General features: G+C 40.6%; 1 protein-coding gene across 1 annotated transcript; it reads right to left on the bottom strand.

The window, feature by feature from the left end:
• Nucleotides 1-2,562: 2,562 nt before the first annotated feature.
• On the bottom strand, nt 2,563-30,635 carry fndc5b (fibronectin type III domain containing 5b). The gene is made up of 6 exons (XM_061253586.1): nt 30,308-30,635; nt 17,746-17,861; nt 16,505-16,703; nt 9,663-9,752; nt 9,017-9,197; nt 2,563-8,273 (listed from the first exon to the last, which is right to left on the bottom strand). Exons 1-5 carry the CDS (start codon nt 30,375-30,377, stop codon nt 9,058-9,060), a joined length of 615 nt encoding a protein of 204 aa, XP_061109570.1. The 5' UTR covers nt 30,378-30,635; the 3' UTR covers nt 2,563-8,273; nt 9,017-9,057.
• Nucleotides 30,636-62,392: the final 31,757 nt, after the last annotated feature.

Here is a 62,392-nt window from a genome sequence, read left to right as displayed (position 1 = left end):
ATAGACTGTATGTGTGTGTATATATACTGTTCTGTACACTCAGTGAGCACTTTATTAGGTATTTATTTATTTGACTTTATTTTTTAAGACTTATTACGTCATCTACTGCTGTAGCCTATCCACTTAGAGGTTTGACACATTGTGTGTTCAGAGATGCTCTTCTGCACACCACTGTTGTAGTGCATTGCTATTTGCATTACTGTCACCTTCCTGTCAGCTTCGACCAGTCTAGCCGTTCTCCTCTGACCTCTCTCATTAACAACGCGTTTCTGCAGGCACTGTATTTGGATAGAAACTGGAAGTTCTGTGCTCAGCATCCTATGATACTTTCACCTCCCCAATGTATGATGATATATGTGAGATCATTAGTGATGACATGAGACGACAATGTAGGATTTCTCACAGCTCTTATAATCACAACGTCTTCACTTCATGACGTCTTCTGCAGATACCCTGATCGCTGGTGATTCCTAGGTCATCCAGTAGTTAATTTGTCCTTTAGAACATTCCATACTGCTGATTTGTCACATACAAAATTCTGCAAGAGCTGTAATCAATTTCTTCTTTCCTTTCATATCCTCACAATAACAGCCTTGCTTGTTGTCATATGCAGTTTTCTTTTCTTGTTTCTTCTTTAGCTTATAAACAGAGCATGAACATTGTAAATATAGCTCATAAACAGAGAGGGTGTTCTGCTGGCATGAACACCCAATGCCACAACTACCTGTGGACCACAAAATGCAGGTTTTTAATGACTAGAGACATTGTAATTGTGCAGTATTCGGAGGTTGCAAATAGCTTTTTCGATGTTATTGCTGGTTCCCCGATCTGCAATCACCATCACCCCCCCCCCCCCCATCTCCCTCAGTCCCCTGTTTCCCCATGATCAGTTCCCCCTGGTCTTGTGTAGGGCCCCCAAAATCCTAGAGCCAGATCTGTTCATAAAGTAGACTCTAAAAAGCTTCCAAGGGACATAACCCATTTCTAAATAATTACAGTAATATGGTAAACCAGTGAAATTTGAAACAGCTGGTGGTCATTTGCTCCAATACTTATGCCGACTTGGAATAGCGGGACTTGATAATGACATACAATTCCATGGTTAAATATCATTCTTGGCAATTGCAGCATAAAACGATTACTTGAAATGTCTATTATGAGCTCAGAAAGCACTGCTGCACCTGCACAAATTCATAAGTGTGAAGGCAGGCCAAACACATTATTGTGATTGGTGCAGAATTTGTGCTGTTTGTGAATCAGAATTAAAGGCTCTCTGTATCATGCCTACTTTCCTGCTACCAGCCTAAAATGCAATCTAGGTGGAACCAGCTTCAGGTCCAGCTGGACACCATTTGGGAAATTCATAATGGTCTGTTGTGTGTAGTTTACCAAGCTGGCCCACCAGCTGGATATGATCTTGCCAGCATAGTCGCTATCTAAACCATCTTTATTGCCGGCTTGACCATCTTCAAACCAGCTTCAAACCAGCTGGACCAGCGTCAAACCAGACTGGAACCAAGCTGTACTTTCCACCAGGGTGTTCTAGACCGACTGTAAAATCAGCTCACGCTTCCCTTTGGTTTCATTCGGTGCGGTCAGGAAGGCAGTTACAGCTCGTCCTGCAGCCCGGGCTCCGAGGCTGACGCAAAGCAGGGTCTTGTGTAACTCTTCCAGGGGGAGATCCTGCCTGTAAATAATGCAGGCGGTTAAAGTAAGCCTGTCTGGATGAATCAGCTGGGCCTGCTTTCCCAGCCAGCCAGGAGGTGCTGAGGCACCGAGGCAGAGCATGTGACCCGCGTCCCTCCTCTCTGCCCCGCACGCGCCTGCACTCATCAGAAACGTACTCGTTAACGTGCCTGCTAGCACGTCCTTACTGTTAATGCACTTTGTGGGGGGTCGGGGGGGGGAAATGTAGAGAAAGGTTTACTAAAGTATTACATGTGCATTTTTTATTTGAATTTGTATTCTTTGAAAGTAGCAAAACAAAATGGTCTATTTGTAAATTGGGTCTCTTAGGAATTCTGCGCTATTTCCTCAATCCAAGAAAAGGCTCATATTTGTGCGGAATTTGAATTAACTGGTCTTGATGTTTATTTTTTGTTCTCGATATTACATTGTCCAGTGATTATTTTTGGTGTATAACAAATGCCTCAAAATGTCAGGCGTTTAAAGAGAAACTTGCCAATGTAATTTACAGTGCATTTACATTTGGTTTTGGTCCTCCACTATGGCTCCAGCCCAATCTATTCTTAAAAAAATCCCCATCTAATCCAGTCAGTTAGTATTAGATACACCGCCCACACCCCATCCCTTGGCGGCCTGAAGGAGAGCGACACGCCTTCTTCAAGTCGTCTCATCTCACGCTTGTGACCGTGATTCCAAGGCACCCGAGGTGCTTCTTGTGCGGCGATCAGCTAACCCTGCCAAGTCCCTCCATCTGGAGCAGCGAGACAATTATGCCGCTCCACGAGAGCCAGCCAAACTATTCTGTCAAGTACTGACTAACATAAAGACTTCATTACTCTCATAAAGTGAAAGTAGGACAGCAAAAAAACAATGATCTTGAAAATATTAGATAACTTTATTCAATTTACATTTGATACATAATTAGTCCACTATGCAGTTTTTAATAGAAATTGGGTAACGTGTTTGCATACTGAAGCGGAAACATGCTAGCCCTCTTTAAGCAGCTTTAATGAACAGTTGTACTGGTTTGAATACACTAAATATAAACTGTATAGCATTTAATTCACATAAAATATCATTCTTTTATTTTACCATGCCGTGTTGTGGACCTTTTGGTGAAAAAGTGTTTAAATAATGATTTTGTGTAATTCTATGAACTTTGTATGTATTTTCACGAAATACAAAGCTGGTTTACAAATGTGTCTCATGTTGAGTTAGAACTGAGTTTGAGGAGAAACTTATTAACACAGAATGGTCTAAGCTTTAAACCCCAGTTTTGTTTAGCACTACTGAAAGATTCTCCCTCTGGTAACACATGCACATATCAGAAAAGATTATTTAGCCTATAATAAAGTTCAACAGGAGTAAGTGGTCTTGTTGAGCTAGATTACAGAGAGAGAGAGAGAGAGAGAGAGAGAGAGAGATTTTCCATGATCTAATGTCATATCAGATCATTCATTTTGATTATCCATGACATACAGCTTTAACCTTTTTCAATGTCAGGAAGAAAATTAATCCGAGCTGTATGGAACAGCTAAGCATTCTAATCAATTGTGCTATTACTGGGAAAAGCAATCCATATATTTTTGAATGTTTTACTATGTCTGTCCTATCGTGATATTCAGTAATTATACAAATACAACTGAGCACTTCACTATATGAAACTAAACATCCTATTCAAAATACTACTGTTGTATAAGGGCTGGTGTTTGTAAAAGACCTTTGGCGTTGTATGATCTTAATCATAATTTGGTCACAAACAATTGTGTCAATTTGTTGAGTGTAGATAAGAAGGAAAAGCCTCCTTTATTATGACTGCAGCATGTTTCATCCCAAACCACAGCTTGATTTTCATTTTGGCTAAATGGTACTGATGTTCTATAAAACAAGAGCTGAATGTGTGAAGCACTGTGTTTGTATGCGGAAATAACCAGTTCTGTAGCACTTTATTTCAAACCTAGCCTAAAGCAATAAGTTATTTCTCATTCAGGTAAATGGTACATTTATATAGTGCCTTTATCCAAAGCGCCAAACAACTGATGCTTCTCATTCACCCATACACACACACTCACACACCAACAGTGATTGGCACCAAACAGCTCGTTAGGAGCAATTGGGGGTTAGGTGTCTTGCTCAGGGACACTTTGATACACCCAGGGCGGGATTTAACAACCTTTGCTCTTAACTCCTGAGCCAATGTCGACTGGACACTATGGACCATATTATTTTAAACCTGGGCCAAGTCATCTATTAGTGTGGAACAGGAACTCAAAAGGACTGATTTTACTTGCCTTGAACCCTGCTACGTGTCGCTGCCAGCAGTTCATATTTGGGCCTGTTACCTGCACTGCACGGGAGAAACTACCGTAAGCCTGTGACTATCCAAATGCCATTACAGATCTACAAAATTTCTCATCCTTACAGCACTGCAGCGACGGAGTCTACTCAAAAGATTTCACATTGAATTCAATGGTGGGTAATCTATTTACAACAGCCACTAAGCTTGCATTCACATCAGCTTTTGCATGCTGATTCAAAGAAGGGGCTTACAGAAAGCACAAAACAGGACAGAAAGGGTGTCCGTGCTTACATCCGGGATTAAAAAATGGCGATGGAAAATTCCTTCAGCTCAAATGAAGCATCCGAGCAGATAATTTCATCCATTATCTCTAATACAGAAGGCAAGCATTGATCGAGTGAAAGGCCACTGCACTACTGGTTTCAAGCTCAGACAGTTTCTGTCATTCAGGAATGCTTTACACAGTTTATTAGTTTATATAACATTTATAAGTTTTAATGTGGCAGAAAATAAACTCATTGTGCTGCACAAGTCTGACTGGAGCATACATATCAATCAAATGCATTTCCCTCCCTCTGCTCTATAGCAGTTGAGGTGACTGATGGTAAAAGTCCGTCTCTCCCTCAAACTGTTTTTGGGAGGTAGTGAAGAATGGAGACAAAGAGGGAGGGAAACTGAAAGTAAGAAAGAAAAAAAAAATGTAAACATCAGCCATCATTCTGCTGGCACCCTTCTCTTCTTTCTCCCTTCGCTTCCTTAAATAAGTAACACGAGTGGAATATTGATATTGCCTATTTGTCATTCCACTGCCTGCTGTTGTCCCTGCAGCCAAGGTTAATTATCAGTCATTAAAACAGAAATGTGTGGTTCACACCGGGAGTGTGTGACAGGGACGAAACATAGACACGAGTAAAGGAAACCTCGGGCTGTTATCTGTAAAATGATAAGTGCTTTGCCTGGGAGTTAACATTTTACATTTATATCCTGTCAGGGCCACAAATTAATTTGATGTTTTCCACGATAAGTCGGTAAGCATCTGAAATCTGCCCTCAGGGTCAAGCGATCTATTGCCAGTAAGGACATGAATGGAGGATGGAAAATCAAAGGCCCTGATAGCAGTCCTCAAAGTTTTTAATGAATCAAACATCCATTACTTCTCCTGTATTTCAATTTTCATTTCCTTTTTTGAAGTAAATACTGTACACTGGCACTGAGGATAACCGATACTCCCCCAACAATACAGCAGCTGAGGTCACTACTCTGTAATGAGTAGCCCTGGAATAATATTTCAGGGAAGCCTCTTTGTTCAAATCAAAATTCCTTCTACATTTTATCTTCTGAATTCCTTTTGAATACCTTAAATGTTGCTTTGTAAATATGCAAATACCATATGCAGATACCATATACTGTATACCTACTTGTTATACATCTCACCAGGGGTGTTGGCCTTTTTTTATTTAAAAAAATGTCAAGCTTATCTGAAACTTTAGCAAGCTGGCTTTCATTTTGATTTGAACAACACTAAAACTATTCATAAGTACAGATTGCCAGGATTACGATGGAACCAAATATAATAGCAGAAAACTGTTGACAACCATCATTGAGATCAGGAGAGCCCCAGTGCTAATACTGCTTTCACTAAATTTGTCCATAATATCTTCACAACCAAATGTAGGCCTTTTAGTTTCTACAGATGAGACAAAAGAATGCAGCAATGTAAATTAATACAATAATACAAATTAAAGTCTGTAATATCACACAATTTTCAACCAACCGCTCCACATACACATCAGCAACTGGTTATTGGACCTAAAAAAGGAAAAATCCCTTGTCAAGAGACAGAACTAATAACAAACCCCTGCCTGGAATTTAAGGCAGTTTTACAGTATTCCAGACTTTTGGCTTTGTCATATTCATATACACGAACAGGGCCCATGATCCATAGAGCAAGGCTGAGGAAAGTATCTGCCCTGCTACATGTTGAAAGCCCAACAGATGACCCAATGAAAGCCCAATTTCTGGTCCTGGCGGAAGGGAAAGGTGCAATCGAGCCACTGTGCTGTAGAGGGCGATAGAGGGACAGAGCTTGCCTGCTCTGTGCTTCCTCTTAATTCACTCACCTCCTGTCTGGTGATGGAGAGGAGGGCCACCAATGACAAAAAGGCAAAGGGAGTTGGTGGCCTGGTGGACAGAAAAACCGCTGGCGATGGTAAAGCGACAACAGACATCCTGCTGCCTCTTGGAGATGATGGTACAATGGCATGGAGGGTGGTGCTTTTCCCAAAAAGTCAAAAAGTCAAAGGGCATGTGTTACACTTTTCAGATCGGTTCAGAGAAGAAATTACAGCTGGGCAGGAAAACTGCTTTTTGAGAAGCGTTGAGGCGTTCACTCTGTTGTGTTGACATATTGGTCCACTGAGACTCTGGTCACTCTACCACTGCTGAGCTGGAACCAGACTGGTTCAACCTGAAGTCACAGCTGACCACACCAGTATGTGCTGTACAGACCAATTACACACAACTTCACTTTCATTTGTGCAGTTTGTTTCAATTGTAAAAGTCTTTTGTATGAAAGAAAAGTTTCCTCTACACAGTTTCACAGTTTCAAACCAAGGTCATTCCACTGTTCATTATCTCAGTGAGTTGATTTCAGTGTTACAGCTTGTGTCCTTAGCAGTGAGGTTATTAACCAGCCTGCCAACTCGGGCAGCACCACTGGCAGTACGGGGCTAAGATGACAGGGCTCTTGATCAGACAAAGCTTGCGATGGAATGAACTTTTGATGAGAGGGGAGTTCCTCCATGTGCTCTGCCTGTCAATGGAGAGCCTGAGCTGTCTGGCCTTGTGAATCATGTCCCTTGGCTTTGACATTGGGCTTATTGCTGTTAACCGAAATCTTGTTGAATCAATGAAAATGGCTGTTTAAAACGTCAGCTTAGACCACTGGACTCCATTTTATCTTGAATAGTTGTTCCTCGCCATTGTCACTCATTGGTCAACTTGTCGGAACTAAAGACGTACACATTGACTAAGGTCACAACAATGGTCAACTCTGCTCTGCCAAGAAGAACAATGCTGACCCCCGCTACAAAAATATCTACAAAACTGAGTAAGTCTCTTCTCAGGGTAATATTGGAGATTTGATTTGAAGGTATTACATAGTTTACAAACGCCTTTTAGAGAAATGTCTAAATTTGACAGATCACAAACCTTCACAGACTGGCTTTCTTATGACAGAATGAAGAAAACAGATGAAGCATTAAGTGGGGGAAAATGCAGAGATGGCAGACATTTGAATGTTTTTCACCAACTACTGTATTAGCAGCCGTTGTTTCTGAAAAATGAAGTATTCAAACTGACCAAAATAATACTGTGTTGCTACTACTTAAACTACTATTACTAATACTAACAATGACAGTAATAGTTTTTGTTATCATAATCAATCAGAACCAGAACCATAATCATCATAAAATGATCTAAAATAAATAATATTGTTTAAGGAAGAAATCTGTGTTATGTGCTCATTGATAACAGACATCTCTTATACTGAAGAGATCTGACTATTCAGTGGTTTCAGGATATAATTTCAGAATGTAGAAACTTTACAGCCAGTTTAAATAGCTTTCATTCAAATAACGGTACTTGTCTAATGAGGTTCAGACTAACGCCATTCATAAATGTAGCTATGAAAAAGAGACAAGAGAGAAAGGATGACCAGCGTAAAGAGGAGAAAAAGAGTAGAATGTCAGAGAGAGAGAGAGAGAGTTATAAAAAATCTAAACAGAAAATGGATAATTCGAAGTAACTCTCTCCCACCTCAACAAAGCAGAAGTTAAAAAGTGGAGAAGGCAGCGGCAGTGAGAAGTGGAAGTCCTCGCTTACTGATAAGAAGAGAAAGCTGGGAAAAATGTTCCTTTCCTCCCCACATCAGTGTATTCATTGCCTACTTCTTCATGGCTGACAGATTTCACCTTATCTGCGCTGGTGCACTGGAGAAGAGAGGTGCACTCTGGGTGGCGGTTTGGCCCCGCAGAAGGACTTTTCACTAAGAAGAGTCCCACAGGTCCTACTCAGCATCGCCATAGATGCTGTGTACCCACAGGAGCTCCCTGCTCAGGCCACGGCCTGCGAGGCAGGAGGGGGTGGGCTGGGACAGCGGGGCTGAGAGAACACTCCCATTATTTCTCTTCCCAGAATGCCATGTGTTTGGTTTTCCCCTTGATTTGGAATCTCTGATGATGTGGAATCCCTTTGCATGAATATGGGCAGTATGGCAGCTCTTGGGAAGCTGTAAGAGCAAACAAAACAATAAAAACAGCTAAGCATGTTTTTGTCAAAATACTATACTAATACTAAATACTAATAATACTACTACTACTAATAATAATAATAATAATATCAGCATTATTAACAATAATAATAATAATAATAATAATAATAATAATAATATAATAACAAGTGATTTAGACATAAAATGAAACAAGGAGTAATCAGTTAATTTGCCTTTTGTAATGCACTGGCTAAAACAGCATCATCTAATAAAAATGTTTACAATCCAGTTTAAAATCAGCATCACCATGTTTAACATTCACTAGGAACATTATAAGTAGGGGCCTTGGAGCTGCATAACCATTCTCGTGTATTTCATAAACCCAGCTTTCCAGTCAGGCCTGACAGCCGTGCGACAGGAATGAGCTGCTGAACAATGCTAAGCCACTGCCTCACAGCTAAACCAACACTGGCTGAATGCAGCTCAGAAAGACTTGACAATAACAGAGACAAGGACAACCCAGTCTTCAGTGGTGCATGGCATATCCCATGGTGTTTTACATATATTTGCGGAATGTTTTTGCACTGTACTGTGTGATTGGTGCTCTGCTGTTCTGGTGATGCTAGACTGGACAAGTTTCAGTGTATTGCTCTGCCCATTCTCAATGTCGTCCCAATAGCTGAGAATGAGTTAGCTGAGCAGTGCAGTGCAGTGAGTTTTGGGCCTGTTGCTGTTAGCAGGGTGTGGGAGTTGGGATTCACCTGCTCGGGGCTGAGGGTTGGCGGTTGGGGGGGCTGGTTGATTAGACCTTGCTGCGCAACAGCCCCCCCGTTGGGTGCTCTGGAGTACTACACTCGGACGAGTTCTTGGCTTTATCCTTGTTGTTGTTTGGTTCGTTGTCTTTTATGATGTCATACTGGCGGCAGAATAGAGCGATCACACCTGGGTAAGGGAGATAGAGTTGTATATGTAGATTCATTCCAGTGTTACAGTACAGACCAACCAAAATTGCCAACACTATACATTATCATTATTAGCCTGGAAGCGGAACCATAATGGATTTGGCAAAGGACTGGGACGCAGAACCATAGGTGTAATTATACTGGTTGGCTTTTGTCTCATTCTCATTAAAGACTATGAATATTCATACTGCAAGTAGATTCAGCCTAGAGCACAAACAAGTCTGTTCTCTTATCAGCAGCATTTTTGTGATTATTTAAGCGAATGACCAATGGCAGCATTGGTATGTAAACCCACAGTGCAATTACGGCATTGGGTTTGCTTGCCTTGGCGATGCATAATGCATGTGCATTATTAGCCTGCAGATGGTTTCATTCAGCTGTGCAGAGGAGGCTATGGAGTTGGCTCTGTTTGTGTGTGTTTGCATGTAGTGTAGTCCCACCTTACCTGCCCACATGATTAGCACCACCACGATGATGATCAGTTCCCCTGCTCGCAGCTGGGCGCTCTGGCCCACCTGCTGTATGGTCACCTCGTCTACGAGGAGAGAACAGACAGGCCGAAATGCCTCCTCAGTGCTTTACTACACTTCTTTAACAGTTCACCTGCCCACTTGGACATCTGTGCAACAGTTTTCCTGCAGGTCTGCAGGCCTGCACAGCTGTTATATAGTTTACCTGTGGAACTGCACACCTACAGTGGGGTGAAACAGAGTGAAACATGAGACCTTTCTACTAATTTTGAAGCAAGATTGCTTTTTATTTTCATTATTTCCATGTTAGGGCTTCAATGAGTCAGGTGAGTATAATTCCAGGGCTGAATGTTTTAGTAACTCCATGTGTTCTAAAGTATCTAACTGCAGTGGCTGTTACATCTGGTGCTAACAACATCTGGTGCTAACAACCTCTAAACAATTGTCCAAGGATGTCAGAATGAAGATGGTTAAATTCCACCAAGAAGGAGAAGGCTACAAAAACTCAACATTTCAAACTACCTATTTCCACTGTCAGAAATTAGAAAATGGAAGATAAATGGAACAGCTGAAGTCAAGGCAAGGTCTGGAAGACCAAGAACGATTTCAGATAGAATGGCCAGAGACCCGGTGAGAAATGCTCTGAAAAATCCACACATCACTGCAAAAGAGCTGCGAAAAAGAGTAGCAGACACAGGTGCAGCTGTTCACTTGAAAACAATACAAAGTACTTCAAACAACAAAGACATACGTGGCAGAGTTGCCAGAAAGAACGACCTCAACACAAAATTAAGCGTTTAAAGTATACAAAAGAAAACATGCCTGAAGGAACAATGGCTTTAGACTGACAAAACCAAAATTGGCCACCACCGAAGAAGGTATGTTTGGAGAAAAAAGGGTGAAGTCTTTGTAGAGAAGAACACATCGCCAACTGCTAAGCATGGAGGTGGATCCATTATGCTTTGGGGTTGTGTGGCAGCTGGGGGCACACAAAATATTGAGAATGGATTCCAGCAAATATCAAGAAATTCTAGAGGCTAATGTTTGATGGTCAGTCCAGACATGGAAGTTGAAGAGAGGTTGGGTATTCCAGCAAGACAATGATCCAAAGCATACCTTAAAATGAACCATGAAGTAACTCCAGGAAAGTCAGATTAAGGTTTTTGAATAGTCACTGCAGTCGGTCCCCAGGCTTGAATATTATTGAAAATCTGTGGAGAGATCTTAAACATGCCGTACATACAAGGAGGCCGAAGAATATTTCTGAACTAGAGGAGTTCTGCCAGGAAGAATGAGGAAGAATACCAAAAGCGAGATCTGAAAGACACTTAGCTGGCCACAGGAAGCATTTACAATATCTGTATAATAAGAGCAGTTACAAAGTACTAACTGACAGGGTTCCTAAACTTTTTCCCAGGGCCTTTTTCCTCATTTTGAAACAGTAAAAAATAAAAATAAAAAGTAATCTTGCTTTAAAATGCGAAGGAATGTGTTATATTTAACGTTGTACCATTTAGAAGTCAGGTTTGCTTCTGTTCACTTAGCTATTAATTGTGAAAGGCTCTTTGACCAGGGCCATCCACATTCTTGCACACCACTTTATTCAAAGTTTCACTGCAGATGTGCACACATTTAATAGCATTTCTATGGCTTTGTGCACCCGTTGAATAGCTTCTCCTCAGACCTGGAAACCTGTTCGGTAGCTGACCGACAGACCTGCCCATGTTACATGGTCTATTTGAGGGGTGCCAAATCCCAGCTGGACTACACAACTAAACTGCAAGGTTACAGAATGCATATTTTATTTCTTATTTTGAATAAAAAGTATTCTAATTTAATGTTTGTATTATACATTCACCGAGCACTTTATTAGGTATTTATTAGACTTATCTTTTAGACTTCTACTGCTGTAGCTTGTCCACTTAAAGTTATGATTTGTTGTGTGTTTAGAGATGCTCTTCTGCTTACCACTGTTGTAATGTGTGGTTATTTGCGTTACTGTCAGCTTTGACCAGTCTGGCCATTCTCCTCTGATGTCTCTCATTAACAGCGTTTCTGGCTGCAGAACTGCTGCTCACTGGATTTTTTTTTTTGCACCATTCTTTGAAAACAGAGCAGAGATCACCAACCCTGGTCCTGGAGAGCTACTGGGTCTGCTGGTTTTTATTTTCACCTTAAAATCAGCACCCTGTTGAGACCCAGGTAACCAGGTGAGGTGAGTTAGCTGTGTAATCATCTGCTCTAATTGATTCATTAAGTAAATGGTAAATGGTTGGCATTTATATAGCACCTTTATCCAAAGCGCTGTACAATTGATGCTTCTCATTTACCCATTCACACACCAACGGCAATCGGCTGCCATGCAAGGCGCTGACACTTCGTCACAGCCCGGTAGCTCTCCAGGACCAGGGTTGGTGACCCTGGTCTGAGGTACTCAAACCACCCTGTCTGCCACCAGCAATCATTTCACAGTCAAAGCCAGTAGATTGTAGCATTGCACTGCTGCCACACAACTGGCTGATTAGATGATCGCATGAATAAGTAGGTCTAATAAAGTTAAAATGTTCCTAATAAAGGGCTCGGTGAGTGTATATTATGTACCACCGATTGATTATGATTTTATTTATTTAGTTATCAAGAATCCCCTTGATTTCTACATGCTATTAGATATCAAGTAATAGCAGTTTTTGTGACTCCAAATTCTCTACACTACAAGGATATTATCACTTTGCTGTAGCCAACTGCCAAAGATGGATTTCCCAATTCCATCCCTGCTTACATCAAGAGCATTCAGTCACAGTTAATGTTTCAAGTCTAAAGTCTCCCATCAACAAGAAACCTCATTAGGGTTCCCACTGACAACATCAAAAGCTCAGTAATGAATGTCTAGTTGAGTTAAAAGTCATGCAGTGGTTTTTGGAGTCCAATGGAACCTCAATTAGGCCTCCATTTACCCCCTGTTAAAAGGTTCAAAAGGAGGGCTCACAGGGAATGTTTGTATTCCAGCATCCTCACAGGTGGGAAATCAAAAGGCTGTTTGAAAGGAAATGGACGTTCTGGGGATGATTACGTAAGGTCAATGTGCCACATTTAATAATCATCATTAGAAATCCTCAGGGACAGAATGAAGGGCTGTGGGCTCTCAAGCTATGGTGGGAGAGAGTGGGGGACGATGAGGAGCGGGGGTACCTTTTGATCTGTCAAGCCCTTTATGAACGCCCTCAAACACACACAATTTCACCTCTGACTGGGAGACAGGTGTTTGGTAGGAGTACACTTGAGTACATAGATTGGAAGGACAACTTTGCTCTGCACAAGCAGGAAACACTGTTGCAACTTTCTGGCCAACATTGATGATTAAAAAGCTATTAAACTGAGATCTCACACAGTAAACATGGGCTGCTGGGCTTGTATATATTGCTATACTGGGTTCAATAATGTGCATGCACTCTTGGGAAAAGGTTCTGAAAGGGATCTTCATGTGGGAATCCTTTTTATTTCCTTATAGAACCATCTATGGTAGGTGTGAGAAGTGTGAACGCTTTTTACCTGACTAAGAGTGCTTGACCCAGGGTTCCATTATGGAGACACAGAGGAATCTTATGGAACCCTTCTTCTGAAAGTGTGTGCCCCATAATCATGTACTGAATCCTGTTCATGCCAACCCTGGGATGATGCGTAATCTGCAGTAGGATTTTCCAGGCTTGTCCAGGGTGTCAGACAGAGGGTTTGTCTCTTTTTGTACCACCGGGTCCTCTGGCCAATTGTGTACCAACAGTCTGCATGCACAAACTTTACATGAAGCATACTACTCTGACGGAATGACTACACTAGTGAGACTTGCTCAGAATGCATCTACCAGCTACCACCCTGTTTATCTTTTCCTGATAAGCTCTCTTGGTTTTAAAGCAGGGAGGGGGCAACAAGGGCAGGTTATGTGACCAGCGATACTGCAGCAAAGCACAACCTGTTACCATAAGAGAAGATTAAGAGGAAAGAGGAAGTGGTCATGGAGGTGATTGAAATGCCCAAAATATGCTTTGTTTTCTACAGTAACCTCCACCACAGTCTTGCAGTCTCACTCAGTTTTACAGAGAAAAGTTACACAAACAAATAATTCTGTTATATCATGTCAGCTAAAAGCCATCTTCGCTCCACTTTTCCTTTGGGCTATATTCCTGCTGAACCCACAGGAACTTCCTCCTTCTTCGTTGTGAGTCTCGTGGGTAAACGTGACAGCAGCTGCTGTGGGTTTCCTCTTATCTGTGCGTGCACACACTACACGCAGTACATTACACGTCTCACCAGTGAAAAGCAAGCTGAGGGATATGAAACTATACCTTTCACTCTCAATGCTGTGAGCTAGATTCTCTTATTTGTGGGCAGTACAAATTTCTGCTTCTATTTTTGTTTTTGTCAATGTTTTTCTCCCTGACGTGTTGATACCAAGTTGAGGTTTTCTGGAAATAATGATGGTAACCACTTCAGAATGATTTTTTTTTTTGGTACACCTATTTTACTTAATAGGTACCTCCAGATCATGTTGGACCACTGAGTTATAATAATCCCTGGGCCATGCGAAGGGTGATATGGGGTCACTCAGACAGTACTTAATTTTGCCAAAGCTAGGGTCTGAAGATCAGAGATACAGATGAAACTAATTCCCTACAGTTTTTATGGTCAACGCAACAGTTTCCCAGTATTTGTATTCTCATAGGATCATCTCAAGGTGCCTTGATGGGGAAGAACAACATGCAGTGTTTTCTTTGAAACTCTATTTCCTATCTTCCATATCCTCTCAGCATCCCACTTGAGCCGGTTCCAAAGAGACAAGCGGGGCAAAGCAATTAATTAAGCGCCTGCTATTAAATATCACTGAAAGGTGAAAAATGACTCACCGAGCTGCCCCGAGTCTCACAGCTCCAGACTGATTAATGCCCCTCCACTACTCTGGAGTTCTCTCTCCACTGACAATTACCATGTGGGCCCAAACTGGCAAGTGAGCCTGCTAGCCGACTATGCTAATGGGCTGGCTAGGCGATGGTTCACTCCATTTTAGAGGGAATCTCAATATCCAGTCCCTCAGCTAATCAGCTCAACACCATCATTAAGGCTTGAGACCGAATGGTAGCTAAAGGCCCAGCTCTTCAGGAGAGGAGAGGTGCATCACAGGCGCAGTTTGGAAAAGCAATATTAACTCACAGATGCAGAGGAGGATTAATAATTTAAAAGTACTGTACTGTATATGGAAATATGAAGAAAACTTGAAGATTTACGGTTATATTCTCTAGCTTTGTAGATGGTACTGCTCCATACCATGGGCAAGGAATTTGACCAAGTCATGCTATAAATGTTAAACCATAACACATCAGCCTGGATTCAAATTAGCATTTGTCCTTGCTGATGTTCATTGACATTCTGTGAATGTTGAATCCAGCAATCATAAAACCTGCAAATAAAAATGTAGGCCAACACACATTAATTAATTATTAAAGAACAATGTTGATAGAATCCAGGCTATTGTGGGAGTGAGAGGGAAAATGGAAAGGACCTTAGGACCAAAGGAATCACTTAGCATCATTTTTATTCAACAACTAATGCATTTTTGTTTTGTTGCCTGTATGTTAATTCCTGAACGTGCATGTTGTCATAACCTATTAGAAAACTGCACCCACAACTAACCATAATGGAAACCGTATCCTCCAATGCTGATCAGACGAATGACTGACACTGACTGCGAATAGCACACAGTGAAGCACACAAACATGTTGTGTCTGTAGTCAAACAAATCATGAGCAACATTTAAGGTAATTAAACCAAAGATGAAAGCTGAGTATGGTGACTGCATATCAAAGGAACATGAATGAATTAAATGAATATGTAAATCCACTTTAAGCTCAACACACATGGCTAAAGCAATGTTTGCCCACCGCAAATGCAGAAATGGAAATTTGAGGATTGATATCTAAACTATGAATCAATATGCATTTCCATTACAAAGATAATATTTTTAAAAGATATGGAAATACAAAGTATTACCTGACTTTGTATTAACCTCTGTGCTGCTCCCATAGATTGGGAGGATATAGTCCTACCCCGTTAAGCAAAAATCCGAAAAACTCAACCTCTAGAGGGGTAGATGTTAGTGGATATTAGATATATTTTTACATAAACAGACTAGGTTAACCCCAATATGGCCCAGGTTTTACCTGGATGAAGCCTAGCTTAAAATCTTCAACCAAATGAAGCTGGGTTTCACCTGAACGCCTAGATGGTGTTTCACCGACTTCTCACCACATAAATGTTCACTGGCACCCTGGGGGAGGGCTTCTTAAAAGGGAGCTTATGTTTCTGAGATTGTGTGCACCTGTGCACTGTGCTATTCACCTACTGTATGAATGAATTTCTTCACTTTAACATGCAGTGAAAATCACCAGCACTCATTTTCCGTTTGTCAGATCATTCTTAGACATCTACAGGATGCAGATGCACTCTATTCCTGCCTCGCTCCCTATACTGCACATATAGCTATCAATATAAGATATATGAAGGTGGACCCTCGAAAACCCTTAGAAGGAATAGCATGCAGAAGCATACAATATACACCTCATAAGCACCCTTAGAAAGAATATCATATACGATCATATGCATCCCTTAGGAACCCTTAGACATAATATTGCACACAAGCATACATAGCACTTAGGGACCCTTGGAAATAATAGCATATCCATGCAACCAATATTCAAATAAATGAAAAACCTTTTTGTCGTTCCTTTCATTTAGAGGTTCTCTTTCGTCCCAGCGTAGCGTGGTTTACCTGCACTGTTGGAGGCCAGTTTCTCAGCCTCCTTTGGGGTGCGGAAGCGCACAGGCTCACTGGGAGGGCTGGAGCCACTCAGGCTGATAGACTGCACATGCACAATGTACTCTGTGTCCTCCTCCAGTTCCCATAATGCACAGGAGCGGGTTGTGGTGTTCACTTCCTGGATGAAGCGCAGCATGTGGACGTCCTTCTTCTGTTCCGGGTGACATGAAAAATATTCAGAGGCATGGACAAGACAAGCAAACCCACGCACACACACAGGCACACACACACATGCACATACACACACACATGCACGCACACACACACGACATGCACGCAAACACACACGACATGCACGCACATACAAACACACACACACACACACACGCACACACACACATGCACGCGCACACACACATGCACGCACAACACACAGGCGCGCACACATATGCGCATACGTATGTGCATACGCACACACTCACAAAGGCATGCATTGTACCACTGCAAAGATGTGGGAAAGTCTCAGCTATGACATTGACTTAACTTATTCATCATGTATAAAACTCAATGACAAGGAGTGATGGCTTTGTGCTGTAGCAGATGGAAATTCATTGTTCCTCAGGAAAGTGCCAGAGCACTGAAGGCTCTGATCTCCTCCACACAGAGGGTTGGGGGTGGCAGCAGACAGCACACGCTGCTCTGATGGATTTGGGCTGAGCAGTTTGGATTCTCACCATTAAGCTGTGCTATCCATTAACTCATCTCTCATATGTGAGAATTATGCAGCCTGAGTCAATGGCATTATATCCATCCCAGGTGCACTGCAGATGATTTATATCTTCATTGTTTGACTGGGTTCATAGGATCTTTTTTGCAAGCAAACCCATAACCCTTAATGTACTGAATTGTGGTGGTAAATATAAATATTTTCTTCAGTATATTAAAGAAAGAGTGGGTGTTAAATGTACAGTACTAATAAGAGGCTCTTTCACATACGTATTTGCAATTCAATTTAGGGACAAGTTGTACTTATGTACCAGACACTATATATTACGCTACATAATTTATCTTCTGTTTTTATGAATTAATCATTGAAAGTGAATATTTAAACTTTAACACTCATGAACTGCATAACTGAAAAGGACAGGTGAGCATGGTCAGAGTGAGAGTCACCCAAAGCCAGAGGCCCTCTGTGTCTAATAGAACTAATGGCACTCTAATCGCAGGGCAAAGGTGGCCTTCTCGTCTCTGACCTGCTGAGTAATGGCAAATCCAATGACGGGGTCCCCTTCGAAGATGTCCCACGTCACCACCGCAGAGTTCACCTTAAGCTCCTTGATCGTCACATTGAGAGGAGCTGACAGACTGTCTGAAACCACAAACGCAAAACCGTGTGAAGGAGATGAATTAAACCCTTTCGTATTTATGACATGCAACTTTCTCTCTGTCAGTTTGCAAGGCCTCCCGACAGTATCTCTGGTCCAAGAAATAACTCACAGTCCCCAAACAATGTTGGCTGATTTGTTTAGATTTTTTGAGAAAATGCAGTTTATGGAGAGACTTGTGTCCTATTTTTCTCTCAGGGAAAACAGTTTCTCTAATGTGGGGCTCATAAGCAAGGGATGAGGGAGAACTGTATTTCTCAGGATTTCCTGCTTTAGTGGCTTAGTTAGGCCTCTCTCGATCAATACTTCCCTTACTCAATGTATTTATGGCATTGGTCGCCCTTGTCTTTATCCAATGCCAGCTCTCTAGCAGATCCGACATGACATAGCATGCTTGGCTGCTAGGAAAACTAAATCAGCACAAATACTTGTTCTTATAGACAGTGTGTGCAATATAAGCAATTACGCTGTTATACTGAGCTAATGCCTTGTTAATGGATAACTATGGCCACCAGGTACGATGCAGCAAGCATAGTGGCTTAATATCTCATTAATTAAAGATACCAATGTTTTCCCTCCACATGTGAATCTATATGGATATAATAAATGTTGTTTAACCAAAAAGAAACATTTACAATGTTGAGAATTTATAACAACAAATTGCATGAAGCCTTTCTTGTTTCAAAATGAAAGATATTTTCTCATGAGAAAGTGACAGAGCCACAGGCACCTGGCTGTTCAATAGGGCATATATCATTATATGACAGAAATAAAGAGGAATAGGTATAGACACTCTCTTGGAATTAAAATGTCCATTGTTCTTAGAAAATTGGCTGTTAATGTGCTCTTGGCTCAGTGTCAATGTATTTGTGGTATGTGTCAAAACTTAGCCAGAAAACTATGCTCATAAAACTTAGAATTGAACAAGTGGGTGGTTCCAAAATTGCTTTGTTTCACAAATAAACAAAAATTCTAGGGTTGTAAAAGGTTTGTGATCATCTTGCCTTTGGGTAAAGGCAGAACCACCACATTCCATGAAATCTTTGTTCAGCACCCCAGAAATCTCAGGAGTTCCATTAAATCCAAAAACAAAATATGCCACGGATAACACTGTTAGGCCACCCATGAAGCTACTGCTCAGACTCGATAGTTTCTCTCCCCATGTAATTAGCACCAAGGCTAATGAGGAACGCACCAAGAGGCCTAATGTTACACTCAATCAACCTCAATTGCTGTAGCAACTGTAACGAGGCTGATTACAATTCTGATGTTTATTATTGGCCTGTGGTACTTGAAACATGGTATACCCCAGGCAAGGAGGTACAGTTTCCTGTATCCATGAAGGTTTTGTACTGGATACAAATCCCCCAGATTCATCATACCCTCTACGTCCACTCTTACATATTCTGTCCTCATGTCTTTCTGCTTTTTCATTTACCTTCTGTAAATACTGCGTCAATGTAGGAGTGCAAAAACGAACCAACCTAACAACCAATGAAAAAAAACGAAATGAATAAAATAAACAGCTGCAGCTGTACTCAACCTCACAGCCTTGCCTAGGCAATCTACGCACGTCAGCTCCTGAATCATGGAAAGAGCCTTCATTTACTCCCATTACTGAGTTTGTTCTGAAATAAACATGATTAGCATTGATTGACCCCTGAGCTACTGGAATACCACTGATTCCTTTGGGTTTATTCTTTGTTTCTGGAATTCATAGCTCTCCAACAGAAACTATCCCCTAATACCAAGTAAAGCAATTTTATCTTCATCTTTTTCAAGTTCAGTCTTTTGAAGTGATAGCTTGCGTATACACTCAGTGAGCAACTTATTAAATAGATCTGTACACCAGCTTGTTAATGCAAATTGGCTACAGCAATGGCTACAGCAGCAAAAGACTAATAAGTCAAAAAAATTAGTCTAATAAATACCTAATAAAGTGCTCATTGAGTGTACGCTTTGCTTTGATTCCCTCTACGTCACCTACACTGTTCATGAGCGGCTGAGGTTTTAATTACGCCTGACTAAGTTTACAGTTTTTCTAATTATTTTCACTTCATTAGCATATGCAAAGCCGCTGATTGCACCCATAAATGTGAAGCAACAAGCAAGATTTATTTGTGTTGTGTATATAACCAGAAGAAAAACCTTGCAGATTCCATATTCTTTGCTTTTTGTTCTTGTTATAAATGTGTCTCATTTGAAACTATGTGAGGGTAAAAAAAGGGAAAAAAGAAAAAAATGAATGGAAAAACTGTCTAAGCTGGATAAGGTCCCCCGAGGTTAAAATGCAGATTAAATAGCATTCTTTCATTAACACATCTTTGGAGCTTTTGAGAGCTAATGAGAATCAAACAGAACTAATGTAGCCCGTCTGAGACATTAAGAGTGGGTCGTGGTCCCAGAAGTTTTGAATTTCCCTTTGTAAAGGGAAAAAATGTTGTGAGTTGAAAAAATATATATTAATATAATTTGAAATATTGTTTTCACTTGCAAATCAGACAGCAGACATGGCTTTACAATCTTAGCATTATAGCATTTAATTAAAAAGGAGCCAGACAACCTTTCCATCGGCTCCATTTGGTTACACTTTTCTGCTGGTAAACATCATTAATTCCTACACAGACTGTTATCAACAAAATTAGAGGTGTCGACCAACACGCATCAACATCAATGTCACTGACATAAAAAGACTGCTGAAAACATAATTTGCACTTGGTGGGAAAAAAATACAAATATAATTCACTTTAATACATATAGTCCTAACAGACCACTTCCTAAGGGTTCATTTTAAGCAGACAGTTATACTTTTTAATTTACCTTAGATCATATAACATGAATTCTAATTCAATCTTGAAAATATCTTTATGTTCAAATATTCATGTCCACATATTCAGCAGTGTCTACATCAATGGCCTTTGAAGAAAATGCATGGTATTTCCAGCACATGTTCCTGGTTTGGTTTCTCATTTAAAAGGTCTCTGTGCCTTTAAGTAGTCCATCTGTTAAAAAGCTGCCATCCTCACCACTGCCCTGGAGGTCATGTATTAACACGGCGCACGTCTACTGTAAGTCCCAGGTGGAGCGATGCTGTTCTACCCTTGACCAAATTACACTGCATGAACTACATCTGGTAATATCCAGCTGTATAAATGGACAACATGTAAAAAAGCAAGACACTCTTTGGGAAGTAGTTTAACTACATTTACCTGAACTAGCAGTTTCATTTTGCTACAGTTTGCTGGTAGTTTAACTACATTCAAATTGAGCTTCCATTTTGAGGTGTAGTTAACCACAGGAACTGCCACCTACTTTTGACCCTAAATACCCCTTTGACCAAATACCACCTCCTCTTTCTTGTCTGGCTAATCCTGATTGGTGAGAATTATTCCACTTCACCATAGCTGCCAATGGCTAACTCTCAATTGCCACACATTGCTGGTTCTGTACACTGTACTTCCACTCAGTGAGCACTTTATTAGGTATTGTTTAGACTTATTAGTCTTCTGCTTCTGTGTTACTGTAACCTTCCTGTCAGCTTTGACCAGTCAGGCCATTCTCCACTGACCTAACAATGCATTTTTGCCTGCAGAACTGCTGCTCACTGGATGTTTTTTGGGGGTTTTTTCACACCATTCTCTACAAACTCTAGAGACTGTTGTGCGTGAAAATCACAGGAGATCAGCAGTTTCTGAGATATTCAAACCACCCTGTTTGGCACCAACAATCATTCCACAGTCAAAGTCACATAGATCACATTTATTCCCCATTCTGACATTTCCTCAAACAACCTCTTGACCATGTCTGCATGCTTTTATGCATTTAGTTGCTGCCACATGTGATCGGCTAATTAAATATTAGCGTTAACAAGCTGGTGCACGGGCCTACCTAATAGAGTGCTCAGTGAGTGTATAATGTTCTGTATAATAAATATTTTGTAAAACATGCACAGGTTTCAAAGGCAGTTATTCAAAGTAATGATGTCAGTGAGCCACGATCTAATCTGTCTCTCGTGCTTTCTCTTCAGATTTCAGATTTGCTGACAGCCCAATATGAGGTGTGGGACAGGACATGTCCCCAGCCGGTCATCAGGTGCATATTGCTGTCACTTCCACTCTGTTTCCCTCCGAACGTGTAAATCTACCTGTGCTTGGTGTCGTTACCAGGCCTTTGGTGCACTCTGGACCTTACCAAGGCCAGGCTTGCACTCATATACCTTTCTTCACCAAAGCTTTATTTTCTTCACCACCTTATCCACTTTAATTTCTTTGTTCTCAATTCTCTCTCTTTCTCTCTCTCTCTCTCTCTCTCTCTCTCTCCCTCTCCACTGATCCTTATTTCTTCCCTTTAAATAGGTGTTTTCTCTCTGCTAGTTGTGTCATTCTGCGGTTAGGCATCTGGCAAAGTAATGCTATTACACTCCTCTGGAGGAAAGAGGCCCGACAGAGAAGACGTCAGTAATCTTCCAAATGAGCGGAATGGCTGTGTTCCTGTCAGAGGGCAAGACTATATATCCTCTCAGCATCTATACCAATGCAGGTCCGGCTGGGGAAATATCGACACAGTGGTAAAAAGATGAAACACAGGTGACACAACCTTCATAAAAAGGGATTTACAACGCAGCGAAGACCAAAAGGTTAGTGCATGACACCAGATATCTGCAGCACTAGGCAGCGCGGTTTCCGTGGCTTAGCACAGCAACAGATAAACCACAGAAAATCATCTGTGCCTACTCCCCCAGGAGCCCCAGAACTTATTGCTAGATTGAGGCCATCTGGCTTTTCCCAGGTGTTGGCTGGGAAAGCCAACAGGCCAATCTTCCTCATTGTATGCCTAATGAACGTTATAACTCAGAGTGAGTGAATCACCAATAGTGTAAATGCTCTATGCACCCTTCCCCTCCCTACAAATGAATAAGCAAGGAATTGAGAGATAATGTCATTGTAGAATGTGTTATGCCCTGCTCTATCTTAGGTCTGCAATTCTGCAAAGGCAAGTTAGAGATATGGAACTGTGGGCAGGAGAAAAGCTATAAAAGTTTAGGGCTTTTGGAGATGTTAGAAATACACACATGACACATGTGTCTGAATATATGACTGTTATAAGTCAAGCAAGCCAAACGCCCATGAATGTGCCAAATTATAGCAGTAAACTAGTTCCAGAATCACCTTGGATGTGAAATTATAAACTATGGGAGAAAGCAGTTTCCTTTTATGTTTTATTTCCAGTTTCATTTTATGACAGTTATATGCTATAAAGATGTCTGAGAAACAACATGACTGGATGAGTCAGAAGAAGGCATAGGGGAAGCACAGGGGGGAGCAAGCAGAATCTAGCATTGCATTGCCTTTGACTCTCTCCCTTTAAAAGCAAATATCTACCCTAATACATCAATTAGTAGATGCACACTAATAAATGAATACATGATGTCTTGTGTAATAGTTCCTGAAGTCTGTCAGATTTCTGCACATATGACCATCCATATACTGTAGAAAACAAAAATACCTTCTATGAATGGTCACATACCATGCAGGCAGGGAAAACATATCTATGGTAATAGCAGTACCAATAAACAATGCTCAGGTCACTGCAGGTAAATACAGTCACTTTGGTATGGACTGCAAGTTTTCCCAGCTTTAAGTAGTTCATAGTGTAGGAGAGACTGCTTTACACACCGCCTACATCTTTCCATGCCTAGGACCACTGGTCTCAAGGGTCCTTGCCACAATAACATGTGTATAGGTCACATTTTAGGATCAAGCTTTCAAGATCAATGAAGTTTCCAATCAAACTATTGTCCAGCCTCTGTAGAGGTACTTTGTGTCTCTAGTGTACTCAGCACATTGCTCTGTGGATGCCCTGAATACTCTCCACACTTGTGAAGTTGGAAATTCATATCCCTCCTCTCATTTTCCCACTGGAAGACTGAAAAGAGTTGCACCCTCACTGTTGGTCTATGCACAATTTTATGGGTAACGTGTCATATGGTTTTAACAATATGGAATAATTCCACCATCTTGTATCTTTCATGGAATCTGGTAGTCGTGTCCATCCCATCCCAACAAGACATCTGCCAAGAGGTTATCAAAAGAATATCCATACAGCTGTACTCTATGTCTACATTTGCAACCATCAACAGTTTTCAGCAATGATATTCATACTTTTAACTTTAGGTCTTTGTTAATGTACAGCACTGTGCAAAAGCTAGTCAGGTGTGAAAAAATGCTGTAAAGTAAGAATGCTTTCAAAAATAGAAATGTTAATAGTTTATTTTTATCAACAAAATGCAAAGTGAGTGAACAGGAAGAAATCTAAATCAATATTTGGTGTGACCACCCTTTGCCTTCAAACCAGCATCAATTCTTCTAGGTACACTTGCACAAAGTCAGGGATTTTGTAGGCATATAGTCAGGTGTGTGATTAACCAATTATACAAAACAGGACCTAATGATCATCAATTTAATATGTAGGTTGAAACACAATCATTAACTGAAAAATAAACAACTGTGTAGGAGGGTTAAAACTGGGTGAGGAACAGCCAAACTCTGCTTCCAAGGTGAGGTTACTGAAGACAGTTTGATGTCAGAAGTCATACACCATGGCAAGACTGAACACAGCAACAAGACACAAGGTAGTTATACTGCATCAGCAATGTTTCTCCCAGGCAGAAATTTCAAGGCAGACAGGGACTGTGCTGTCCAAGCTCAGTTGAAGAAGCACAAAGAAACGGGCAACATTTGAGGACCGTAGACGCAGTGGTCGGCCAAGGAAACTTAGTGCAGCAGATGAAAGACACATCATGCTTACTTTGTGGATGATATTATGGTTGCATTTAATATTGATTAAAACTGTGCAGGTCTTCCCAATCGCTCATCTTACAAAGAACTAAAGGTCGACTTAATTTTAACATTCTCATTATGCTCTCTTGGGTTGCATAGTTGGATATCTGTAGCTAGGGGTGGTTAACTGTACATATTTGATGTGAAGGGATTTTTTCATTTGCTGACAAAGTGAAAGTAAATGAACACTTTTTTATTAATGATCACCGAAGGTCTTTTGATAATCCCACCACGGATACATTAATAAACTCAAAGCAGTTTCAGTGTGCTTTGTAGAGCACTCCCCATGGATATCCTACTTCAGAAATCACTTCTATACAAAGTGAAGTGTTCATTAACTTTTATTCATATTGGTTCAATACACCCCTGTTATCTCTGAACAGCTTTTTTAGACACCGTAACTGAGTGTAAATGGAAGAAACTGTCACTTCAGTGCATTCTGTATATCCTGATGTTTGTATGCAACACCTCATTTCCATATTCTTAGGACTCCTGTCACTAAACCAGCATATACTGTATGCACCACACAAGTAAGTAAAGGGAATGGGATTCCAATGGGATCAGCTGCAAACCATGGCACAAAAGGGACACGCAGTTATCTGATGAAGCTAAAGGATGTTGACTCCATTCATTCCTGCCTAATATGTGTGTTCAGCTTTGTAAACCAAAGCAACAGAGGCAGAATGAGACAGCTTTAAGAATAGCTGCCATCCTTTAGATGTCCACATCTTTGGTTTAGTATCAATATTTAAGCTCCAGGGAGGCTGATTCACAGTGATTGCATGCTGGGCCCTATAGACTGCAAATGAGACATTCAAGCCTGAGCTCTGCTGATAGCTGACTCTGACTGGGAATCTGCTGTGGTGGGAGTCAGTTATGCTCCTGCAGGGGTATGGTGAGTTCAGTCCTGTCTGGATTCCTTGGGTCCTCATTATTCATACATAACAACCAGAAATAAGCACACATACACACACACACACACACACACACCTTTACCATTATTCACATACAACAACCAGAAATAAGCACACACACACACAGCTTTACCATTATTCACAAACAACAACCAGAAATAAGCACACACACACACACACACACACCTTTACCATTATACACATACAATAACCAGAAATAAGCACACATACACACACACACACGAACATTTACCAATGTTCATGTAGAACAACCAGAAATAAACACACACACACACACACACACACACACACACACATTTACCAATACTCACATAGAACGACCAGGAATAAGCATGCACACACACACAGTAATTAAAATGTTCAATGCCTTCAAAAATGCAGTACATAGTGACTTTAGTCAGATGCCTTAGGATTATTCATTTAGCATCTATGTTCATTTGTAAGTCCACGGGGCCATTAATAACGGTCCAGTGTCTGGGGTCTATCAGCACTTCCAGGCACCTTGAGGACACAGCCGTAGTTAATGACACAGGCAGGGGCACTGGTCGGGGTTGGAGATTGTGTGCTGGGATGTGTTGTGTGACGGGGAGAGGAAAGATAAGCGAATGCGGAACACTCATATTTAGTGATACAGTGCAATGGCTTTGCTGCATTCACCATGTTCTAATCCCTGTTTTCTCACTTCAGTTTAACACATTTCCATCATGCCTGTATGTTCTGTATGTTTGCTCTCATTATCTGGCAAAAAGTGGGGGGGAATCATCAGCGGATTTTTATGGTATTAAAAATGTACTCTACAATATCCTTTGGCCAATTCCCCCAGAATATATGGAAGTCTATATGTACAGTTTATGGGTAAAATAAAGATGTAATGCAGAAAATCTATGAAAACTCCACCTGCCATATTATCAGAAAAAGCATAGCTTGACTTTGGGGATTTGCTGGTCAATGTTTGTTTCTGCTTTGTTGCTGCTATCTGCTCATTAAAAATAAAATGGACAAAGGTTTAAACTGGAATCAACTGAATAGAACAATGCTCTTGCAGATTCACCAGAGGGATTTAGGCTTAGGATTTATTTTTGTATCCTTTTACCTAGAACATTGGTACAAATATACACAAGAATATTGAATAATACATGATTCAAGCAGAAAAGATCAATTCAGACTGAAAGTAGATCAGCTGATAAATACTTGAATGACTTGAGTTGGTGATTGGTTAAACTCACTCTTGCAGAAAGGCTACAAACCACAAGCCTCCGGTTGCCTTCTAAAATGGGCCTGTGGCCACGGTGTTCTCTGTTCATACATTTCCTGCAGTTATGAAATTGCTACATTAAGTTACACCAAGTGCATTACATAGCACTACAATCTCTTACAGCTGTGGGCATTCAAATGTGAATCATGCTTCAGGGTGGCCAATCAAATAACTGCACCTAATAACAAATGCAGATGTAAGGGTTGCCATTTAAGGAGGGCTATAACTGATCAGGGATCAGATTTGAGCTCTACAGTTTGCTATATGTTTTATCAGGACAATATGTCCAATATATTATTCACATTTTTCCAATGTTTTCAAACACACCAATTAACTATATAAATCATAAAATGACGATATGCAAGATTAGCCCACAACAGCCAAAAGCTATACAAAGTAAAATTATTCTCTGAAAAATTATCTCTGACTATGGATATGAAATATCATGTATATTTTGTGCCATTTCTGTTTCAAGGTTAATGCTTGTTTCTTCCTGAATGTAAAATGAATGACTTTCATGAATGTCATTACCATGTGCGAGAGATATCATTAAAGACAGCACGAGCCATGAATGCTGGCAGACTCAGTCCACAATGTGGACTATAGGATATGCAAGTTGTGAAATGTTGCCCAGCACTTTACGAGCTTCGATAGTCAACACCATGGGTGTCCATTCTTGCCCAAAAAAGGGCCATTGTGGATGCAGGCTTTTGTTTTACCTGCACACACCTGATGCTACAAATTAGGGTGTTGCCATAATTAGCTAATTAATTGAATCACTTGTAGTGTTAGGGTAAAACAAAAACCTTCACCCAAAATGGCCCTTATCAGATAAGATATCAGAATCATCCACGGACTAAACAAGACTAAGACTGATTCTACTTATCAAGGATTTGACTGAAGACCAGGTTAGTTACTTAGTTTAATCAAGTGTTGTAGTGTTGGGCTAAAACAAAAACCTGCACCCACAATGGCACCTTTTGGATAAGACTGGACATCCCTGCTCTAAGCATATTTGGTGAGGTAATGTGTATAATCACGCTACAGACAACATAATTTTTCTGGAAAAGTCCAGAAAAAAGGTTCAGCGAAAGGCATCAATGAAACCTTCCAATATATAATAAAGAAATGAGAAAAGAAAAGGATAAACCAGCATTCCAACTGTTCTAGAAAAGTTTGCCATCCTGGTTCTACCAAGCACACATTACTGAGCTCAACACCTGAATGGAAATTGCACTCTCATGTTATTCCCCAAACTAAAGCCAGGTGGTGTAGAAGGCTGAGCATGGCTGGACCACAGACATGTACCTCCAGGGGCCTGTTCCAGGAAGCAGGATTCCTGAGTCAGATTGATAGCTGCGCTGAGTAAAACCTGGAACAGCTCTTTTTACTACAGTCCATTTTCCAGATTCCAGATTTTACTCTGTGCTGTTATCCGGCTAACTCAATTATCCTGTTTTGTGGAACAGGCTCCAGGTCAGGATGAATAAAAATAGAAAGGGTACAACAAATTAAAACTTATTCTAGTTATGTCTACCTTTAGCATAGATTGAAATAAGAATGAGGGGCAGACAGCATCATCAATACATAGGCAGGCGCCACCAGATTTTCCCCTCCAAAAATGTCCTTAAGCATCCCAAATCATATCCTTAATCATGGCCAGTCATTTTTATTCATAGCACAGAGCGTTAACTGTGTTTCATATCGCCTCATTGTCCCACCAGATAATTTGATTGTCTTATACTTGGAACAGAAATAGTATATATTTTTTCCCTAACTGTTATATTGTCCTACTTTCTGTTCTGCACAGGTACCAAATGTCAATTTTTGGAACAAAGCTGCAAAAACAGCTCTCATGATTATACTACATACTGTAGAATCAAGTTAAATGTTCTCTTTCACAAAAGATAGGTACTGCTAAGTGGTTAGCAGGCTAACATTACCAGTGTGCATGCTGGCATAGAAAAAAAGGCTACCACCTAGGCCAATGTTTCAAGTGTTCAATTGTCTGTTGAGCAGCATCTGTCTACTGTCTATGAGCATGACATCGTATGAATGTCAAATGAATCCACTATATAAAAGTCAGAGGTTTCAAGAGTCTCTCAAACTAAATGTAGCTAATGTAGCAAAATGGCCTCTAACTTATTCTCAGAGGACAAAGTGTCTGCTGTGTCGCAGTGCCATTTGTGTATCTCATTGATGAAGCCAATGTCAAGAGATATTTGAGGGAACAACAGAATTTGAGTCAATAGAGCAATAGACTAATTTCCTTTAAGTGACCATTCCTTTAAGTGATGGTCATCTTAGGCAGCTCAGGCAAAGACCATCTTTGATTGAACTCTGCATGTACATGGTACTGTTATGTGTGTGTGTGTGTGTGTGATTGCACTTATGCTGAGAGGTTACTGAGTACTGGTTGCCTGTAGCCAATGATCAAATAAAACCTACACCATTGTATGTCTCATCAACGTATTGGCTTTTTGAATGGAGGCAGATTTATACATATAGAGAAACGCAATTGTGTGTTTTGTGGAGTTTGCAATTATCTACGAAGTGTGTGACAAAAAGAGGCGGGTGTGTGTGTGTGTGTGTGTGAGAGAGAGAGAGAGAGAGAGAGAGAGAGAGAGAGAGAGAGAGAGAGAGAGAGAGAGAGAGAGAGAGAGAGAGAGAGAGAGAGAGAGAGAGAGAGAGAGAATATATGAGCGGCTGATTCTGTATGGTTCGCTATTCATTTTATTTTTTCAATTACAAGACGTCAGATTTCCTCGCTGAATTATGACTGGGCTACAGAACTATCAACAGATTCGTGAAGCCTGGTTCCTACATCGTCCCAGTTTCTTTTTTAGATCCGAAGGTCAACTGCCGCTTTGAATGCACAACACATGATTTCAGTAAATCTAAGCTATTTTCAGGTGTAGAATGCTTCAGTATTCATGTGCATAAACTTCAAGGCGGTTATGTGAGTTCAAGTCTTATATATATAGGACACCATGGTACCACAAATAATATCAAATACAGGCAAGAGGAAACACAGGTAGCTTACGATTAAAGTGCGAAACAATATGTTAAGATGAAACACAAATATACATCGAATTTTGAGAATAATTTTCATTATTTCTCTTACATTGAGCGTTAACCTATAGGCTATATGCGTACATGTCCATCGTTGTTTAGAAAGCACAATAATACATTTTATAGGAACGTCAACAGAATAAAATTACAATAAGCATATGTAATACACAAATCCTATTCCCCATACATGTAGCCGAGAATGTTTCGTTTGTTAATACGCTGGTCTTGCTTGAACTCTCTGCATTTTCAAAATAGGATATCATGAGCTGGGTCATTTTAATGTATTTACATTGTGTTCAATTGATCTAGGCACACAAATGTAAACTTACCCGCATGAACCAAAGATACACCGAGACAGCTCAGGACCAGCAGCGTAGCAGATAAAACTGTTTTCTCCATCCTTCAACCAATCTTTACATACTGCTTGGTGAACGTGAAATCCCATTTACCCTGAATAGTGTATGTAGCATGCAGTCAGCATTCACAGCGATGTGTTCTTCCCTCGTATTCTTGCCTCGTCCGAAACGGCTTTCAATCTCAACTCATGGAGTTGCCGCAGAAATGCAACAGCAGGGCTTTCAAAACCTTGCACAGCGCAACGAGACTCACATTCGACAATTACGCGCCGAACAGTTTCCTGTCCTTTTTTCACACTGCTGGATTTCAGAGAATCACACATCCAAGAACCAATGTAACGTGACGTCTAGGTATTTTTTGCTGTCTTTCTGACACAGCAATGCCAGCTATCACTGAAGCTTGCCCTCTTTGCATCTGTACCGAAAGTCTATTTAGGGAGGCGCACTAGAGAACTATGCTGCAAAATGAAAGGCGCTTCTACTGTCAAGCGTCGTAAATCCTGCCCATTCAGTCTACGCGAGTAACAGGCGATTCGAAACAATACGCATACCGAACCGCGTCGCTGCAGACTTTATGACCTATCATTCCGTTGTAGTGGATTCATTTCTACGGATGCAAAGTATGACCGATTGCATAATTTTATTATTGGAGAGTGGCAATACTTACGCTGTAAGATATTAATCCAACGGTTGTTTTGGGCTATACAGTTAAAGTAAGCATGTTCAGACGAATGACAATATGTCTGAACATGTCTGGAATATTTAAACACAATATTATCTTAGCGTTATTCAAATGAAACCGACTGATAGAGAATAATAGAACACCACATTTGTCAACACATGGTATAAAACAAGCGATTTTTACTTATTATTATTATTATTATTATTATTATTATTATCCTTTAATTAGATCTTCCTTTAGCCTAGTGGCTAAGGTATATGACTGGTACCATGAAGGTTGGTGGTTCAAGCTCCGGTGTAGTCATGTTAAGATCCGCTGTTTGGCCCTTGAGCAAGGCCCTTAACTCTGCATTGCTCCTGGGGGGATTTGTCCCCTACTTAATCAACTGCAAATGCCATTTTGAACGATGGCGTTTACACCACAAAAAGCCCCACTATACTTGACTATGATGATAGCGTTCTCCATGACCACATGGAATCAGGAAGTGGTCATAAGGGGAGATGACTATGTTTTGGTGAGCGAACTGAGAGCTAATTAAATCTAGGTTGGTACACTAGTCGTGAAATTACAGTCATAAATTAACGTGCATGTTTAATGTATTTTTTCTACTTTAACGTTACCATGAATTTCTATTCTATCATCACTTTCTTACAATTTGCTGTGTAGATCTATCTTTGACTAATATAGCTTGAGCATGAATAGAGGTCTTGCACAGAGTACCTGCTGTCCTCCATAGGTGTGTTAAAGTTGTTTTTCCTCATCAGAGGGCTTGCAGCTGTTTTGTATTAAACTGTAGACTATTTCAAAGCCCTTTTAAATCCCAGATAATTTTAGCTTTATGCTCATTGTCAGCAATAATGATTAGACAGCTAATCATTTGTGCTAGAGGGGATTCAGTCTAGCTTGGCACCATGATTTTAACCTGGCGGCATGCTAAGAACACAGGAGTTGGTTAAATTGTTGGCAGCAGAGCTTAGGTGGCTATGTAATGGCCATATGGACAATTAAATGCATCACAGAATTCAGCACTGACAGCAGGAATGCTCATCCAGGTGTGTGAATTAATATATATATATATATATATATATATATATATATATATATATATATATATATATATAAAATGAATAAAAAAATATGTAAATTGTTCAAATTTTTTAGTTTTGCTACATTTTGCATTTTTTGTATCTCAATGTATTATGGGTTATGACACACACTTAAGCCCTATTTTGATCCAGAAAGACCCCTGGACTATGCATTGATAACGGTCAGATAGGTCGTTTTGGAACCAATTACAGGCAGTTGCATCTAGCCCAATAGAGGGATAGCCAATCCAACAGTATATCAAATGCTTTGGACAGATCCACAAGAAGAACAGCCCAATGTTACCCACTGACTAGAGGTAACAATGTAATTTTACACAAGAGTTGTTGCAGAAATTGTACTATGATCAAGTGGTGATTACTCAGAATGGAGCAGCTAGTAAGAAAAGCTTTAAGCTGCTTGTTAACAAGGGATTAGTAGAACTTCAGCCAGGCAGAACAGTTTAGAAATAGGGTGATAATTATTAAGGTCACAAGGATGGTAACACTTTTGCTGCTTTCCATACTTTGGGGATGACACTTAAGAGAACAGTGAGATTTGAAATATGTGTTAAGGTCTCAGAGGAGCAGAAAGTCTAATAAAATATGGGTAAATTGTGGAATTCTTAACATCAATTGTCAGAAGCGCACCAAGTACCTCATCCAAAGTGAATGGAGAAAAAGAAAAAGGGGAAACTCTGTTCCTGGTAACAGCAGTATTTAAAAAAATCTGTATTTACAAATACTGCATTTTAACATATTTAATAGTTTAAGTATGAAATTGACCCGGGCCTGGAAGGTGGTTCACACTGTTGAGCAGGCTTTGTGTTGTCTCTTGCAGGTTCCGAGCAGAAAAGCTATTTTTGGTCTCTTTTTTCTGTACCTGATCCTATCTGCCCTGTGGGTGGGATTGAAGGTCCAAGCTATATGATGGATTTGTGCTGAACTGGTGTATCAGTGGTTTAATCTGAGCCTCAGGATGTGTGGATGTTTAGATTAAACCCCACACATCTGATGATCTACAACCAAATCTACAGTCAGTAGACCCAGAGCTGTAGCACCTGAAGAATGCATTTTATCAACTCACCTGTGTAATTGGCCTGGATACACACGCATGGTCATAAAGACTATGCAGACCTGCTGGAACAAGAACAGGACAACTACTCAAAAAACAAACATTTCAGCTGACATTTTTTCTTAATTTAGACTCAAATTGAAACAAATGTGTTCAGTTCTTCCGTTAAAGACAGAGTTTGGAGTTTAACAATCAGCAAAATTTATATGTCAAACTGAAATGACAAGTGAATTTGTTTATAAGTAATGTAACCAACTTTGTCAAAGTAACCAGGCCCCAATTTATGTCTAAATGCTGCCATGTGTGTGTAACCCAGGCACACATGCATAGTCACACACACAAACACACACACACACACACACACACACACACACACACACCAACGCACACACTTGGCATCAAAGGTTTCCTCTGTACACATGCACTACCTCTTTATTTCTTTCTTTCTTCCGCACACAGACACAGACACATTCATTTATTGATTTACACATTCATGGATTCACACGCACGCACACACACACACTCACAAGCACACACACACATACACATGCACACACAGCAGCCATATAGCACATTTGTGAATATTCCCATACTGCAGCTAAGGCAAATCTGGAGGGACATGTTTTAACAAGTCTTCATTATGCTTCCTTTATTTTATTTATGAAGTTATTTCCACAGCCAATTAAACTGTGTGGCACTTTCTCTCAGGATGATCTAGCGTTATGTCTGTAGTCATTGTGGGAAGAGGTTTGTAGCACTATGATACATATATGTGCATGTGTGATAACATTTGGACAGTTACAAATGAGGTGCTCTGATGTATGAGAAAGGAGATGAGTTTTGAGTAATTGACAGCTTGATTGATCATTCAAAGGGCTGGAATCTCAGAAATGAGCACAGAAAAAACGAAAAAACAGTTAAGCCCCGGTTAGAAAGGTATTTTATAACACTGATGAAAGATTTGATAATTCACAAAAGGTAATACCGTGCGCATTTGGAATGGAGCTATATCATCATATCCAGTCTACAGTGGGCTATTATGCGAGAGGGTTTGCAGGCAAATTTCCTTAAGTGATCTGAGTGGCAGAATTTTCAGTCCTGGGAGAGAGATTGTCCTCTAGGCTGAATACAAAATTTTCAAATGAGTCCAGTTGTGACGTCAATGTCTTTTCGGATATCCCCACAAGGGCATTCACGAGAAGCATGCTGCATGGCCATGCTAACGATGACATTTCATATGCAAACACACAACTAAAACCACCACTTGAAACCCAATAACGTGTGGGTGGAGGGCTTTGATTTTAGTCGCGCTGTTTATGGTTTCCAAAAAAAGTCCTGTGCCCTGAATCAATGCATGCTTTTTGTATTCCATCAGTGCCTCAATTTTATTCCTCTGCTTCACTCAGCCTCCAGTGTCCCCAATTAAACCCTGAAAAACAGAACAAGACGAGCCAGATTTCAACACTCTGGAAGAGACCTTAAAGGGTTAGATGATGGTAAATCCATGAAAACGTTACAATTAGATGCAAGAAATCTTCTAAGACTGAATCAAATTATACAAGCTGTCTTTGATGTGAGTTATTATGGTCACTAAAAGCCCTGATTATTGTCTCAAACCTGTGTATTAGAGATACTGTTGGCTGGTCTACATCAGGGGTTTTCAACCATTGCTGAACCAGGGACTCCTATCCAGACTCAAAGGCATCCAGGGGACTGGCATCAGAATGGTAATCATTCCCACATTCAACAGTTGTGTGTGAGTGTGTGTGTTTTTTTTTTTTGGTATTGGTGGGAGGTTGACAGTGCAAACACAGACCTCCAGACCCTCCTGAATGAAGAGGGAAACAGTATGAGATGAATCTATTCCATACTGCTCACAGTGTAGGACCACGGTGTCTTTGGAGTTCCTGTTCTCCTCGGCTAATTTGCAAGCAGCTGACATAATCAAATTTTCACCTCTGTGAATATGAATTTTCTTTTAATTACTCTTTGGACCTTGTCCCCTCTGACAAGGGAGACTGGCACAGAAGTGTGCCATTTCTGTAATACATCCTGTTTCCATGCGAGCATCGTGTTTTTTGGACTGCAAATTTCTACAAGTGAACCAGAATGTGGAATTGGCAGCTGAGGGAAAGGTTATTCTCTCTTAGGCGAAAAAGAGTATTTGTAAACTCCCATTGTAACATCAATGTGCCCTTTCATTCTTGTGATTCTTCCAGAACATGTACACAAAGACAAGCTTCTCAGAGGAGTCACCGAGTGACAAAGTAGGCCATGTGTGTGCAACTGTGTTCCCGTTGCCATGCCCCTCACCACCACCCCCCCTCCAACATCCACATCCCAGCTAGCTCCTCAAGCCAACCCCCTTTCCCTGTCCAGCTTCTGTTCGGCTCCGATAAGGACCGGAAGGACTCTGGCTGCTGTCACTGTCCTATATCTGATCAGCACACAGGGGGAGCCATCATGTACAGTATATTTATCCCCTCGGAGAGGATTCCTGTGCTAGGGCAGCCCTGTTTCTGTGTGGATGGAGGGGAAGGCCAGGTTCTTTTACTGAGAGTGTGGAGGCTGTTTAAGCCAGCGCGGGTGCGTGGGAGTAGCGATTTTACTTCCCTGAGGAACAGGGCCACCATCTCCACATGAGTCACCGCATTGGTGTTCCTGCAAATCCCACTTTGGCCTACATAGTTTCATATATGGTTCATGAATGAATGATAATTCTATTGGATATATTTTTAGCTGATTTGTTGTAATCTTTTGCACTTTGGTCCAGAAAGAACTTGCATTTTCTGCACTGTGAATCAGTCAGAGAAAGACTGTTGATTAAATACAGAAGTGTGCATAGCAGATTATAAGCCTGGCTATCTCAAAATAATTGTTAATAAAAGTCTCAAAAAAACACGTACATTATTAATGGAAAAATAACTACAATGACCATTAGATTGTGAGTTCAAACTGTAGAAGTTTGGCCATTCTCACCATCGTTATTATTCGTTCAAAGCTGTGATGCTATTTTTTATATTTCCATTTTAAATTAGACTAAGCCCTTTGGAAAATGACAAAGGAAGAACAATAATAAATACATTGCTTTCTATTAAGTTGCATTTTGTTTTCCACAAATAGCACATTTAGCGTGACATAACACACAACATTACCTTTTTCAATTAAGTACTCCAGTTAACAGAACTATTAAGGCTTGGAAAAATTTTCCTCTGAATCCTACAAGGTGAAAACTTGAAACGTGATGTGAAATCAATTTTTTAATGCATTGCATGATTCAATCACAACATACCTGTACTGTATTCCACAAACGGTACTGCCAATGAGTACAGCACTAATCCATGCGCTAATACTTACCCAAATTCATTTCAGTAGGTTCAAGTAAGTTTAAAGTATTGAAAATATGATTGACTTTACCCATTATGAACTAAGGCGCCCTATAGAAAACCGATATAGAAAGGCATAGAAATCACAATGCATGTCAACAGTCATGTGTCTTGAAAAATGATCATATGATCAAGTACAACGCCGGTGTCGCATCCACCTGTTAAGGGGGATATGACGTGCAGGTCGCATCCACCCATCAGGGGTTCACCGGTGATATATCATAACATAGGGCTCCTTCGCAATGATGTGCTATGGTGTTCCAACTCCTTGCTAATAACATGGCAGCTCAGTGTATGGTAATGTGCACATAGTGTAGTAAATCATGAGACGTATTACAATTGGAAAAACCTCTCCCTTTAACCCTTTTTGGCATTTTTAAAAAAAGTCTGTGTTCTGGAACATTGACATTAGAATGTTCAGTTAATAACATTGTAATTTGTGACCTAACACCTCAGAAGGGTTTAAGGAGTGACTGTTAACAGTGTGTGGACACAAAGGAATGTGTGAGAGTGAGTGGTTTAGGAAGGATGAGAGAATCAATGCATATTCATAAATGTCTGCCGTACCCTAGGAGCCCCACCCTCCCCTTTCCCCCTTGGCTTTTCTTCAGTGATGCCTGCAGGCAGCCGCTATATGCATAATGTAATATATGCGTAATGGGTTTACTAAATACTGCGCAGTGTTTGCACACAGGGTTTCACATACAACCAAATGCGCAATTAGCCCATTTTAATTGCCAATGCACTTATTTTTTCATTTGCGGAATGTTATCCAGTCGTGTAGATTTTGTTCTTTGATAAATCCAAAATGGCGTAAAATACAATAGCATGGATTTATAAGTATGTTCCTGATTAATATTCACTACTTGGCACAGGTGAATATTACCCTCTGGACTACTACAAATATGGTGACATGGTGCACTGTGCATCACTGTGAATTCATATGTATATACCCCCAGTGTGATTGGGTCATGGCAGTCAAGTTAACTGATAAACATATTTCACATTTACATGTTGATACAATACATGATATTGAATTAACATATAAATATATGATAGAATTTATGATTTTGAATTGTGGAAATATTTGCAATGAGGAGATAGATAGGTTTTCCATATTTCAGTATTCTGAAGTGTACCGTATGCTGTCTCAGAAATAATGAATGTCTCAGCCTCTGCAGTGCTGGTAGAAGAAGAAGAAAATCCTTCTGCGGCTACAATACATTGGTTAGTTTCCGTGTTATTAATATCATGTGTTATGATGCTATTTAGTTTTAATCGCATTTCTGATTAAAACTATTTTCGATTCGATTTTTTCATCAAACAATAGCAAGGCATGCACGCAGGTCAATGTGGTGGAATCACTTGGTTCTGAGAATTTGCCATCACTCTGCGAGAGGTTGACATTGACCTGCCTGCGGAATGCTGATGCAGCCGCAGAAAGCCATTAGGAGAGCCTCACCCTGACCACATGTTTAATATCCTTCACACCAACAATCAATCTCCCTGATAGGGCAACAGCTGTGGAGAGATGCATAAAGATAAAGAGACAGTGATATAAAATATGAGGTATGGCTGAGGAGAGGATGAAAGGGGGCTGAAGAAAGAAAGACACAGACCAATGGCAGTATTTACATTTGCATAGATGTGATTAAGATGAAGGTATGGAGGATGCATATGAGAGGCACATCCAGGATACTGATTTTGCAGGCCGTATTTGTCGTATACCGTGCAATCGTTGTGTTCTTCTGCTCATTTTAACCTTTTATTCTTGTTCGCCAGTTTGAGAAGTGGCTTTTTCTTTGAATCGCTGCCTGTGAGGCCAGCATCCAGCAGCAGTGTCTCTTCCCTGCTGCAGATGAAAAGGATGTTTGCCGAGTATTGTTCAATGGAGCTGCCAGCTGAGGACTTGCGAGGCGTCTGTTTCTCAAACTAGAGACTCAGATATGCTTCACTTCTCAAAACTGACTGATGAGATTCTAGAGAAATCTTCTTTTTGGCCGTTTTTAAACCAAAATGACTTTAGAAATGCCTGTGTAGGCCTACTTGATAGTTTTTTGCTTTCATAAAAAACAAAACAACAAAAATTGTCTTCAGCTGCACTTAATTTAATGGGAGTGGTTTCTTTAGTGCCAAATTTGCTTATTAGCATGATTACTGACCCTTATTATTATGTTGAAATTTTCAGATGCCTATTATGTTTGGGGTCAAACTAACTACAACAGGTTAGAATTAAAGCAATAGCACATTTTTACACTTTAAGTGTCACTGCCATAATGTCTCCCAAATGAATAGCCTTTCATTCTTAAATATTTAAAATCATTATTGAACATTTCATTTTAGTGCATGAGGTAAGTAAAGGTTTGAAACCTGATTGGGAAAGTGCTACCAGAATCACCCAGAAAAAGTCAGAGATAAAAGTGAACAAATAAAATGAACTGGTTTTTAAGCGATGTCAAACACTAAATGGGGCCAAACATAATTTCAGGATAATGTAACACACGGGTGTAATGGCGGCTGGTGGTGGTTTGCAATCATATGTAATCATTATCAATGTTATTTTCTAATTAATGCTATCTTGTAAACAATGTATATGTACATTATACACTCACTGAGCACTTGGACTGTACACCAGCTTGTTAATGTAAACATTTAATCAGCCAATCATGCATAAAACTATATGCATAAAAGCATGCAGACGTGGTCAAGAGGTTCAGCTGTTTTAAAGACCAAATGTCAGAATGGGGAAGAAATTTGATTCATGTGACTTTGACCATGGAATGATTGTTGGTGCCAGACAGGGTGGTTTGAACATCTCAGAAACTGCTTGTCTCCTGGATATACACACACAAGTCTCTAGAGCTTGCAGAGAAGGATGTGAAAAATGAGGAAACGAGAGCCGGCCACTGATCACATGGTCAGTCTTATCAGGTGGGATAGAGCTTCAGTAGAATTAAACTTCACAGGCACTCAAGTTTGGGGCTGGCCACGTCACTAAATCTGCAATGGTTTTCGCATCCCTGAGTGTCTCCATACTTACACACTGCATGCTAAGTGAGGCTGAACTCAAGAGTATTCAGAGTCAGCACTGTGTGTCCAAATGGGCCCTGAGTCGCCCCTCAATGCTAACAGAGATAATCTAGCACTGAAAGCGGCTGGGGAGGAAGTGGCACTGAGGAATTCACAATGTGGAGGGAGAGAGGGAGAGAGACTGAGAGAAAGAGAGAGAGAGTGTGTGAGGGAGAGAGAAAGACTGACAGAAAGAGAGAGAGTGTGAGGGAGAGAGAGAGAGACTGAGAGAAAGAGAGAGAGTGTGTGAGGGCGAGAAAGACTGAGAGAGCGAGAGTGTGTGAGGGCGAGAGAGACTGAGAGAGCGAGAGGGAGGGAGAGGGAGAGAGAGACTGAAAGAGAGAGAGAGTGTGAGGGAGAGAGAGAGATCACATTAATATTGTTTGGCATAGCATTTATGCAAAATAACAATATCTGGCCAGGGGGGCTGCACTGAAGTGGACAGCTAATGTGTAAAACTGCCTCTTTGTTCACAGAGTACATATAATTACTGTAGTAGAAGACATAAGGCATTATGGCTCATGGTTTCCTTATTGAACAGTAAGCTAAGGGCACTTGTTCTGTCTCAATATGTGCTTAAGAACAGTCTATATAGCTTTCAGCTTTATAATCAGTTGAATGGAAATCGGAAGAAAGTCAGCCGCCTTTGTTGAATAAGTACAGGACAAACAGTGACTGCAGATTTAAACTGCAGTCTGGTGGTGGGTGTGGGTGTATGCACAAGTGTGCGTCTGTGGATCCATACAGTAATTGTGTAAATCAATAACTCAATGTGTGTGTGTGTGTGTGTGAGAGAGAGAGAGAGAGAGAGAGAGAGAGAGAGAGAGAGAGAGAGAGAGAGAGTGAGAGAGAGAGAGAAAGAGAGAGAGAGCATGTGTCACAGAGCAAACCTTTGATGCTGAAAAACAAAGACAGAGTTGCCAATGTGCTCTTATCATCACTGTTATCACACACCAGACTGTCTGCCATGGGCCCCCGTGCACGGATTCCCACAAATCCCCTCCGCGGTCAGCAGCCACACGACACCGATGAACCGATTCCACACAGGATGCAGTCCCTAGACAATTCTTAGGCTTGGCAGTGTTTTTTCTTTTTCTTTTTTTTTCAATTGTATTCTTCTTTATATCGATATTCATTCTTCCTATTATTGACATGCGTTTATGTGAAGTCCTATAGCCTGGGAGCATTATTGACATTTTAATGGGGACATACGTAAAAGATTAAAAGAGTGAGAGAAAAAAGAGGTTGTAAAGGAAAAGGATTTTCTAGGTCTAGTACTGTCCATAAATATTTGAAAATTACCTTAATTCACAAAACCCAAAACATTGCATCCAATAAAACAATTTTCAGTGTGATGAGTCTATTGGTCTATTAAAATATTCCCTCCAATTTTTATCCTTTTCAATGAACAAGAAAAACACATTGCTCAAGATATCTGTAGATAGCGTACATGAAAGTGAGAGTCGGTGTAATGCCTGTGTGAAGTCACATCAAAAGATTGGGATGTTCTGAGGGAAGCAAAGTGAATGAATCAGTTCCCTCTTCATATTAATTTTGTAAGCTTTGTGACTTAGGTTTGTGTATGCTTCTATTGGGTATGAGGGTATGTGTGTGAAAGATTTGATTCCCATTATTTAAATGAGCTGTACATCATTAATGCATGCTAAGCTTTCTCTCCTTAAATCATACAGCTTCATACTTGCCTACATGATTAATTTCAAGCAACATAAATCATCTACATTTTCAGCAGTCGCACTATGAAAGGCTTAAATAGCCTCTGAGTGAGACTCTTCCTTGGGTGGGGAGGTGGGGGGATTGTATTTGAGGGTGGAAAACCCTTTTGGATGTTTCATGAGTCATGACAGTCAAAACCTGGACAAAATAAAGACATTTCCTTCACATTGTTGTGGTTTAATTAGTAGACAAACAGCTGGTCTGCTTTTATTGAAGACATTGCCATCTTGAGAATGGATTCATAGATGAGCAAACACAGTCAACAGACACAGTGCAGCCAGATTCCTTGGATGCCAATATCTTCAGGGTGACGTCTGCTGGCCACAGGAAACAAGGTAGGGAGTAGGGAGTCTGTGGAGTAACTGGCATAGCCAAAGGCAGCCACACAGATTTATTAATGTGCCTAAGACTAGGAACCAATGGCAGCTTAGCCCAGTCTCAAAAAGGATACTAATTTTAGTGCTTTGAATGTGACCAAAGCCCTTATGGCTGATGGTCAAGTGCCTTCCAACCCCCTCCCTCATACAGGCTTGAGAAAAAGACAACAATTTTTTTATTTTATTCAAGCCTCTTAGAATTTTATATAAGCAAATGTACATGTCATTTCTTTCTGAATCAGCTATGGCCCACCAATCTGTTAATCTGTTGGAAAGCCATTTTAATTTATTAGTAAAGGCATATACTGTAGTTTCATTTTAGCAGATGGACACAGGTTTGGTGTCTATTAGAAGTATAATTCGCAGACTTGCACACATCGCACACATAGGTGACATAGACAGGTGGCAGGTGCTGTCCGAACTCATCATGGACTAGTGCAGAGTCAAATAGGAAATTAAGTGTAACAATGCTAACAGAATACACATATCAATACCTTGGCTTTCATAATCTGCATGTCTTAATGCCAAATTCAGAGCAAAAATAAGTTTTTAAATTCAAGATGTCAAAGTGAAAGTAATGCAGAGTTGTGCATTGTTTGGAGGTTATCCAGCTTGTCACCATTCACCAGTCACAAACACCAGTCACAAACAGCTGCTTCAAGGCTACATGTTCATGTATTTGCTTTCATGGTCTGTATGTCTTAATGTCAAGAGTAAATGTTCTGAGTAAAGAAGACAATTTATAGCCCAATTTATAGCCCAGTAGTCCACCTTTGACAAAACATTGAAGCAATTTTTCTCAAAATCCTGGCTTGGTGAAACAGGACACAACTCCCTTGATATCCAGAGTCAAGGGATAATTTTGCATTATTAGAAACCCTTACAGTCTTCTCATTCGATTAATATCTAAAACTGAAAATATATTTTTTGGTCACTACGACTGATTTTGATAGAGCAATAATAATATGCCTTTTATTGTCTGAGTCTGTGGCGAGATGATGGTTGTAATCTGTGAGCGTGTCGAGGGGGAGGCTGGAGTTTTCCCTGCTTTGCAAATACAGTAAGAAGCTGATAAGCATCTAAACTACTGTGCTTGCTAGCGGAGTCTTTTCTGGCATTTCCATTTGCAGTTTTATTACATTGCAGTTTATATTATTATAGAAATATGAATGCAAAAATAATTTGGGACATCGATGACTCAACCACAAGGGGGCAGCATTAATAGGGTTAAAATCACATTTGTATGTGTCCCATGGTAGCTTGGTAGTCCCAAGTTTGCATCTCCCATTACCTAATTACAGTTTCAAATGACAGTGGGAGTGGAGGTAACATAGGCCTACGGTGTATGATTGATTATTTGAACATTAGGTTAGAAATATTACACAATCACTTATGAACATCTCAATATTACGGCAATAACCTAGCTAAAATGCTGCAGTGTCTTCAAAATGTGTTTGCATATCTTAGCTGTTCCGAGTTAGCATTTGGCTAGTGAATGTTGTGAGCTATGGTTTAAATATTTTGTCTCAAAATTTGTAAGTACTTGGAGTGGAAAGTAAAATTTGCTTTACTTCAATGATACTTGGGCATACAGTGTGTGCACTGTACTTTTTACAAATGCCCCCCCATACTGCTCTAGTGCCTGAAGGGTTAAGGCTAATGCGCTGAGCTACCGCAGCTCCCAAGCAGCATATTGAATTGGAAGAGAGCAGAATTACACAGTTGCTCATTCGCCAAGCTGCTGCTGCTGCCAATCCATCTCCATTCCCCCTACAGCTCTGTGGCTCCTCTCCGTGTCTCATATTGCACACAGACTTATTACTCTGGCGGGGGCGGGGGGATGAGGGCATGCTCACACTCACACCCTTCCCAGCCCTGTGGCCTTCACGTAACTGCCTGCGTGTCCTCATTAAGGAAAAATGGGGACACATTTGCTACTCATCATGTGAAGAAGCCGTCCCATTATCTTTTCGTTTTGCAAAACGGCTGCTTTCATAATGAGCATGCTGCTCTGAATCCCTGCTCTAAGGCTGCCTGCTGCCATGTTTCTATTATTTAATTTCACTTTCTCTTTTCTCTGTCTCTCCCACAAGTCCCTCCTTCTCTTGGTACCTGTGCACTGAGATGGGGATGTTAGACAGGCTGGTTTGTGATAACAGGGATAATGAGAGAGTATTGACAGTGTCTCTGTAAAAAAAAAAGAAGAATTGCATTGAGCTGTATTGTGCACATTGGCAACTCTGTCTTTGCTTTTCAATATCAAAGGTTCACTCTGTGATACATGCTCTCTCTCTCTCTCTCTCTCTCTCTCTCTCTCTCTCTCTCTCTCTCTTTATCTCTCTCTCTCTCTCTCTCTCTCTCTCTCTCTCTCTCTCTCTCTCTCTCTCTCTCTCTCTCTTTATCTCACTCTCTCTCAGATTCACTCCACTTGCTTTCTGCTGGCACAAAGAGTCTGGGCGTTTCAGTCCAGTTGGCAAGGTGCTGTTTTGCTCCCCTTAATTCAAGAGCACACAGTACTGTGACTTCATTTCAGCAGGCATGTTTGTTATTGTGAACAAGCTATTACATGGAATGCATGATGTATATTTTTGATAGTTTCAAGGGAAAATGCACACAGTATGGATGCTAAAATATACAGTACTGTATATGTACTGCAGTTAGTTTACTCAGTTTACTTGGTTTACTCAGTTTAGAACAAACTTCCTGCAATGAACAGTTGTGGCTATGTCTGAACAAGCAAAGCACAGTTTTGCCTTGAAAATATTGTAGAAAATATTTGACGGTATCCAGGCGATGTGAAGAGTCCCATGTGACTGCCCTTGATAATGGTCTAGAACAGCAGGAACACCTGCGGCACCTGGGCCACTTCTTTGCCCTGTTTTTGTCTGTGCCCTCTCCCACACCCTCTCCCACACCCTCTCCCAAAGAAGAACAGTCACCTCTGATTGAAGCTGCAAGGGCATGCATGGGCAGCTTCTCTCAGACAGAGGTTACTGTGTGAGAGAGAAAGAGAGAGAGAGAGAGAGAGAGAGAGAGAGAGAGAGAGAGATGGGGGGGGGGGGGGGGACCTACGGTGTGATAACGTGCTCATCAGTACTTCTCTGCTTAATGAGTACAGCTGTACACACCCTGGATCTCAGGACATCTCGGTGCATCTGTCTCAATATCCAGGTGGTCAGGCTTCACTGTGACTCATATAAACCCCAAACAACATCCATCTGTGTCCTGCAGACAAAACTCATTAAACAGCTGGTGCTATGGTCAGGACTCTCACCCGCAGCATGTGGTTTCCATACAAAAACTTCCACAGTTTCCACAAACTAAAATAGAGACAATCCTGAAACGGAGGCCCAGGAAGTTCATACAGTATGATAATAATTCCACCTGCACTTTACACACTCAGTGAGCACTTAATTAGGAATGTATTAGACTTATTAAGTCTACTGCTGCTGCAGCTTATCCACTTGGAGGTTTCAGCGTTTTCTGAGATACTCAAACAGCTGAACCTCTTGAACCTGTCTGCATGCGTGTATGCATTTAGTTGCTGCCACGTGATCGGCAGATTAAATACGTGCATTAACAAGCTGGTGTACAGGTCTACCTAATAAAGTGCTCACTGAGTGTTGATTTTCAATAAATATAGATGATAAATATAGATATTTCCATAAATATAGATGGTATTACATTGTAATTGTTCAGAATAACCTGCTAAAAATAAATAAATAAAGGAGTGTAATTGTTTGAATCTTTGTATGGTTGAGAATCTTCTCCTGGAAGTGCGTCACATGGGAATAGCCACTCCCCTCATCTCTCCCCTATAACTTGTGACCCATAGTTTGCACCACTGGCCTCCAGGCAAGACAATGCAAATTTTTCACTATTGTTAGGTTTGTTTAGTGCAAGCTAGTTTGCTTTCATAATGTGATGCTATCGAAAACGTTAGCTAGCTAGTTTGGGTGAACTTTTATATGGGATATTTAGGCTTAGAAAATATGTTTTAAAATGCATTTAAATTACTGAATTATTTTTAAAAATGCACTTTTGTTTTGTTGTTGCCTAAAGACAACTGGCAAGTATTACATTCAACCACCATGTTACTCCTTTAACTAGATACAGAATGGAGTACCCATTCTGTGTTTGGGTGGCAGACTAACATTTGCAGAAAAATGGAAAAGAAAGTGGAATGGTGAGTTTTCACTCAGCACTTCTTTCTCAGATTTGGTAATGCAGAACGGCTGCACCCCAATTGGTTTTTATTTTTCTGTTGTTTTTTTTAGTACAGCAACACATTTTAACCATTCATATTTACCATTTTAGCCTCATGGAACATTACTGTTTTACTTTCAGTTGTAAGCATGTCTAACAGTGAGCAGGGTCTGTTGCCAGGACTGCCATTTGCAGTTGCGTGAACAGGGAGGATATTGTCCTGTGAGTGTGTACTGGCCCCAGTCAGGTGCGGCCTGGCATTTAGAGCCACAAGGCCTTCCATTTTATAACCGCTCCTCATGCTATTCTCTGTCCCCCTTTTTTCTCATTAGTCTATTTTCTTACTTGTCTTTACATTTTCCATTGATATAAGAACTCGGAGAATATGAGAAAATAAATATGAGTAAATGCCCCCAAGGTACATCGTTGGAAAAAAATGCAATAAATAGAATCAACATTCCTTTCTTCCCAAGGAGAATATATTGATGGATGAGCTAGGTCAGGAGGATGGCACTGGGGAGTGAAAATACAATAATGTCTTTATTAGGCTTTGTACTCCGAAGCTGAATCTCACCCCCTCCTCTCCAGTTCTCACACTTGAGCAATACATTCTCAACTATCAAATAAAACAGGAGACTTTAATATCAACAACCTGTCTTTTCTGTTGCCTCCCGTGGTTGAAAGCCCTCCTGTTGGTGATTATATTTCATTTACACAGGTGAATGGAGAGTATTACACTCCATATTGTTTCACATCCATGAATGCAGATATGATTACTGTTCTGAAATATTGTGGTCAGGGTAGGAGGTACGGAAAGCAAATGACTTTAAGTTGGGACATCTTTTCCCAGTTGAGGGTGGAGATGCTATTTTGAAATTCAGTCAACTGAATGTTCTTTAGACACTAAATGTCCTGAGGACTCATCGCACATGTTAAAGTGACCCCCGTCACCTCTGCATGCCCGTGCTTCACCAGCCTGTATTGTTTCTGTTTGGAGGAAATTGTGTACTGCACTGTAACTTTTGCCTAGTGTCTGTCACGATAGTAACTTTTTCCTCAGCACCTCGGGGAGCTGAGAACACTTGCCATCCTGGCCGACTCAGCTGTCTGGAACACTGCTGCCATGGCAAATGATTGGGTTCATAAATAATAATGGTTTCATTTAATAAACCCCAAAAAGTTGAGATTACATGCAAGTTTCTCTCTTGCACCCAGGATTGATAGCTCCTGTGAAAAAATGCTGTCATTTTTCAAATATGGTTATGTTTTTTGCAAGCCACCAGCAGAACCACACAGTCACTGTGTTACATAACTACACGAGTGTAGCGCAGATTTAATCTGGAAAGGAATGCATGAAATATTACACTCAACAGACAAAGTAGAGCTTTAGTGTATATGTCATAAGTATTTCCTTCTATGCTCTCTTGAAACTTGCTGTTTCCTCTCAATTAGTAGCCCCACCTACACAAACATCAGCGCACATATTCAAAAACATATCATTGTTGACATTAGTGAAAGCTCAGAGAATGCAGTTGACTCCTCTGCCTTCACTGCAGCAAAAGAGGGGGATGCGGGACCTACAGGACGGGTCTCGGAGGAGCACGGAATGCTCCGGAATGCTAGACCCACAGCTGGTGCCTGTGTATGACCTCACATGCTAGCTCACATTATACGCTGGCTCATGACTCATGAGACCTGCGTCATATCCTTTTATATAGTTTGTCATTTCAGAAGAGACCAAAACAAACCGTACATGTTAGATTGCACTTTAGATTTTATTGTGCACAAGCTGTTCTTTGTAGAGACCCAGAAATGCCAAAATTAATAAAAATAAATAAATAAAAGTATGAGAACATAAAATGGACACAGAAGTTAAGAAATGAAAGTATACGATCAGAATAAATGTTTATTTCTTCATTCATTTGATAATTTCAGTTTATTTATTCATGCATTTATTTATTTATTCATATTTTTTTTTATTTTATATATTTCTTTATACCAATATTTCTTTGTCCATATGAGAATGATGAGGTGCGGCTTTGGCACAGTGATCAACCCCAGAGAAGAGGTACAAACAGATTAGCAGTATGCTGCAGAAACAACCTTGCTAATAAAGAGATATGGCACCTGATCCCATGGTAGGCCCATGGTATATTATGCTTATTGGCATTGCTAGGATTGTTCATCCATTTTTATCTCATCAAATATTTAAAAGGGTTAAACTCGCAATGATATTAATAGTGTGCAAATATTCTTCTTACCCATGGGTTGTCAGGGATTATTGTCACAGCTGGAACACAGACCAGATCTATTCTTTTTATAATAGATCATTTTTCAAGGACTATACTTCTGTCATAAGCTGAACTCAAAGAGACAATGAGAGGAAGTGAGTCACCTCCTCTAAACCGTGGAGCAAGGCTATCGACTTCTGTGTCCGTTATCGCTGCAATCTCCAAAAGACTGTCAGTCAATACCTCCACACGTAACTTTATGAGGTATAGATCCTCATTTAGCCAAGTTAGCCGAGAGTCTGAGGATCCAGACTTCATATTGTTTCATGTGGAGGCACTGACTTTGCAGTCATTGAAGCACAGGTGCGGGAGCAAGGAAAGTATGAGTGTTCTACAGTATGCACTCTGAAGTCTTATAGACCAATGGGAGCTAGCGGACAGCCCCTTCATTATCATATGGACGAAGAAATACTGAAATAAATAAATACCGAACATGCAGAAAATGATTTGTAATTTTCTCATTTTGGAATATCTCATCCTTGGTTCTCATGAAAGGTGAGTCAGCATAGATTTGTAAATGTAGTCTTCGACAGCTATGCCAACAAACAGCAGTGGAATGAAACGGGGAGACTATTAAAGATGTGTATTTCATCCCAGAAATAGGTAATCAGTGTAAAGCATAGCTTAATTAGAAGGAGATAACAAGTATTTCTTTGACAGTGACCTGGAAGCAGTCCAGGGGACTGAACCCTGTAATTGTAAAACTGCTATAGGGCTCATATAATGGCTCATAATAGACCTTTTTTGAGGGCCAAGGACAGTTTCTGAATGAGGGCATAAATTCACAATAATCACGTGTCTGATCCAACAAAGTTTTATTACCCTCCTTAAAAATGAGGAGCTAAATAACACCAGCTGGAGATGTTTTTTTCTCTCTCCCTCTTCCTCTTACTCTGAAATGTCAAATAAAAGTTCAAATTCAAATACTTTTGAAAACAAAATGGTATATAATAAAAAGCAAGTATGTTGCAGTTATTTAACGAACAATAATGTCATTAAAATGACATCTAATTCACGTGTGGTCCCAGTTGCTTGCTTACTCTCTCAGGCTGTGGAATACTGTTGTATACTAGAAGGAAGCAATTATTCCAGTATGAATAGTAGATACAGTGGCTTCAGAAAGGATTCAGACCTCTTCACTCTTTGCACACTTTATTGTGTTGTAGATGTATTTAAAATAAAGATTGCCATTTTTGCCCATCAATCAATAACCCATAATGACAAAGTGAAAACATGTTTTTAAAAACCAAAATCTTTTATATAAGTATTCGGACCCTTAATTCAGTATTTGTAGAAGTCTTTTTGACAGCACTTACAGCAATCTTCTTGGGTAAGACTCTACAAGCTTGGGGTTTGGGGTTTTGGCTTTGGCTGGGCCACCCAAGGACAGTTAGAGATTTGTCCTGAAGGCACTCCAGCATTGCACTAGATGTATGCTTTGCCCCAGTTGCATGCACTTTCTTCAAGGATCTCTCTGTATTTGGCTGCATTCATTCTTCCCTCAATTCTGACCACTCTCCCTGTCCCCCATAGCATGATGTTGCCACCACCATGCTTCACTGTAGGGATGGTATTAGCCGGGTGATGAGCAGTACCTAGTGTTCCCCAGACATAGTGCTTAGAGATCTGCCCAAAGAATTAAATTTTTGGCTGAAGACCAGACCAGACAATATTTCAAAGCCGTTTGGCAAATGGGCTTTCTTATGCCTTTTATTCAAGAGTGGCTTCCGTCTAGTGACACTAAAATAAAGGCCTGAATGATGGAATGCTTCCGAAGCTCTGTTAGAGCCACCGTTGGGTTCTTGGTCACCTCCCTGACCCTTCTTGCCTGGTTACTCAGTTTGGCCGGGTGGCCAACTCTGGGAAGAGTTCTTCCTGAACTTGTCCTGAACTTCTTCCATTTCACAATTATTGAGACCACTGTGCTCCTGGGAACACTCAAAGCTTTAGAAATGGTTTTATACCCTTGCCCTGATCTATGCCTCACCACAATTTTATTGTGGAGGTCTACAGAGAGTACCTTGGGTTACTGTCCTGAAATATGTGCATTTTGGGACTTTATATACACAGGTGTGTGCTTATGTCCAATAAATTACATTTGCCATTGGCAGACTCCAATCAAGTTCTCGACACATCTCAAGGAGAATTAAAACAAACTGGATGCACCTGGCCACAATGTTGAGTGCCACAGCAAAGGGTCTGAATATTTATGTAAGTTTTTGATTATTAGTACATTTGCAAAAATTTCTAAACATGTTTTAAATTTTTCATTATGGGTTGAATCAGATTGATGGACAAAAATGGCACTTTTATCCATTTAAAATTAAATCTACAACACAATAATTTGTGCAAAAAGTGAAAGGGTCTGAATACTTTCTGAAGCCACTGTATAAAATATTTTCTTAGGGTGCAGTGACCCTATAGGTTATAAGATAATACAAAAGTAGTGTATGTAAGGAAAGTGAATATCTACTCGAACTCTACCTCAGCCCCATGGGGCCAGTTTAATCTCAGCACTTTTGACACACAAGACAGATACAGCATCCTGAAAGGCCAGTGTCCCACCTGCCACATGAAGTGTGCTTGATGGAAGGTGAAAGCAGAGATGAGACATGCACCAGGCCGGGCTCACCAGCATGCCTCAGCTCAATTCTACAAATACCTCAGCAGGGTGCACTGTACCCTTATCGTCTCTATGCTGAGATGTTCCTCACACCCATGCATCTCTGGCTTTTCCCAGGAGACAGCCGACAAACGTAACCTCAGGAGCAGAGGGAACTCCAAGGGGTGGAGGGCAGCCCTAAGCCCAATTTCTCCAGTTCTCTGAAAATCACATCACGCTGCATGCATGCTCTCATGTGTGCCCCTCCTGTTGATGCTAGTTCAAGGCACATGGCTTGATGCTAGGCCTGTTGTAAATGACAAATTACTAATTTGCTAGGACATGAGAGAGTCACATTTCTTTGGGCTAAAGAAGTTGAAGGTCATGCTTTATAATTATAACAGCTGAATTTATAGTCTGTCTGCCCAAGTTGTCGAACAGAGAATAAAATTTCTCATTAAACAGTCATGGAGGTTAGAATGATGGTTTATTTGTCACTATGGAAAGCAAAACAGTGACTATTAATTCCTAGCTGTAAAGACCCACTGAAGTGTTGTGGCCTCCTTTACTCTTTTAGTGGAGAGGAAATTAAGTCCTACAGGTAAGTGTGCTTAAAGTTGCCAGTTATAAAATAAGGGAAATAGATTGGTCCATGTCCAGCACTCTCCCTGGACTCTCACCGTGAGTTTGACTCCTGAGTCATAGTCGTTCTGACAGCTCAATCCTCTGTGGAACTGTAGGCTCAGGGACATCCTGAGGCACTGCTGAGTTCCAGTAGATTTGTAATGAGAAAGGAAATATTTCCATTTATTAGACAAACATGCCACTCTACACTAATATAGGTAGTTTCTCCCCTCATGTTAGCACCTCTGCTCACAACAGATTGTGAGAAATCTCAGTAGTTTGCAGTATACGAAATACGACACATAATCGGCGGCATGGATGGTGCAGTGGGTAGCACTGCCGCCTCACAGCAAGGAGGTCCTGGGTTCGAATCCCAGTTGGCCGGGGCCTCTCTGTGTGGAGTTTGCATGTTCTCACCGTGTCCCCTGGGTTTCCTCCCACAGTCCAAAGACATGCAGGTTAGGCTGATTGGAGAGTCTAAATGATGATGGATGGATGGATGGATGAATTACAACATCTAATGCTTTATTATCCATTAAATTAGCTGAAAAACTGTTTCCAGTCTTTTGGTCTCAATACAAAGGTGCAGAGGCCCACACATGTAATACAGTAACTGACACTAGCCTATCAAACAGTACAAAATTGATCATACAGTACATTCAATCATTGCTTCTGTAATGCCATTACACACTTCAGCGTTGCTGAGTGCTGACTGTAAGAATATAAAATATTTGGTCTCTGCTTCAATGCTAATCAGTGAAATCCAATGCGTTGTAATGCTTTCTGTAATTACTTTTTTACATATTACAATAAATACATACAGTACATGATTACATGCTGTCAAAATAAAATATTTTCCACATGATTTAATTTGTGGAACTGTAATATTCTTCTGAGGTAGATTTGTTAAGAGTATGAAATTTATTATGTCAGATATCACTGATAATCAGATATATCTGCAAGGTTGATGGGTAAATGGAAAAATTATGTATTGCATATTTTTTCAAATGCTTTACAAGATTACTGCATCAGCTTTCTGCATACACAAGTACTGGCCTAATGTTTCCAAGTGCTCTATTCCTATCCATTACTTTAAATTACCTCTTATAACAGACTGACACAACATGGCAATTATCATCAGGTTTGTATTGCCATACAGTTTAAAAATATCCAGGTTGCTCCTACTTTATGCTAAATATACTAACAGCCATTTTTCACCTGGGTATTTTTTTTATACATGAATGTGATTATGACACATTGTGCTTTGACATTTTTCAATCTCATGATTGAGATTATGGTAATTGGTATGATTAATTGGGAAAGTCTTCAGAAGGAAGGCTCAGATAAAACCTCCAGGGACGTAGACACAGTTTCCTGCAAGGTGGAATTCACAAGCGGCTGCACAGGCTAGCAGATAAACGCATCACCATAGAAACAAAGACCATCAATACTGCTAGGCTCCCTGAAATAGACATACTGTATGCATTAAAGGTCTAATGCAGAACATGTTTGATGTAATTAGGCGCTGTTACATGCTTTCACACAACAGAGCTTTGTATTTCGGGTTGATTGTGAAATGTGATGCAGTATTAGAACAAACTGATAATATAAACCGTATGATTAGGAGATTTAATTTCCTGAGAGGAACAGGAGAGTTGGTGATGTCAGAAGCCATGATTCTCCCCAACCCTACATGTTTCCACCTGGCCCACTAAGCAGAACAAGAACATGGTGAGTAAGATTCACTGATGCGTTATTTGAATGCTTCATTAAACATGCTGGTGGATGCACATTGAACAAGGTAACTCACTGTATTTTCATCTCCCGTCTCCCCACAGTGGATCCCTGGCTCTTTGATGTACGGTCCATGGTCCACTGTACACTGCAACACAACACAACTCACCACTCCACCACATAGTAAGGCACAGGGATAAACCACATTCTTTACACCTTCCAACATCTTCAAGGCTTCCATTAAGCACCCTGCAAAATACAGCTTTACATGACTCCTGCCCCAATAACACACTACATAAATCAAAACAAGGGTCAGGTCTTCAGGTCAAAAATGAAAATGACCCCACGAAACAGCTTCAGTTCCTGCAGACCCTAACCTTCTCTGCTTCTGAATCCTCCACTCTGGGAGTACTGTCTTCCCTGCTGGCACTAGATATGGTGAGGATCAGGGCTGTGCAGGTATCGACTTCAGTGGAATGACAATGCCCAATTCAGAATAAGTCTCACGCACAGCCTCCCACGGTAAGGCTGAATTCATATTCCATATGGTTTTCCCTACACAGAACTGCCCCTTCTCTTATGGCTGTGTTTGGCATTCCTGTGCTGGCTCATTTCTGCTGACTCTGACCTTCTCCCAGCGTCTTCCCCCAGGCTGGGGTCTCCTCTGCATGCTCTGTGTAAATCCCTGGCACACGGACCATCGAACACACACACACACACACACACACACACTCACATATATACACACACACACACACACACACACACACCACACACACTTTCACACACACACACACACACACACACACACACACACACACACACTCACACACACAGCAACACACCACAATAACAACAACCAAAGCAAATGCAAAAATGAAAAATAGCAAAACTAGAAGACACCAGGACTAAAAAAGCAGCCATTTCCCCAACCTTTACTTGTTATCGTGACATATTCAGAATATAATATGAAACCAATCAATTTATTTGTTTCAGATCTGATGACTGAAAAGGCTGTTATATATGGACAAGATAATGCAAGTGGCAAGGTCCTCAAACCATTTGGTAACTACTTGTGCTGTGTGGACTGGGGCATTGTTATATTGGAGAACAGCCTTCTGTAGCAATGAAATGCTTAAACATGGTGTGGAGATGATCACTCAGCAATGATCGACACAGCCCCAGCCCTTAGAGAGGAGTCCATCCAAACCATACCACGAAAACGTCAGACATTATCATAGAACCTCCAGAACCATTCACTGTTATTTGTATTGTGGCTACAATGTGCTCTTTGTTAAATCCCTCTCAGGGTTCTTTGAAGAAAGCATTTTTGACTTGCACATACTATTTGAAATCTAAACCCTGATCGTCTTCAAATTACACTATAAAAACTGTATTTTGCACAATTGCAGTAGAAAACTAGAATGTAGTAGAATGCCACAAAGCCATTTGCCTAGACAACACAGAATGTGATTTTCAACAGCGCTTTCTGCAGGAGTCCTGTGGAGCTTTTGTTCAGTCATGAAGGGTTAAGAAAATGACTTGCATTGGGATGAAAATGATATCAGTGATGATTACTGGAGGAGCTCTGGCCGTGAAGATGGGATTGTAGTGCGAGGCCTGACGGCTCACTGGAGCTTATGGAAATGGATGTAAGGTCAAGATCGCTACTGGGGAGCAGAAGATTGCATGCGTTTCTTTCTGCGATTATCTCTCTTCCCCTCCCTGACAATTGAACCCAGACAAAGTTACACTTAATGGTCCACATCGATCACACCACAGAGAGCGGGTTCATTATAGTTATGTGAGTAAAGGCTAAGGGACACGGTTTCCTTGTCACGCTGAAGGACATTTACTGTTATTTTATTATTTTACTTTTACAGCAGTCACGGTTCCCTGAGCAGACACTGTTATCAATGGGAACTTATGAATCTTATCTTTCACTCGACATTCAGGAGGCATACATGTTAGGTACAGCTATAGAGACCCACGTAGGATTGGAACCTACAATCTCCTGTGCCCAGAGCCAATTTCCCATCCAGTCTACCACAATGGCACTGACTTTTGACACTGGATGGATTATTTATAAGCTTCTCCTCCCCTCCTTACCCTTTTGGCGAAACAGCACTAAGCTGTATTTTAACACTTATTGCAGCATAGCATCCTGCCTGTACATAGAGTCCAAAATCACCCAAGGCATCTTACAAACATTGCTGTTGGAGTACGGATGATACATGTAAGGCTCTAGGTTGTCCATGGTGGAATTTAACTAGTGTTGGATTGTTGGTGCAATAAACACAAACTGCGTGGTAGATTTAAATAAGATGGCTGCACTTCCTGTTTTAAAGTGAAGGCAGGAAGACAGGAAGTGGGGCTGGAAAGTGAGAGGCATTGAAAGGTGAGAGGCCACTCGCCCCCCCAAGCAGCAATAATCCAAACTGAAGTTTACACTCATTTCATTCCAAGGACATTGAGGTACTGAGACACAGTGGGAAAGAGCTGGCAGAGCCGTGTGCTGTGGTGCTGAGATATGACCTGGAGCACCCGCAAAGCTAATGTTTTCAGACTTATGACTCCAGTCGGGGTCCAATGACAACACAGAGGATCCATCTTCTTATGACTTTACACACAAAAAAACAATAACAAAATATATATATATTTAAAAACATATTTTTAGACTTCTCATGAACAGTATTATGAATATTCTTCCCTCTGAAGAATTAGACCTACACTCAGTGAGCACTTTATTAGGTATTTATTTGACTTATTAAATCTTCTGCTGCTGTAGCTTATTCACTGAGAGGTTTGATGAGTTCTGTGTTCAGAGGAGCTCTTCTGCATACCGCTGTTGTAATGTGTGCTTATTTGCGTTACTGTCAGCTTTGACCAGTCTGGCCCTTCTCCTCTGACCTCACTCATTAAAAAGGCATTTCTGTCCGCAGAACTGCCGCTCACTGGATGTTTTTTGCACCATTCTGTGAAAACTCTAGAGACTATCAAAGTCACTGAGATCACATTTTTTCCCCATCCTGATGGTTGATGTGAACATTAACTGAACCTCCTGACCTGTATCTGCATGATTGTTTGCATTGTACTGCTGCTACACAATTGGCTGATTAGAAAACCACAGTAATAAGTAGGTATACACTTGTTTCTAATAAACTGCTCAGTGAGTGTATCTCCTAAATTGATGTGCCTTATGAAGAAATCAAAATGAGTGAACTCTGTCCTTCTCTGTAATTAGTCCAGGCTGTCACAAGCTGTGTCACCTGTGTAGAGTTGTACATTGTACTGTGTATAGTCACGTACACATAGACATTATGCACAGTCTATATGAATGGTCACAGTACACAAGTAAAAACAGGAACCCCACAGGCTAAATTATAAACAGTATAATACCACAGTACAAATCATATTTGAAACCTATACAAATGAATCCTTAATCCTTACTTAATCCTTTTATTGACATATTTTTCACAGTTCAAGACCTAATCTTGCTAAACCAATTCTGTTATGAGTTATAGGTTACAAACATTATTATAGAATAGACAGACATAATGTGACATAGGCTCCAAAAGCATTCGCAGATGGCTTCTTTAATAACTGTGGCAAATCAAGACAAAAATATGTATAGAAATCTGACAGGAAACGGACAGGTCAGTGCTTCCTATAGCATAGTGTCCCCAAGGCTGTGTTTCACACTATGCTCAGAGGGAACACTGCCCCCTGCAGGAATATTATGTATCTCTTACTGTTGCAATCTGAGTTTGAGGTTTCCAATCCACGCTCTATTAAGTCAATTATATTAGCTGCAGTAATTACCGTACCTGTTTCGGTTTACAGAGTCCCTGGAGGATCAGTGATTTCCCCAGCTGTATGACACTGTTGAAAGTCAGGGGCAAAGCTGCTCTAAGAGATTGCAGCAATCATTTATGCATTTCTAGAGCAGCCACGGTGCACTAGCCATCCATTATTAAACTGGTTGCTTAACACATTTCTTCATTACTTGCCTTTCTGAGCTTTTACTTCCCATCCGTGTTATAAAAAAACGAAAAACACGGTACGTCTCAAAAAATAAAATAAAAATGTGACTAAAATTACATTATGATTCATTATGAGTTTTTAATCAGCTAAATTATATGCATAAAAACAAAGAAATTACCAGTAATGTAAAAGCAAGTTTTTCCAATGCACTGATATTTTCATTGAATTTCAGGCAGATTAACTGCATTTGCAAAGAATACTGTTGTTTCCTAGCCTGAGAATGGACAGAGATACTTGGAAAAGACAAATACAATTACAGCCAATACATAAATGCAGGGGATGGAACGCAATGTTTGGACTAGTACCAGTCAACCAGTCAAAGACTCACACAGATGGCAGACTTACCTAGGCTTCATTGACCATGATGTATACTCAGTGGCCACTTCATTAGGTATTATTAGACTTATTGGTGTTCTGCGGCTGTTGCCCATCCACTTCCAGATTTGACTTGCTGTCTGTTCAAAAATGCTCTGCATACCACTGTAACATGGTTATTTGCATTACTGTTGCCTTCCTGTCAGCTTGAACTAGTCTGGTTGTTTATAGTTTAGTATGAACACTTCCCTTCTAGCTCGTTGGGTTCTGACCTTTCACAGTGCATTGTGGGATCATTGTGCCAGCACAGTTTCTTACCTGTTTACTATTTAGTATGTCAAAATAGTATTAGTATATACACAGCCCGTGAGTATATACAGTATTCAGTGAGCTCTTTTAGTCATGGGACAAATTTTTTTTTGGGGGATTTGGCTCTGTACTCCACAATATTTGATTTGTTAAGCAATTCACAAATTCAGTTTTTATTAAACAGTATTTTCATACATATTGGTTTCACCATGTAGAAATTTCAGCACATTTTATACATAGTCCCTTAATTTCATGGTGCAATAATATTTGGGATGGCTTCACAGGTGTTTCTGATTAGTTGAGTGTGCACAATCACATCCTTAGTGCAGGTATAAAAGAGAGCTCTCAGTATCTAGTTTTGATTCTTGGCTTTTGGTTGTCTTGTTATTGGTGTTCATCATCAAATCAGACCAGAGTTGTGCCAGTGAAAGCCAAGGAAGCCAATATGAGCCTGAGAAATGAAACAGAAAAAACCGTCAGAGAAATAGGCCAAACAATAGACTACAAATACAATGTTTATTCCTTGCCAACAATTATGCAATGTTTCATGGTTGTTATCATCTAGTATTTATTCTACATTATTATCTGATTATTATTTCTAAATACAATCCCCTGAATAATAAACAACCTGTTGTGGTTACAAGCCCACTTGTCTCACTTTTATATCACACTGCTCATGCTAAATTAAGTGATTTAATGAAACAGATTTTTAGTTTGAATGAATCCTTAACAGTATTTAACTATTTCCAAATACTGTTATTTTCAGTTAGATGCACTGCTGTTGCAGTGTTAGAGACAATATTGTGTTAGAGACTGAAAGAAATGCACCTGAAATCTAATAAAAATTTGTACAAATTATTCAAAAACTCATAATAATAATAATTTATGCCATCTTTTGTGAATATACATCAATTGTATGAGTTCCAGCAAGCTGTCAAATTCCCAAAACCTTTCTGATAGTCTGGCAAACGTCTTAACTCCACTTTGCTTTTTTGTTTTGCAAAAAGATTTCTAATGTCCAATTCGGAATTCCCAATCCCATTTGTAATCCTCCACTTCAGTAGGCATATTGGGAGGATACTCTCAAGGTCCTACAAATTGACCACAGGATATTAATATTATCTCTTATCTACATTCTGCAGCTTTTGTCCCTGTACGTGATGCTATAATCCTGTCCAGTGTCTGTAGCTTGCATTCTCTCTGGTGGGATGATACAATGTTTCAATATTTGAAAAGCCCTTCTGGAGCTGTATAAATCAGAAGCTGTGTAACGGAATGGGGTCTTGGAGAAATTTTACAAGAGCTCCCCCCTCCCCCTTCTCTATTTTTCAATAAAAGAAAAAGTTTAGTGCAAACGGTTGAATAGGGTCAACAAGGCAGAGATAAAGAAAAAGTGACAGAAGAGGGGGAAATCAAACTTGCTTGCATATGCTAATTTTATAGGCTGCCAATTAAGGATTAAGGAATTTTTTAGGACACTTTTATGACTCTCTCTCTTGCGGAACAATAGCGCACAGCGTTGAAGACAATGAGCCAATGGCTCCCAATCCCAGAAGGCTGTGTGAAAGAACCACCCCCATATCAGGCCTAATGGCCTTGAGTTGCAGCTCTAATAGGCTTGCACCTCCTTTGTGCCAGCCCTCGCCCACATTGTCAAAATGAGGAACTACCTGGGTGCTGCATTGTCTGGGGGCATGTTCTGTTCGTTACCATGGGAGGCGAGGGGGCGGGGGAGACTCCCCAATCTGCCCCACTTGAGGCTTGGAGCCCACATGTCAGACCCGAAATGACACCCTGAACCATTCATCTCAATCCAGGCTTTCAGGCCTGACAGTTACTGTGTAGGCTCATGTCGGCTGCCAAGAGCTCCCTCTCTCTCACTAACAAGGCAGAGTCAAGACACTAACCAGACAATGATATGTGTGCCTCCCTTCAATGTTTAACCAGTAGTCGCCCCGTGCCCCACTAGCCCCCGAATTCCTTCGTCCTTTTGTGGCTTGGTTAATCTTTTCAGAAACGAGCCAATTATCCATCTAACTGGCATCTCCGTTTCAAATTTCCAGTTAATGGCACAACTTATCTGTAGCATTCAAAATTGAGGTATCATTTCATCTACATGCATGACAAACTTACTAAACCGATGGCTTGACCACATGAGACATTCCTATCATACTTACAAAATACACTAACCATAGAAGAACCATCACCTCAGATGACAAACTGTTACATGCAAGTGTTTGCACGGTAAAACAGATTACCCACAACAGTTAGCTGCTTTCCTCTCATATTTATACCACAGTAAATACATTGCAAGTGTGAATACTTATTAAAGCCCCTGTTCTGATAATACATCAGTCAACTGCTATATTTAGGAAATTGGGGGTAACTGGGAACAATGCTTTTGTGCTTTAATGGGAAGTGAGTATTCTACCAGTGTGTTTCTCACCCATACATGTGTAAATTGGAGAGCCTACCCCTCTCTTGCTTGTGAAATAGTGCAGTTGTGCTAAATAGCAGAAGAGTGGCTATTTATATTGTGTGGGAGTTAAAAACATCAGGGGTGTGAGAAGGATGGTCATGGATAGTGCACGTTACACTAAAACACTTTTTTAGGATCCTGGTCACCTTATTAAGTACTGTTCAAGTACATAAATGTGTGTAAATTGAAATTCCTTAGCTATATTTAGGACCAGTATTGTAGCATGTATCATTTTATCCAAATGTCCCTTTTGCTTTTATCCTAGTTGTGAAACTGCCTATTTCAATTATGATGGAGAAGAAAAATGTAGCATTACTTGGTGGTACATCTGCAACCATATATACATATTTGGCTGAGATGTTGGCTGCTTTATTTGTGAACATACTGGAGTGGATATTTGTTCATTCCCACATACAGAATATTTCAAGATCTGTCCATCTGCACTACTGGACTGTCTTTTTCAATTCAAACAACACATTTTAGATAGTGAGACTGGAGACTGAGATGGCAATTTTATTTGTAAATTAATATATTAATCCCCATCCCCAATATAGCTCATTACCTGCATTGTTTATTTTATACAGTCTTTGCTCATCTTAATGGGGTGAATAATTACAGAAGGCACTGTACATAATATGATTATAAACTGGAACCTTCTATATTAACATGAGAATGCATGTAGAGCTCCCTGTCTACTTATTTTTGTAAGTCTCTGTGAATAGTGAGTGTGGAGTTCACACCCTTTCTACTCTGAGGTCACTCAGTGCATTAGGAGCTACAGTGAAAGGGTATATGAGAGTGGTGCTGTGATTTGGGGACACTTTTAATGTCTATTTATGTTCAGGAGGAAACCCCTTCTCAAGAGGAGTATGTTCAAGCATTCTCATTGTTGACAATAGTTTATTACCTTCTGTTTCTGACAACTTCTTTATGCAATAGGCTATGTTTATCTCTGTCTAATTATTCATATTTGCATTATTTTAGATAGTTCATTGCTCCCAGGCACTTTAAATTAATACATTTCACAATATGTATTTTTGTTATTTGTTGTGGTTAGAGCACTGTCCTGTAACAATGTGCTATCTCTTGCAGCCAGTTAAAGACAAGAATATTGAGGAAGCTCATGAATACTCTTAAGAAAATACTCCACCTATGAATACCCTAAGAAATATGTCATTAGAGGAATGATAATTACAAATGCCCTTTCTCCAATTGTCTTTATAAACAACAAGGCACACTTATCAGAACACAGCAGTCACACTTTGCCTGTCATTCCAATAACTCTAATCATGTGTTAACCAATATTACCTTGTCGATTGACTGTTGGTACACAGTGAACACTCTAAGCAGAGAGCACTAGTGAATGGGCCCTTGTTAATTATTACACAAAGGGTTGCAGTGCCCACCAACACTTTGTGTTTGTGTACGATGACCTCAGGGTCAACAAAGAGTAGCTAGGGATGAGTGAATGACTGCCCAAAAACAAAGGGCATCAACTCGGTTACGGCGATGGCTGCCAGGGTCTGAATGGACATATGTCAGGCCTATCCACAGATGGGGCCAGGAGAGGGGGTGGGCGAGTGTGGGTGCGTCTCTGTGGCGAGGGAACACAAGCATAGGTAATGGGCCGACACAATGGGCCCGTTTAAGGAGCAGAGGCCGTGCACTGAATGTGTGCGCGGGATTTATGGGGCGTCGAGCCGATGAGGCGCACAACAATCGGCAGAAGTGTGTGGATTGGCCGGCCTGAAAGACCACGCCGCGCATCGCTGACCGCGCCAACTGTTCCCGAAAGTGTGACCTGCACCGCACTGCCGGGGGTCCGCTCCGTGTTGCCAAGCGAGCGAACCGTTGTCGGGCGCGGAGGGGGGGGGGGGCATGGCAGCACGATAAAACAAAACATATCTCCTCTCTGTTCTGTTTCACTAAAGGGGTGTACAATCACCCCCCCACCCCACACACTTTAGAGGAATGTTTCATTACACTGTTTTTATTCTCCTCTTATTCTCTTTAGACAGAGGGTGTTAAATGGACTGAAGGAACGGGGAT

Source organism: Conger conger, chromosome 9 (assembly GCF_963514075.1).
Source record: "Conger conger chromosome 9, fConCon1.1, whole genome shotgun sequence".
Lineage (NCBI taxonomy): Eukaryota > Metazoa > Chordata > Actinopteri > Anguilliformes > Congridae > Conger > Conger conger.
Note: the sequence above shows the minus strand (reverse complement) of the source record. Positions and strands in the feature narration are given on the sequence as shown.

What these genes read in the sequence shown, in the direction of transcription:
- fndc5b (XM_061253586.1), bottom strand. Translation starts at nt 30,377, where the DNA reads ATGGAGAAAACAGTTTTATCTGCTACGCTGCTGGTCCTGAGCTGTCTC. An exon ending in TGTATCTTTGGTTCATGCGG is followed by an intron (nt 17,862 to 30,307) that starts GTAAGTTTACAT and finishes TTGTGGTTTCAG; the next exon opens with ACAGTCTGTCAGCTCCTCTC. An exon ending in GGTGCTAATCATGTGGGCAG is followed by an intron (nt 9,198 to 9,662) that starts GTAAGGTGGGAC and finishes TCCCTTACCCAG; the next exon opens with GTGTGATCGCTCTATTCTGC.